At 42.1% G+C, this 72,089-nt stretch overlaps 1 pseudogene; it reads left to right on the top strand.

Annotated features, from left to right (window-relative positions):
* Positions 1–47,575: 47,575 nt before the first annotated feature.
* Positions 47,576–47,708, top strand: LOC112447645 (uncharacterized; annotated as a pseudogene).
* The last annotated feature ends 24,381 nt before the right edge of the window (positions 47,709–72,089 follow it).

Below are 72,089 nucleotides of genomic sequence, written 5' to 3'. Positions count from 1 at the left end.
ATGCAGCTTGGGAATTTGCCCTGGCCCCCTGCCCTGGCACCCCCACCACTACCCCCCTGGCCTCTGGATCATGCCATTTGCCAACACCAAGAGTCCCCTTTATATAGACGCCTCTCAGTTACACCATTTTTGTGGGAACATCCAGTAATCTCTGATTTTGTTTATGGAAGCTCTTTAATGTGAAGAAGGCTTTAAGCCCTTAATGAGAGCATAGGAAACAGCTGTTCTTTCTCTCTTCGGGACACCCAGGCCTCTGAAGGAGCGTATGCCCCTTAATCAGCTATGAACATTTTATGAGGTGACTGTGTCAACTGTGTGTCACGGCGCCCCAGCCAAATGTGTTCACATGGCCCTCAGGTAATAACAGTGACAGAGAAATATGACCAGCCCTGCACATGATAGCTACTCTAGGAACAGCAAATGATAGGGAGGTGATCAAGTGAGTTTCCCTGAAGCCAAGCCACACTATCAGTTCTTCTCAAAGTGTAGTCTAAGGGTGAAAGCTTTCTGCTGCTTTAATACTTTCTAAAGCTTCACACTGCTCTTAGGATAAAATCCAAACTCACGATCATGGCCTACAAGGTGTTATATGATCTGACTCCTGCCCGACTCTCTGACCTCATCTTATAGTTCATTAGTTCAATATTGGTCTCCTTTTTGTTCCTTGAACATGGTAATCCCACAGAACCTTTACTTAGAACCTTCTTTCCCAGTTCTGTGCATAGCTGGTTCATTCTCATGCTTCAAGAATCAATTCCAATGTCCATAGAGGCCTCCTCTGACCCCTAAGCATAAAGTAACCCGTTACCCTCCCTGCAGGCCATTCTTCAACCCATTGTCTACTTCATAGTATTCTTCCCAATTTGGAATGGTCTTATTTATTCACCTTTATCGTCTCTGATAAAGATTACACTGAGATGTTAGCTCCTTACAGGTAAGAACATACATATCTTATTAACTGCTGAACCCCAAGGTCCAAGACAGTGACTGGCACATAGTAGGATCTCAAGAAATATATGTTGAGTAAATGAATAAACAATCTTGTGTCCTCCAGACTCTCTAAATCACATCCTCTAAAAGCAGTGCCTGGAATCAGCATTCTCCACATGTACCTCAGATGATTTGTATATACCCTGGAGTTAGAAAAAAAATTGCATTACTCTTACCCACCTAAGTCAACAGCTCACCTTTCCCACTTACCCTCAACCTGAAGGCTCTATCTTGCCTGGGACTCTGAGGCACGTTAGAATTTAAGACTCTTCAACATTTGTGGCTCAATTTGTTCTTCCTATGACTATTCATTGAACAATGATACATTAGGGGTGTGGGCTAACAAGCTTGATTCAAACAAGAGCCAGGCAGGTCTTCTTCACTGCTTATCCCCACACTTAGCAGAGTCTGACATACACAGTGAAGTGAAAGTTGCTCAGTCGCGTCTGACTCTTTACGACCCCATGGACGATACAGTCCATGGAATTTTCCAGGCCAGAACACTGGAGTGGGTACCTATACACTTCTCCAAGAAATCTTCCCAACCCAGGGATTAAACCCAGGTCTCCCACATTGCAGGCGGACACAGGGCCTACAGTAAATATTCAATAATAAATATCAGCCAGTAAACAAAGTAATGAGCACTAATATGAGTTCCAGGCAATGTGCTAGACACCAAATATATAAAGTTGGTACATGAGGAAATTGAGAGATTTCCATGTTTACAGATTTGCATATAATTACAAGGTGCTCAAAGTCTAGAGAAAAGGCAAAAATGAACATTTATAATTATATGTTATATCTACAAGGTGCTGTAGGCTTCATAGAGAAAATAAATTTTGAGCTACACAATGTTTTATTTCTTCAGCATTCCCTGGATAATCTCTCATGTAGATTAATTGTAGGTAAAATATTTTAGTTTTCTTGAGATATGGTAGAGAATAGCAATTTGTTTCATGGCTCCATCATTTTCCTAACTGTACAAAATTAAGCGAACCTCTTAAAGCATCAGTTTCTTCATGTACCAACTTCATAGGGCTGAGATGAGAATTAAGATAAATCAATACACATGAAAAGCTTAACCCAGTACTTGAGACATAGTAAACACTCAAAATATATCAGCTAGTATTATCATGTAGTTTTAACTCCCTCTAACCTCACATCCAGGCTTCTACTTCATGCACATGGAAGAAAAATATGTTTTGAGAAATTCATTTACCAACAGCTAAAGCAAAAGAAAAGACAAGTCCCAGCCTTTGCTCGTTAGTACAAACCCCAGGTTATTAGAGTCTGAAATTAACTGACTTTCTTCTCCTGTGACATTGTATTTTAGAATGAAAGTCTTTTCTCCCTAGATGGGAGAGGAATTTGTTACATCACACAGAATGGTATCCCCACGGCTTGCTGAAGCTTCTGCAAAGAAAAATTTTATTATAATAAAACCACATGCACAAACCAAAATCCTCTGTTATGTGAAACTTTAATGTCAGTTAAAAAACAAAAAAGAACTCTTATATAGGTAAATTATTGTCCATGCCTTCGATAGGCTTTGAACCTCATGAAATGTAGGACAATGAATTTGTTAATATCTCTCCAGTAGCCAGTAAATTTCTGGAAAATAGCATCTGGGCTTTGTGGCTACAGAAACCATATATCCTGGTTTACCAGGGATAGTTTCAGTTTATACCCATCATTACTATTTAATTAACTCCAATACTTTGGCCACCTGATGTGAAGAACTGACTCATTTGAAAAGACCCTGATGCTGGGAAAGATTGAGGGCAGGAGGAGAAGGGGATGACAGAGGATGAGATGGCTGGATGGCATCACCGACTCAATGGACATGGGTTTGGGTGAACTCCAGGAGTTGGTGATGGACAGGGAGGCCTGGTATGCTGCGGTTCATGGGGTCACAAAGAGTCGGACACGACTGAGCGACTGAACTGAACTGAGTAATAGTACTTTTCTGCACTCTCAAAATTGTCTCAGTTTGGGTGACAATTATATGGTCACCCCAGTCACTGTTCTTCATGACACCCTAGTGGAGAATGCACTGTCTAATGTGGAGGACTAATGATGAAAAACTGCACATGCAAAGCCCTTGCTGTGTGCTGGGCACTGTGCTGATCACTCATGGTGCACTCTTTCATTCACTACCCCCAGCTGGGTTCAGACAAGACCTTCAAAAGACTTGGTCACAGGAAAGATGACAGTGCACTTCCTCAACTATATTCAACATAAAAATAACTACACGTGGCAAAACAAAATTTAAAAGCCTGCATGCATTTTGAAATTAAAATAGCTTCTTTCTTGATGTGTCATTGCAAAATTCAGAATTCATTCATCAAAGCTGAACTTTTCACATTTCTTTTCCTTCTTCTCTGGTACCTTGAGAACATATTCAGTCTGCCTGTGCTCACAAATCTAGACCTGTCCACAATAACCCAGCAAGGTAGGGGTCCTTGCACCTACTTTGTAGATAAAACATCTAAAGTTTGGAGAAATCACCCCACTGTCCCACCCTATTTCCTTGACTTTAACATCTCTGGAATAAAGATAATCTCATAATGGATGTATATTTTTAATGTAGTACATTTTCTGTGACCCATCTTTATTACCTTAATGATGCTTCTTATTACTGATAGGTTCTTAGGCTCCAGGATATATAATGAATAGGGGAGCTGACATTCAAATCTGTTCCACCTGATTCCTAACCCTAACCACTGTGCAACACTGCACTTAATGATTATTTATTTAATATCATTATAAGTGAAGAGAAAAAGTATTAATAACACTTAACTAGTTATGCATGGTAGTCCCAAAAGTAAAAGAATCCCCACTTCCACAGTTTCCAGGATTTCAACTCCTCCTTTCTAATATTCTGTGTGTAACAAGGAGGGGGGTGTGGTGGGAATGGGGAGATAAAAATAGAGAGTGAGAAGGTAATAATTAAAGGGTGAGGAGAGGTGTCTAGAAAAAACAAAGCATGAGAGCAATGGTTCCCAAATTAGGCTTTCTGATCTCACATTTTTCAGGGAACAGACACTGCAAACTGTCAGTAGATTAGGTCCTGCTTGACTTTGACCCTAATTAATTATCCTGTGCCCCAGTTTCACCATCTGTGAAATGGACATGAAAAGTGTTATTGTTGTGAGCATCAAGGAATTATTACAGGTAAAGCACTTAGAACAGGGCCTAGCACAGTATAAGTCCTCAAAAAGTATTATCTATTCTTCTTAGTCATCTCCTCAGTCTCATCTGGGGCTACTTCACCACAGACACACACACACACACACACACACACACACACACACATTCCCTAGCCATGTTATTTTCCAGTTATTCCAACAAGCCAAGTTCTTTGACTTCTTTACAGTCTTCACACACACTGTTCCTTCTTCCTGGAATGTTCTTCCTCTCCTCTTTGAAGGGCCAATTCATGCTAATGCTATGAGCCTTAATAAATTATCACCTCCTCAAAGAAGTCTTTCCTAACCTCTTCAAACAACAGTCTCTTTCTGTCTCTTTTATATTTCTCTGCTTACTTCCTTCAGAGCCCTCATTGGAATCTAAAAGGTCATATTTATTCATGTTTCATTATATACTTACTTCCTGCCACTTACCCTCACAGGGATGTTAACTATCTTACCAATGTTGTGTCCCTTCACCTAGCACAGCTCCTGGCATGATGGATGCTCAATAAAGATTTGTTGAATTGCATTTCCCAAACTCAATAAATGAAAACTTCAGATTCTAAATCCAGGTCAGGATACAGCCAGAGGCTCCATGTGCAAAGGGAAATGGTTTGTTGTGCAAATGGATCTCTCTCCCAGAGGAACTCTGGTTGCTGTCAAGAGCTCTGAGCCTATGATTTGGCATTCCATCCCTAGCACCCCTTCCCATTTATCTCCTGTCATCCATACCTATCTAGTAAGAGTTAGATTGTCCTGTTCATGCATTTGATGAGTTGTGTCCATTTCTGACATCCTAAGGAGAAGCAGGAATCTTCCAATGTACATTTGATCAGAAAGCAATAAAAGTTGACTCCAAAAACTCTCATTACTTGTACTGTTTGGGGAGCAACAGTTTTATTGAAAACTTTACCACATGGCTTCCTAAATAAAACATTTTCAAACCAATGCCTGTGGAATTTGAGGACCTCAGAATTAGGTTAGGGATTTTCCTGTCCTTGACAGAGACAAAGGGCTTATCAACTTTCTTGTATGTAAGGGTTACCTACAGATCTGTTTAAAATGCATGTGTCAGGCATCTCATTCCCTAAAGAGACTAAATCAATAGAACTTTTGTTATTATAGCATTCAGATACATAGATATACAGATAGAGCTAGAGATATACCTTTTATAACTGCTGACATGCTCGATGCTGTGATAAGCAGCTGTATATATATATATATATATATATATTATTTATGTAATCCAGCTAACAAACCTCTGATGTAAGCACTTCTCTCTCTCCCTTTATGAAAAATCTGGAGCTGAGAGAAATAGGTACTTTCCCTAAGTCACGCAACTCATGAATGGAGCTAGGAAGTCTAGCTACTAAAATTGGTCTGTGCACCAGTGGCTTCAGCCTCACTTGGAAGTTTGTAAGAAATGCAGACTCTTGGGCTCCACTTCAGTCTTCCTGAATCTGAATCTGCACTTTTAAATTAGATCCTCAACTAACCTAAGTGCACGTTCAAGTTTGAGAACCCTACTAGAGTTCATCTGATGCAAAGTTGGCACTCTTTTTCCTCTCTCCCCTTCTTCAGTAGTTCTCAAACATGAGTTGCCATAGGAGTCACTTGGAATCCTTATTAAACAGGCAATTATCCAGGCTCCACCTCCACAAGTTCTGCCTCAGTGGGTATGTTGAAGCTCAGGCATCTGTATTTCTAACAGCAACCCAGATGGTTCTAAAGTGGATGATCTAAGGATCACACTTAGAGACACACATGTAGAAATGGTACAAACTCCCTTTTCTTCTATTCGGCCATAGAAAAGAATAAAATTTTACCATGTGCAGCAACATGGATGGATTTGGAGGGCTTTATGTGAAGTGCAGTAAGTCAGACAGACAATGACAAATATCGTATGATATCACTTACATGTGGAATCTAAAAAATACAAGAAACTAGTGAAAATAACAAAAAAGAAGCAGATTCACAGATACAGAGAACAAGCTAGTGGTTATCAGGGGGGAGAGGGAGGCAGCAGAGGGCCAGCATACAGGTTGGGGAGTAACAGGTATAAACCATTAGGTATAAGATAAGCGACAAGGCTATGTTGTACAACACAGGGAATACAGTCAATTTTTAATTGACTTCAATTTTTAAATACTTCAATTTTTAAAAAGGAAAAGAAAAGACTAGGAAAAAAAGAAAAGGCATCAGCCTCTCTTTCCTGATCTGTTGAGTGAAAAAAGATCATTTTTAAAATGAGCTTCCAGCTATAAAGACTATGCTATTAAGATGGGTTCCCATATTTGTGATGAAAAGAGAGGGAAGACCCCTCAGAACTTGAAACTTGAAGGTAGAAAGACTTGAGAGATCATAGAGTCAAAGCCCTTCCTTTTGCAGGTAAAAAATTGAGGTTCTCAGGTGACAAATAACCTGCCCATGGTCACATGGCTGTTTGGAGCAGAGCTAAACCAGATCCCAGGATTCCTGGCTTTTTGTTGAAACACAGACCACCAAACACATCGCTTGGCAGCAGGAACAACATAAGGATGATTATAAGGTTCTTAGTACAGAGCACTGAAGAATTGATGCTTTTGAACTGTGGTGTTGGAGAAGACTCTTGGGAGTCCCTTGGACTGCAAGGAGATCAGCCTTGGGATTTCTTTGGAAAGAATGATGCTAAAGCTGAAACTCCAATACTTTGGCCACCTCACGCAAAGAGTTGACTCATTGGAAAAGACTCTGATGCTGGGAGGGATTGGGGGCAGGAGGAGAAGGGGACGACAGAGGATGAGATGACTGGATGGCATCACTGACTCGATGGACGTGAGTCTGAGTGAACTCCGGGAATTGATGATGGACAGGGAGGCCTGGCGTGCTGCGATTCATGGGGTCGCAAAGAGTCGGACACGACTGAGCGACTGAACTGAACTGATGGAGCAGTAGTTCTAAATGCTTTTACAAATGAATTCAACAACTCATAAAGTAGGCACTATTATTCCCAGTATATTGATGAAAAAATTGAGGCACAGAGAAGGTAAGTCACCCGCCTAGCTAGTAAGTGGTAGAGGCAGGATTCAAAACCAGGCAGTTTGTAGAGTCCAAACTCTTAAGACAGTGAAGAAACAGAGATGAATGAATGAATGGCTGAGCTAATTAATTAAGTATCAAGTGCCTTCAAATTGTTCCAGAATATATCCCTTCTGTTTCATCTTTCTTTGTCCCTAAACAAATGAGCTCAGAAACAGATTAGAGTGGAACTGCATCAACACCTGTGAGCATCTGATGACGAGCCTGGGGGTGGGAGTTACAGACCTGAACCCAAACCCAGCTTTCCTGCTCATTGGCTGTGTAACTTTGGGAAAGTCACAGAAGCTACTGAAATCTTAGTTTCCATGTATATACAACAGAAGTAATGACAGTTATAACCCCCAAAGGTTGAGGTAATGAAAATAAAACAATGCTATTAAAATGCATTCTTGTTTTAAGCACTGACACACATTTTTACAGCCCATGTTTGGTTTTTAAGTGAACTTAAAGTTGTTTTAATTGCTTTAAAGCCTCCTGAGGATAAGGGACTGTTCCTTGAACTTCCTTATCATTACCGCAATCCCCAACTGGATGTATTCATGAGCCCCTGCTCTGCGATAGGAATCAGCCCAGTCCCGTTACTATGTTTACATACCAAGGGAGGGGAGAAACTCTCTTCAAGGCATAGTTTCCCTGACCCATCCCTCACCCGGTTTCTCCTTTTACAGAGAGAATGCAGGAATGCGGGGAGAAACTTCTACCAACTGCAAAAGATGGACTTGTTTTACAGAAAAGTTACCTTGAAAAAGAACTGGGCTGGGCATCACCAGAAGACTTTTACCATTCTGGTTTGTAGCCTTAGGCAAATCATTTGGTCTCTCAAGGTCTCTAGATGGATCCCTCTGAAAAACAAGCAGGATAAAGGCTGAGCTCTCTCAGGGCTCTTGCCAGTATTAACATTCTAATTCCTTGAATCTTTATTCAGTGACTCTCAAATTGCCCATCCACCCCTCTTAAGCTTCACTGTGGGATACTGATGGGGAATGACACCATCTCAGGAAATGGGCGGTGTGTAAGAACTGTTAAATATAACATCTCTAAAACCACTAGAGGTACTACACTGAGCACCTACTATGTGTCACATGCTGTGCTGATACTTACATATATATGTAACTTACATGGGAACTTGAAGGTGGATATTATTGTTCTTGCTTCCCTGGTGACTAAGTCGGTAAAAACTCTGACATCAATGTGTGAGACTTGAGTTCGATCCTTGGATAGGGAAGATCCCCTGGAGGAGGAAATGGCAACCCACTCCAGTATTCTTGCCTGGAAAATTCCATAGACAGAGAAGCCTGGAAGGCTACAGTCCATGGGGTCACAAAAGAGTCAGACGCTCCTGCATTATTGCTCTGATTTTACAGATGAGAAAAATGAGGCTCAGACAGCTTAAGATACATGTCCAAGTTCACATAGGAGGCATAGATGGGATATGAACCAGTTTTTTTGTGATTCAGGACATATTATGAAGCTTAAAAAGTGATAAATAATGTGTAATCATACACATTAATGTATATTAATAAAATTAATCTGAGAAAGGAGAAATGCAAGTACAACTTGGACACATGAAACATTATGTGTCTCTGTATCAATATCTATGTAATATAAAGATAAATCATAAAATTTTTAAGTTATTACTTATAGCAAGAAGGAAGGAAATAGGTGGCAGGGACTTTCAAAAACATATCTTGTTGTACAAAGTACAAAATTCAAGGTAAATGAAGCAAAGATATTTAAATATGTAACCATCTGTTGGTATGATCACAGAAAGAACTATTCAAAGCAGTTAATTGAATGTACATCTTCACTAGGACATATTCTAAGGACAAAGGAAACTGGGGGAAAAAAGTTGTTTTTAGTAATTGTATTGATGGTGGTAGTGTTGGTATTGTAATTTCAAGTCTATTGTGAGATGAGTCAAAGAATAATTTTGTATTAATATAAAAAATCAAGATATTCAACATGGGTGAAAGGAAAGACAAGTGGAAGGTAGATGGTAGAGAGCAAAAGCCCTATAATGCTGAATTTGAATAAAAGCTATCTGTATGATATGTATCAGTATGATACATATTTCCTCATTCTAGCCACAGAAAAGGCCTAAAAACAACGCAGAAGTACTGAGCACTTCTTGTGCCTAGATTGCTATCTCTAAACACCATTTCTCACAAAAAAGAAATCTAGGCTCCTTGGAGAAATGACAGATTTCATGTCTGCGGCAGGAAATGTACAAAATGAGCCTGGAAAATTTGTCATACCAGAAAGCAAAGAAGCTATCAAAGATTATGACGATTATACCAAAAGGATTTAAGAGCCAACTTGAAGAGGCTCCCATCAGCCAAGATGGAATAATTTGAGTAGCTAACCAAGAAATCACATCTAATATATTTAAATTTATGATCTTTAAAACACTCATTAATCACTCATAGTGGTTGCTGTGGTACCAACATATTATTTAGAAAACTGGTAAATAAAGGAAAATAATTGAGTATTCATTATATTTTTCTCTAAGAACTATGCCCCAGCATAACCAAACAGTTAACAAGGGAAATTTTCTCTGCAGAGAGGTATTCTAGCTAATTTAAAAAAAGATGAAATATGGAATTAGTCCATGCCATTTTGCAATACAAACGAAAGGATCTGAGCAATGATCAATGATTACTCATACTGCAGAGAGACAATCTGACAGAGAGACACTGACAGAAGAACAGAGCACCACCAACGAGGCCGCAGTCCCCCAAAAAACTGATTATGAATGCAATCAAACTTCAACATCCAACCACCAATTTACAGTAGGCACAAGGGACAAGGAATCTGTTAAATGCCGCCACAGAGATGTCATCAGTAAGATCAAGGTGGGAGAAACTCTACATGACACCTGCTCGTTTTCTCCTACAAAATGTTTGCAAGAAAAAATTTTAAAAAGAGAACAATAGAGGGAAAAGCTTATAAATTACAAGGGACCTAAAAGGCATAATAATCAATCACAATGTGTGAACTTTATTTGGATTCTGATTCAGTGAACAAATTAAACCATAGAAACTTTTAAAATAAAACATGGAAAACTGCACAAACATCAATTATTTGATGATGTCAGTCACCTTAATGTATCATAATATATAATTACAAATATGATATTTTTAACTGTTAATATTTCTAAACTTATTTTTTAGATTAAAGAGCCCTTATATTTAAAAATATATATATAAGATATTTATAGATGAAGTTAAATGCTGCCTAGGATTGCTTCCAAATGATACAGGGGAGACAGGCTGTGAACTGATGGAGCTGATGGCTGGCTTCGTGATACTGTTCTTTTTTTTTTAACAAATTTGAAATTTTCCACAATAACACAGTTAGAAGCAATACTCTCACCATGCCTCTGATGGAAAATCCTGGATGTGTGGCCCTTGTTTCCGTGGCTCCTGTATCTCAGGGAGTTGACAGTGATTCATGCACCACCTTGGAACAGCACGCACTTGAGTAAAGAACCCTGCTCTCCTCGACCTCATCCTGTTCACAGCCATCGATCTCCACACCCATGGGTTCACTGCACCCAGGGTAAGAGCAGCATAAAAGGAGAGACTTGCAAGTGAAAGCAAATGCCCAATTACACTCTCAGTTGCAGAAATCAATATTCCTCCTTTGGAGCCTGAGGTGAGAGATGGCGCCCCAGCCTGAACTGCAGCTCTGGGGGTGAAAACAAGTTGTGTTTGCCTCTTCTGTGACTCTCTCTGAGTCCACCACAAGCTGCTTTCCAGGGATCAGAGCTTTTTGGTTGGTCCAGACAACCTGTATGTTCCCATGGAGCCTACCATAGGCTCCCAGGGCAGTAGGAGCTAAGGGAAGAGGAACTGGCTACCAGTTCAGAACCATTTTCTTCCCACAGCTTTGATAGAGCTCCTCAGTTTTCTCTAACTCTACATCCTAACCATCCTCCCTTTATCCCTCTTCTCTGCTCCACTTACCACCTACCCCTCCAAACTATTTGATTCTCCATATTACAGTCAAAATAACCTTCTCAAAGCCCAAAGCCCTTATTAGGTCAACTTGTCCCAGCTGAAAATCCATTACTCTGAGGCTGAAGACCCAAGTCCTCAACACAGCTTCAAGGGTCTACAATGGTCTATCCTCCTCAGGCCTTCTCTCATACCACACCTTCCATCTTCTCCATTCTATAGCCACATTGGTTTTCCTGACACACAGACTTTGCACTTGTCCCTCACTCATTCATTCAGCAAATATTAGTGGAGGAATTATCATATGCTAGGCATATAAACAACTTTTATTCCTTCACTGACTCTTCAGATCTCAGCTTGAGTATTAGTTTATCACATAAGTCTTCTTTGATTTTCTTAGTTATGACTTTGTTCTGTTTTTATGCTCTTACAGCGTCAGATACATCCGTCCATAGCCCTTTGATTTATGCAAGTGTGTGTGTGGTTATTTGATTTCTTTCTCCTGCCACTAGACTACAAACTCAGGAGAACAAAGATTATGTCTGATTTTGCTCACCATTAATAACCCCAAGAACCTAGCACTGTGCCTTGAACACAGTAGGTTTTAGAGTAAAGATGGCCATAAATTCTCTGCAATTTATTATCAAAAAAATGGACTCGCTTTAGCTTCCCCTTAAATCTGGACTAGCCCCATGACTTGTTTTGACTACAAGAATACTGCTAAAATGAGATTGTGTAACCCCTGAAGCTGTGCCTTTAAAAGGACCTACAACTTCTACCTTGGCCACTTAGAGACCTTTTAGGAATCTAGCAGTCATGCTGTGAGGGCACCCAAGAAGCCATGTAGAAGGGCTCACATAAAAGGATAGACAGTCCCTTATGACTTACTAGCATCTGAGTGCCCTAGCCAATATCATATGAAGCAGAATAACCTCCTGTAAGATCTTGAAAAATACTCAATTATTGTTGTTTTAGGCCACTAAGGTTTGGCATGGTTTGTCAACAAAGATATATAACAACAACAACAAAAATAGGGGGTTGGCAAATACTTGTAAAAATAACTGAATAGTCTCTTGTTCTCAAGTTTTAATTCTTTAAGTCCAATGGGAAGTGTTATACATTCCATCTGTTGCTAGATGAGGTTAGAGTCCAGCCATAGCTTAATTAAAAAACAAGGAAGTCTCCACTGAAGAATTGGGAAAACTTCTCAGTCAATAACCCAGACCTGAAGAGATCCCAACCACTGGGAAAACCGTGGCAAAGATCAAAGAGGCAAGGCAGCCCAACTTGTTATCCCAAGTTCCATTGGGAACCCTGGGCTCCACAGCACCAAATCTTGTCTCCCAAGGGTCTCTTCAGGCCCCTCCCAGCCACCCTGGATACCCCTGAGACATGAAATAACCTCCATGATGAAGCAATCATCCCCATGTAGGGATTATTTGCTCAGACTCTGGAATTAGCTGATCAGGGTGCATATCTCAGTTCTGATACCAGTCTTTGAGAGAATACTTCACTTGTTGTTAGTCAGCACTCTACCAAGGATGTTTTGCCATTACAGGATATTAGTTCCCTCTCACCATCACAGCTCACAGTATTTTTACTTCATTCCCTCAACACAGAGATATCAGTTTGGATCCATAGCTATCGCATTCAAGGTGATTCTACATATAATACAACCGTCAACTACTTCATAATGCTTCTATAACCCTCAGGTTAGAGCATTTCCACATTGAAATGTGTATTATTTTATTATAAATTATCTTTCTTTTTGTTTATATTATAGGTTTATAATATATACATTATATTATTTTAAAAATTATGTATCTAATTGAACATTATGTTACTCAGTCATAAAACAGACCACATATGAGTCAGTTCTAATGAGGTGATGAACCTAGAGCCTATTACACAGAGTGAAGTAAGTGAGAAAGAGAAAATCAAATATTGCATATTAACACATATATATGGAGTCTAGAAAGATAATACTAATGAACCTATTTGCAAGGCTGCAGTGGAGATGCAGACACAGAGAACAGACTTATCGACACAGGGGTAGGGAAAGGAAAGAGAGAATGGGACAGATGGAGAGAGTAACATGGAAACATATACACTACCATATGTAAAATATATAACCAATGGGAATTTGCTGTATATGACTCAGGGAACTCAAACCAAGGCTCTGTAACAACCTAGAGGAATGGGATGGTGTGGGATGTGAGAGGCAGGTTCAGGAGGGAAGGGACATATATATACCTCTGGCTGATTCATTTTGACATATGGAAGAAAAAACCACGTTGTAAAGCAATTATCCTTCAATTAAAATAAATACTTGTTTTAAATATGCTTTTAAATGAGTATTATGTTTGAACTTCATTTCATAATAATAAAGGAAGGTTAAAAATATTTGTTATGAAAGGGTGCACTGGATCTGATGAGGCTCAGAGCAAGCACTCTGTATCAGACATCCAGCTGCATGGCTTTGAGTTACATGCCCTCCCTGAGCTTCAGATTTTATGTCCGTACAATAGTTACAATATCAATACCTACCTCTCATAGATTTACTGTTCAATTCAGTTCAGTCACTCAGTCGTTTCCGACTTTTTGTGACCCCATGAATCACAGCATGCCAGGCCTCCCTGTCCATCACCAACTCCTGGACTTCACCCAAACTCATGTCTATCGAGTCGGTGATGTCATCCAGCCATCTTATCTTATGTCGTCCCCTTCTCCTCCTGCCCCCAATCTCTCCCAGCATCAGAGTCTTTTCCAATGAGTCAACTCTTCGCATGAGGTGGCCAAAGTATTGGAGTTTCAGCCTCAGCATCAGTCCTTCCAATGAACACCCAGGACTGACCTCCTTTAGGATGGACTGGTTGGATCTCCTTGTAGTCCAAGGGACTCTCAAGAGTCTTCTCCAACACCACAGTTCAAAAGCATCAATTCTCCCGCGTTCAGCTTTCTTCACAGTACAACTCTCGCATCCATACACGACCACTGGAAAAACCATAGCCTTGACTAGACAGACCTTTGTTGACAAAGCAATGTCTCTGCTTTTTAATATGCTATCTAGGTTGGTCATAACTTTCCTTCCAAGGAGTAAGCGTCTTTTAACTTCATGGCTGCAATCACCATCTGCAGTGATTTTGGAGCCCCAAAAAATAAAGTCTGACACTGTTTCTACTGTTTCCCCATCTATTTCCCATAAAGTGATGGGACCAGATGCCATGATCTTAGTTTTCTGAATATTGAGCTTTAAGCCAACTTTTTCACTCTCCTCTTTCACTTTCATCAAGAGGCTTTTTAGTTCCTCTTCACTTTCTGCTATAAGGGTGGTGTCATCTGCATATCTGAGGTTATTGATATTTCTTCCAGCAATCTTGATTCCAGCTTGTGTTTCTTCCAGCCCAGGATTTCTCATGATGTACTCTGCATAGAAGTTAAATAAGCAGGGTGACAATATACAGCCTTGACGAACTCCTTTTCCTATTTGGAACCAGTCTGTTGTTCCATGTCCAGTTCTAACTGTTGCTTACTGACCTGCATACAGATTTCTGAGAGGCAGGTCAGGTGGTCTGGTATTCCCATCTCTTTCAGAATTTTCCACAGTTTTTTGTGATCCACACAGTCAAAGGCTTTGGCATAGTCAATAAAGCAGAAGTAGATGTTTTTCTGGAACTCTCTTGCTTTTTCGATGATCCAGCAGATGTTGGCAACTTGATCTCTGGTTCCTCTGCCTTTTCTCAAACCAGCTTGAACATCTGGAAGTTCACAGTTCACGTATTGTTGAAGCCTGACTTGGAGAATTTTGAGCATTACTTTACTAGCGTGTGAGATGAGTGCAATTGTGCAGTAGTTTGAGCATTCTTTGGCATTGCCTTTCTTTGGGATTGGAATGAAAACTGACCTTTTCCAGTCCTGTGGCCACTGCTGAGTTTTCCAAATTTGCTGGCATACTGAGTGCAGCACTTTCACAGCATCATCTTTCAGGATTTGAAATAGCTCGCCTGGAATTCCATCAGTGATTAGTGCAAGGAGGTCCAACCAGTCCATCCTGAAGGAGATCAGTCCTGGGTGTTCATTGGAAGGACTGATGCTAAAGCTGAAACTCCAGTACTTTGGCCACCTCATGCAAAGAGTTGACTCATTGGAAAGGACCCTGATGCTGGGAGGGATTGGGGGCAGGAGGAGAAGGGGACGACAGAGGATGAGATGGCTCGATGGCAACACCGACTTGATGGGCATGAGTTGGAGTGAACTCTGGGAGTTGGTGATGGACAAGGAGGCCTGGCATGGTGTGATTCATGGGGCTGCAAAAGTAGGACACGACTGAGCAACTGAACTGAACTGAACTGAATCACATAAAATTTCTCATCACAGCTTTATCTAATTGAACCTGGGCCTCAGCTTAGTACACAAGGTCTTCACGACCTGGCTCCACCCACATCACACCACCATAAACCCTGTGATCCAACTGCACATAAAAACTTGTAATCTTTCTGCCTAGAAGTTTCTTTCTATGACCCCATCCTTTCCACTCTTCCCTCAAGACCCAATTCAACTATCATCTCTTCAAGGAAGCCTTCACCCACCAACAAGTCTGATGTCACTATTTCTCCTTTATGCTCTAAACACCATGCTTCCTGCACCTCTCATAGCTATAACTAATTGTTGGTTTACCATCTCCCATATTAGACTATGAATCTCTTGAGAGCTAGAGGATTTGTGTGTGTGTGTGTGTGTGTTTTAATTTTGGCACATGAGTTGGTTGTCAATAAATGTTTGTGGATTGACTGAATGAATAAATGAACCAGTGAATGAATGAATGAATTGTACCATTTTCCTAGAAATCCTCTCAAGGACTGATGAGTAGTAGAATCAGGCCTGAAGTGTAGGTTTTCAAACATCCAATCTAGGGTTCCTTCTGGTAGTAACCCAGCTTGCCACAGTGGTTTGGCCTGATAAACACTACAGAACAAATGTTTTCCCTCCTGGGAAATTTTATTTCCAATTCCAGGATTCCCAGGTGTCTTGGACAATTTTCAAAACAATGAAGAGGAGCAATATGAAAATGAAAGGGCTCAGGAGGTGCAAAGTCTCTCAGGAATCAAACTTCCACTGGGTTTCTAGTATATCATTCAGTTCTTCTTAGATTTTCTTCCAAGGGTTTGCCCTGGTGAGAATTGCAGCTTTCCTAGCACAGCCCCATTATTCCAGGCAATTTTGTCTCCCCAGGAGGTCCCTGATGGACCATAAAGGCACTTAACATCCTAACTTGACAACCACCATAAATTACCAGGTCCAACCATGACTCAGGAAAACACCAGCAGTTTTGCTTTTCTCAAATCTGTGACTGTTAGGTGACTGGTCAGTAGCAACCAGCTCCTTAGTGAAGAGGGTCACAGTCCAGGGTCCCAACTTGGGGACCACTGGCAAAGCGGACTTGGATATTGGCTTCCCCAGGTCCAGATACTTCTTTTAAGTGTTTACTTTCTAGCATGCCTGGCTTCATACTCCTGCCTTGCTTCCTTCCTGGGGAAGTAGAAAGAGTGCTGAACTGGGGACAACGGTTCTGCCACTAACCAGCTGTGTGGCCTTGGGGAAGTCATACAACCACTCAGGGCTCCAGGTGTCCTATTTGTAAAAAAGACTGGGTTCAAGTTTATCTCTAAGGTTGCTTCTAATTTTAAGCACTCTACAACCTTGCTACATTGTGCTGTCCACAGACCAGAAGCATCAGCATCCCTTAGGAGCTTGTTAGAAACACAGAGCCTCAGGCCCCACCCAGAACCTCTTGAACTAGCATCTGCATTTTACCAAGACCAAAGGTATAGGAAGGAATTCCTATATGCTCCATATTTAGGAAGCACTGCTCCAAGATACCACACTTTTAACTGCAGGTTTGAGTCTCCCCTCTTTCTAGAAAAGTACTTATGAATTTGCACAAGAGCTGTATTTACATAGATTAATGTCACTCAGAGGAGGTGGAAAGATGGCATTTTGAATAGGGTTTATTAGATCATATTGCCTAAATAAACTAAACTGGATTCTTTTTCTCCATTCTTCCTTTCTTCCTTCACTTCTTCTCTTCTTCCTTCCTTCTTTCCTTCCTACCAGAAAATGGAGAGAAGAAAGATCTTATTATCTTGCAATAAGAGAATTATCTAACTTCCATCTTCCCAGGAGCCCCTGTTGCCTCTGGGATAATCCCTGCCAGTGTGGCCTGACACTTGCCCTAGAAGGCAGCCTCCTGCAGCCTCTAGCTGAGGAGGCAGAAGAGAGATCCTGGTAGTGAGAGAATGAGAAGCAGGAAAGACAACAGAGAGGATTCTGCAGGGAGCCAGGCCCCCCTGAGTAAACTAAAAACAAACATTCTGGATGGCTTTTCTCTGCTCTTGCCAAAATTTCCCTTCTGGGAATAAGGCCACAAGGACCCTCTGTGGGCGCCATGCTTAGGCAGCCTCAGGGCAGACTCAGAGATTAAAGCTACCCGCTGCTGTATACTGTGGGTCAGATCAGATCAGATCAGTCGTTCAGTTGTGTCCGACTCTTTGAGACCTGTATGCAGTCCCTAATAGAAGATGAATGTCCATTTGTCTGAGGAGAAGCTGAAAATGAGCACATGAGTGTTCACAGTCCACTCCCTATTTGTGAAAGTGGAGTCTGGCTTTGCCTATTTAGTATGTTCTTCTCCTCACCCTTTCAGGGAGACCAGATGTGTTCTTTGGCACATGCACATGGCAGAAAAAATGCAAAGAGGGAAAGAGGTACAAGGTTTAGGGATGATTAAGATTTAGATTTAGATAGGTTTTTAGGTGCGTTTTTTAAATTTCTTTATTTTTAATCGAAGGATAATTACAATATTGTGTTCGTTTCTGCCATACATCAACATGGATCAGCCATAGGCATACATATATCCCCTCCCTCTTGAGCCTCCCTCCCACATCCTATTTAGGTAAGCTTTAGAGAGAAATCCTGAGAACAGCTAAGGAAAGTAAGTGTTGTTGATGGGAGAGAAAAAATTGATGAAGTGTCCTTTAAACCAGTGGTTCTCAAACTGTGGTCCTAGGACTAATAACATCACTTAGGAACTTTCTAGAAATGCAAATTCTCAGACCTACTGAATCAGATACTCTGGGGAGAAGGTCCAGCAATCTTTATAAAATGTTCTCCAGGTGATTCTGATGCCTGTTTAAGTTCAAGAACTGTCACAAATTGTGTATTACTGCCATAGTGAATGAGAATGGGAAGTAAAAAATTTTATTTCATTTGAAATTTTTACATTCATTCTTTGGCCACACTCTTTGGCTTTAAGACTGAAAGATGTGGGACCCTGACATGATGGGTTACACTTTTCCTCCTGATACTTACTGCAGGAAAGAGTGGTCTGATGCCACGTATCTTCATTCCATTTTTATGCAGAATCGCTTACAATTACTAGACTTCTATTTTGTCCCTGCATGGGCCAGTACTCCTACTTGGGAAACAAGTCACAGGATGTATTCAAAGTCAAAGGAATGCTCTTCCATGCTTGGGGTATTGTGCTTAAGAGCTGACATCTACAAAACCCTCTTTTCATTCAATAATGGATGGCACATTTAACTTCTACAAATGCAATCTGACCTAAAACTTTAACCGGAACTAGCCAGAAGTTAGGGGGCTGGAGAGAATATATCCCTGTGATCCAAGTTTTCCTATCTCCCACCAGTCTGTAAGAACAGAGGAATTTCAACACTAACTCAGATATTTCACTGCTTCTGTTCTACTTTGTTCACAGGAGACCTCAGCTTCCCAGAGACTACCATCAGCATCTCGTGTGATGTCATAAATCAGTCTGGCATTACCACGTGGCATCTGTCCCACACAGAAACACCCTCTGCTGGGCCGACCCTATCCAGCAAGTTTACACTCATAAGGAACACAGACTTGTAAAAAGAATATTACACTCTAGGGAGATTTCTGCAAACCTTTTCAAAAAAATAAAACCAAGACATGCAAACCATGTCTTAAAAAACATGAATATAATAGAAGTATATGGGGAAAAAAGTAAAATTGCTTTCTCTCACTCCTGACTATCCAACTCTCAAAATTTGTGTGAATCTTTTTAGAAATGTTTCATGCATTAATTAGCATACATATTCTTTTTTACTCACACAAATAGGACCATTTTGTGCATACTGTTATATACTTTGCTTTTCTAATAGACTGGAAATGATTTAGCACATCCTTTTTAATGGCTGCATAATATTCTGTCATATGAACATGCCATAACTGGAATAACCAATCCTATTTATCTCTCTTTCCAATTTCCTCTTTTACAAACAATGTTGCAAGGAATATTTTTGTAGCTATAATCTGGTATACTTTTGTGAATGTATATGTGGATTGAACCCTTACCCATCGATCAAAGGGTATACGCATTTACAATTACCATTGATATTGCCCAAATGCCCAACTAAAACATAACATTCAGTAACATGCTCACTGACTATAAATGAGCCTATTCCTTTATTCACTCAACAACATGTGGTATTACCAAACTTTTTAGATTTTTGCCCATCTGATACATGAAAAATGGCATCTCATTGCTTAGATTTGCATGTCTTTAATTAGGAGAAAGTTGAAAATCTCTTTGTACACTTATGGCTATTTGCATTTGTTTTTATGTGAACTGTCTTTCATATCCTTTGCCCATTTCTTGGTTGGTTTGTTCATATTTATTCTTATTGATTTGTATGAGCTGTTTATAAAATACGGAAATTACTTTTTAGTCTGTTGTATGTGTTGCAAACAGTGTGTACCATTTTATTGTTATCTCTGACTTTGTAGAATTTGCTTCCATAAAGGCATCTGAATTTTTATGTAGTTGAATTTATTAATTTTTTGCTCTCTGAAGACAGTTGTGATGTGGAAAGAGTAGGCAATGAATAAGCATTTGCTTGGCTAGTTTGTCCTTTGTGGTGCCAGAGTCTTGAAGTTGATTTGAGGCTGAAAGAAGGGTGGATGGAAGACTATGGATTGTGTGTCCACCTGTTGTAAGTGCCAGGAATGATGCTGAGTCAGTCTTTCCAACAGACCCAGAATGATACCCCTTTCGTGTCTCACCTTTGGTGAAAAAGATGGCCCATCTGTTTGATTCTCCTTTACACTCACAGAAAATTCTTTTTCTGGTGCCTCATGATCCTCTGCAATCTGACCGTGCTGAGGTCACTAAAGGCCATTGGGCAAATTTTAAACTCTGAGCCTCCAAGAGATTAAGCTGGAGTTCCTACCTCTTTCCTCTCAGGGAGTGACTGTGCTCCCAACTATATAAGGGCAAATAGCTCAGCCATCTCACCCCAGAACAAATCAAGGCCTCTTCATACTAATGGAGGAGTGGGTAATGAGTCCCAGATTCAACCAAAATGTCGTGTTACAAAACTAATGAACCAACTGATCACCCCTCAAGCCTTCCAGAGGAATATGTCAACGTAATTGAATCTTTTATTGGTGGCATTTGAAGAAACATAAAAAGGGAAGTGAAAACATAACAAGTTATGTTGGAAAAGACACTTGTAGGCAGGGTAGAGGGAGGCATGGGTACATTTGTCCAGGTGTGACTGGCAAAGCCCATTAACAATTCCCAAAGGAATAAAAACAAAATCCATGTACTAGTCTAATCTGTGTGTGTGTACATGTATGTATGTGTGTGTGCTTAATCTAGGTGCAGTTGCTCACAGAGTACTGCATGCAGAGGCCTTGCACTCAGCACTTCAGACCAGAGTTCCTGTTGTCAATGGCTGCTCCTGAAACCCACAGAAGCACGGCTCATGACACTTCAATTCAAGATGGCAATGGGGACTCCCCCATACCCACCCCCTGATAAAGGATACAAGACAAAAGGCTCAAATACCACAAACTAGGGTGACCTACCTAGGCTTCATTCTCAAAGAAGGTCAGAGATGCCTACTCAAGGAAAGGAAAGCAGTCATTTGCAGCCTTTCCCCTCCTAAAACTAGAAGACAGCTTAGAGGGCTTTTCCTGGGGGTGCATGGGTTTTGCCTCATCTAAGTTCCTAACTATGGTCTAATAGCTAGGCCTCTGTATAAAATGTTGAAAGGAAAAGATGATGATCCTTTTGAATGGAATTCAGAATCTCTCAAGAACTCAAAAAGCAACTACTTTTAGAAGGAGGCCCTTGCCCTAAATCTGCCATCTCAGATTTAAGTTAAACCCTTTGACCTTTACATTCATGAGAGAAGAGGAATCATCTTTGGTCCCTCAAAAACTGGGGCCCTTTGCTTAGCTCATTGCTTATTTCTCTAAACAATTAGATCAACCCACCAAGGATGGCTTCCTTGCCTGTGGGCAGTAGCAGGTACTACAACCCTGCTATGGGAAGGTATTGAGACTCCTAGAAGCAGTGCAGTGTCCGAGAAAAATAGCAGTGATTCACTGTAGGGGTCATCATAAAGGGAATGCAGAACTAATAAAAGGGCAACACCAAAGTGGACAAAACTGCGAAAAGGGCCACAATAGAACCAGGAACTTGGCAATTATCCTTCATACCTAAGAGGCCAGATCCATCCAATTACTCTCCAGTCTATACAAAAATAGAATTAAACCAAGTCCAGAAATGGGCTTCAGTAGAGATCTAGGAGGCCATGTGTGGCTAGTTAATAAACAAAGGCAGCATTTCTTTCCCAAAACCACCAGTTATCAAGCCATTAAGGAGGTTCATCAAGGAACTCACTGTAAGTGGGAAGTCCTATATAATTGGTTAATTGAGGTCATGGTGACTCCTGGCATGAAAGTGTAATTAGATAGTTGATACATACTCCACCTTCACCATGAACAACCCCAGCACTAGACCCCCTCCACAGAAACCCCCGGATAAGGTCCATTCAGACCAGATGGACCTATCCTGGGGAAGACAGGCAGATCGATTTCACTGTCACACTGAGAGCATCGGGCAGCTTCAGATATCTGAAGCTGGTGGGTATGTTGCTAGTGGACATGTTTTCAGGGTGGGTAGAAGCATCACCTTGCGAGAACTGAAATGGCAGTCAAAGTGGCTAAAGTATTACTAAAAGAGATAATGCCCAGGTTTGGGCTCCCAGGATTTGGACAAAGAGGTAACAGCACAGCATTCATGTCTCAAATGACAGAAGGGATACGAGTGCCCTGAACCTTACATTCGGCCCCAAGACCTCAATAATCAGGGAAAGTAGAGAGATTCAATTGGACCTTAAAATGAACCTTAGCCCAGATACACCAGGAGACTCAAGAAAATTGGATTAAGTTACTCCCAATTGCCCTGTTTCACATGAGGTTACTTCCAAGAGATATGTTAAAGGTAAGTGGTGCATCTGAACTTATGTATGGTAGACCCATTCCCAAGCCTCATGAGAGAAAGAACATCTTAGCCCTGTTGAAATGGAACAACGCACCATCTGCACCATGAACAAAAGAAATGGAACAAAAGAAATACTGCTTTCTAGGTAGGAGAAACCAGGAATATGGTTTCCACATTTCATATTCCATGAGAAACCCTTATGGAATATGGTAACCGGGTGCTGCCCACACCCACTGGCTGTCCACTCCTACTGGTCAGGAGATGGGGTGAAGCTAAAGACCTGGAAAACCAGCATTCCATAAGACCAACTCACTCTTAATTGGAACAGAGCTCACTTGGTGATCCTGACCACTCATTCTGCTCTGAAGCTGCAGCGGGGGTTACTCTGTGGCAACATCACACTCAAGTGAAAAGGCCTCCAAGCCCCAAACTCCAGAAAGACAAACTGGGGCAATGGACCCCCTGGACTACTCACGTGAACTTCTCTCTGACCTGAAGCTTCTCTTCCAAACAACAACAAAAGTGTGACCGCGGATTTTCAGAAAGGACAGAACTTCACTGACAGTTGGATATGTATATATATATCATGCCCAAATTGAAATAGGAAAGGACCACTAACTGCAGGAATCACCATACTCATAGGGGTGCTAATGACCTTGGCCAGGGAACCATATATAACACTATCACCATAAAAAAGGTAACTGCCATGGTGGCAAATGAGAGCAGCTTCACCTTCAAACTATTCAGCATAATTTGACCAAAAAAATCTGGAGTGTGGTAAAACAGGCCCTTCCTAGCGTCACTTGATTTTTACCTTTCCTGGGCCCCCATAATGACCACTATTCTCTTGCTAATATTTGGGCCATGCATCCTAAACTGTCTGTTATACTTTGTTTCCAAAGGTCAGAACCTATAAAACTTCAAGTATTTGTCACTCAGGGCTCAGGCCTGGTGACAATCAAACACATTTAAAGGCAGCTGGGGAGAAGCTCTGCTCCTCTACCCGGGGCTATTGCTGCTAAGTCGCTTCAGTCATGTCCGACTCTGTGCGACCCCAGAGAGGGCAGCCCACCAGGCTCTCCCGTCCCTGGGATTCTCCAGGCAAGAACACTGGAGTGGATTGCCATTTCCTTCTCCAATGCATGAAAGTGAAAAGTCAAAGTGAAGTCGCTCAGTCGTGTCCGACTCCTAGCGACCCCATGGGCTGCAGCCTACCAGGTTCCAGGCAAGAGTACTGGAGTGGGGTGCCATTGCCTTCTCCAACCCGGGGCTATTAGGACACCACAAAGCAGCAGAAAGTGGACCTTCACCCCTCAGCGCCCCTCAAGAACGAGGAGAAAGACAGAAGAGGGATCTGTCACCAGCAAAGCCCACTATCAATTCCTGCAGAATAAAAACAGAATCTGGGTAAAAAATAAAGTCTAACCCCCCCCCCTTTTTTTTTTTTTCCTTTTTCCCTTGGTCTTAGCCTGGTTTCACTTGCTCATGGGGGCCCGTATGCAGAGGCCTTGACCCAGCACTTCAGACCTGAGTTCCTAGTGCTAAACGGTTGCATTCAATACCTTAAACCAAGATGGCGACAGCACCAGGCTGTGTGCAGAGATGTTGCACCCCGGGACTACAAACTGGAGCGTGAGCGGCACAGCTGAGCCCTTCCCAAGAGAACTCCGCCCCCTCCCCACCCCACTGACGGAACCCTTTAAAGCAGCCCCACCCACAGCCTGCGGAGGAGACTGTGTGCTCTAGAGTGCAAGCTCACAGTCCTCCACCTTTAAATCAAAGAATAAACCTCCCTTTGCTTCTGAACCAAACTTGTTCTTGTTCTATTGGTGCAAGCACGACACTGGGCAGGAGGACCCTTGTTGGAGACCCACTTGGGAGGGTCGATGACTCAGTGGTCTTCCCCAGCGTCAACTCTCTCAATCATCCTCCACTTCCCAAACCATCTCACCTGACTCAAAACATGCCGTTTTAATTTTACTTTTTTAACCACACCTATGGCAGCTGCTCAAAGAAGGCAATGGCACCCCACTCCAGTATTCTTGCCTGGAGAATCCCAGGGATGGGGGAGCCTGGTGGGCTGCCATCTATGGGGTCGCACAGAGTCGGACACAACTGAAGCAACTCAGCAGCAGCATGGCAGCTGCTGATCCCACCAGTTGCCACAGCAGGTGTCTGGAATCACACATCAGAATGGAGATGGTTGAGAACCCTCTCTACCATACTGTTTCTGGTTGAATGGAGGGGGAGCAGCACAAAGCCACCTAAAGTGAAAAGCTTACATAACTCATATTCCACTGTAACCTATGTGTGCCTGATGCCAAGGAATGGGTATGAATTTTTCTTCACAGTCCCATTAGAAGAAACATCGCGTTACTTCAAGTCAAATAAAATCCAACACTTAAGCCCTTGGGTGCCATGTTGATGGGAAATTCAATCTGAGTGATTCTGAGAGTCCTTCCACTCCCTAGATTCATACCCAACCTCCAGATAAAATCCTAAATTCTTGCTGAAGTGACTGTTTAAACCTGTGTCCTTTTTGAAGACAAGCAGTGCTTCCATGCTGCTCAAATCTCTGGGCTTTCTTTTGAAAGCCATGATCCAAGTGTTCTTGGAGATTCCATAACCTCTTCAGGGCACTGAGCAGAGGTAAAGCCTTGTCAACTATGGGACTTGGCAAAGCCCCTAACAGTTACCCAGTTGTAGTGGTAGATAGCACCCTTGAATAGATAAATAAAATAAGACCATTAGGCTAGGACCTTATCCAATCTGACTGGTGCTCTTCTAAGAAGTGGGAATCAGGACATACACGCACAGAGGACCATGTGAAGACATAGGGAGAAGACAGCCATCTACGAACCAAGAAGAGTCCTCAGAAGAAACCCATCCTGGTGACACCTTGATCTTGGACTTCAAGCTTCCAAAACTATGAGAAATAAATTTCTGTTGTTTAAGACTCCCACCCTGTGGTTCTTTGTTATGACAACCCTAGAGAATTACCACACTTGGTGACTCACTTCTAATGAGTGAGTGAGAATGCAGTTAAAGTGACACAGCAGCACTTCCCAGGCTAGGTTAGGAAAGGTGACACAGCTCTGCCTGGCTCTTCCTCCCACGATGCTCGTCCGTGGAAACTCCACGTGGTGAAGAAGCAGCCCAGGCCACAGGAAGAGGTGTAGGTGTGCTGGCTGGAAGCCCCAGCCAAGGCCCCAGCTGGCAGCCAGGCATGTGAGTGAACAAACCATAAGAGGTCTGCAGCCGCCCCCACAGAGTGGAGAAAACAAGACACTGTTCACACCCAACCGTGGCCAAACTGCCAATTCATGAGCAAAATAAATGTTATTGTTGTTCTAAGTCACCAAGTTTTGAGATGTTTCTTTAAGCAGCAGTAGATTAAAAACAAACAAAACAGTCTTGAGATATCACCATCTTCTGCCTCTCTAGTCTGAAGGAATACTTCCTGTCTCCTCCTCCCCATTTCCAAAGATCCCATATAATCCTCAGTTTGCTTTAGCAAAACAATGTTGCTTCTCTTTCCAAGGAGTAAGGATGGGAGGAGGAAAGCCTTATGCCAACCAGCTTTTCTTATTAATTCACATTAATACAGCAATATGAATACTCTGCATATGTCACTCAATTTCATGTGGAGGGTTAGATCTGCATAAGTAAGCAAGCTATTTCATCTTTATATTAATACAATGGTGATCAATACATACAGGGTTCCCTCTGACTGCTTCTGCTCTTGACTGATGCCAGCCTTGAGTTTACATTCAGTACTCTGCCACATCCCCCAAAACAAACCCAGTTCTCCATACATTTGGAAATGAATGCAAGTTAACTTGAATTGGAGGATGGAGAGAGGTTTATATCACACACTACACAAGACCTGTTAGTCTTCCACAGACATCACTAGTTCCTATCTCCAGTCTTCCTGCAATCTATTCCCTCTCCCCAGGTGCCATGTCACCAAGACCCTTGTCTCCATCTCCACCCCCACCCTATCATTGAAATTCTACCTCCCCTCTGTTAGGGTATTACACCCAGCAAAATAAAAATCCCTGGGCAGCCAAATAGGAACAGTGATGTCCCTGAAGCATGCCCCTAAGGCTTTGATCTCATTCTAGCACACCCCAATCTCATTTTCATGCTGTTACTCATGTTACTTGTTTCTTTCCCTTGGCACTCAAGGAAATTGGCAAGAGTTACACTGTTTTCTCTTTGCTCCTCTGAAGAATGCAACCATGGCAGCCCTCCACCAAAGTCCCGAATGCCAAAGTCAACAATCAGGTGGAGAACCCAGAGCCAGTCATCCTGAATATGACATCCTCGTCCTGCTATGGCAGAAGCCTTACCTGCAAAAGGTGCACAGCCCACAGTTCCCAAACAGTAAGGAGCTGGGAATTCCCTGGCAGTCCAGTGGTTTGGGCTCCACACAGGCCACACTGCACAGCCAAAAAAAAAGAAAAGAAACAGCAAGGAGCCAAGGCAGACACAAGAGGAAATGCTCCCAGTGTGTCCATCCCCATATTATTTGCCAGATACTGAGTATTGGAGTCTAGCCCTTACCCCAGAGATGGGCAAACTGTAGCAATCATGCCCGGGTATGGGCACCATAGATGCTGGTTGGTGAAAACCAACCACCTCCCAGACAGATGTAAGATGTAATAATTATAACAGGAACTCACAACTATTAATACCATTATTTTAGCACTTACTATGCAATAGGCATCAGGCCAAGCACTTTATGCACTATCTTAACGAATATTCAAAACAACCTTATGAGGGAGGAACTCCCATTTCAACCCACTCCAGTATTCTTGCCTAGAAAATCCCATGGATAGAGAAGCATGGTGGGCTATGGTCCAGGGGATTGCAAAGAGTCAGTCATGACTGAATGACTGAGCATGTAAGCACTCCTAGTTCACAGATGACAAAACTGAGGCTCAGAGAATGTTAAGTGGTTTATTTAAGACTACAGGGCTAATGAAGTCAGGTAACTAACGAGAAAATAAGGACAGGCCCTTGTCTCTTATCAAAGGCATCCAGCCCAAGAGGGCAGGGACCATCATGCCCCCCACAAGAACAGCTACCTCTCCTGAGTACATGTGTGCAGACCATTCAAGATGAGGTCTCTCCTCTATTGTTCACATCAACCCTAGGAGGAAGATGTGCTCACCATCGTCATCTTACTGATAAAAGATTTTAAACAGGAAATGATGTGACCTAATTTATATTGTCAAAGATCCCTCCAGCTCTTTGCCCAGATTCCTAAAGTCACTTCCTGCTGTGTGTGATACATGGAGGCAAAAGTGAAAGCATGGAAAGAAAGCAGTTACAGGGTTTATAATCATACAGGTGATGAGGTATTAGTAGCAGGGAGATGACGAGACTGATGAGAGATGCATGGTAGAGCTGGAAAACACAGGATTTCTGATCACTTGGATGGGGGTTAGAAACAACAAAGACATTGAGGAAGTTTTCTGGGTTTTTGAACTAAGCACATGTGGAGTCAACTGCAGTGGGTTCAACCAGTGGGATGGAATCAAGAATGCAGGTATGGACAGATAAGGGCAAGAGGTCTGTGAGTCATCCAGATGGGCTTACAGGTGGTTTTTAAAGGTAGACAGGTTTTAGGAGTCACTCCTCCATTTCAGTGAAGAACAGTCTGAAACATTCCTCCTCGACTTTATCACATACACGTAGATGAGTCATTTTTTATTTCTTTCCCTTGTTTTAATGCCACTCTCTGAAGAATGCTTACTAATTTACCCAAATCCCTACAGATCACTTCTCATCATCTTTAGACGTCAGTTTACATTGCTTTGCCAGTGGAAGTTCCTGCAGAATTCAACATACATCAGAGCTGGCCTTCCCGGAGTTGACAGCCTGGTCCATCCAATCACTGGTGCCTGAGAACCAGGCTCACCTTCTCAAATGACTCTATAAGATGCAGTGGTGCCCCTGCCACTGTGTAAATGCAGCATGTCCTGGTGAGAGGGCCCATTTCCCATTTCACCACAAGCTCACCAGCACTGGGTATTAACATCTTTGCCAAGTGAAAAGTGAATTATATCTTAATTGGCATTACAAAATAAATCTTTTATAATGCAAAGCACAGTATAAACTCAAGTCCAGCACATAAAGTTAGCTAATTTGCACACAGTCTGCATGATGAGAATGTTTAGGATTACAGGGATAAAAGGGCATTCACTGGGCACTTGCTAAGTACTTGCTAAATCTCTTATAATTCAAGGATATAGTAATTCTGATATTAAGCTTGTGCCATCTCTGTAACTTAGCCTTTTGCTGTCTTTGAGGCAGTAAATCTATAACACCTTGTATCTTTGCTATTAACAAATGACGTATACTAAGAAGCTTTATCATGTAGAAGGATTGAACTTTCAGTCCCACCCTTACTAGCATGGGCATGTTCCCCTTGTGTATGCGTGCATGTGTGCTAAGTCGCTTCAGTCGGGTCTGACTCTGTGTGATCCTCTGTACTGCAGCCTGCCAGACTCCTCTGTCCATGGGATTCTCCAGGCAACAATACTGAAGTGGGTTGCCATCTCCTTCTCCAAGGGATCTTCCCGACCCAGAGATCGAACCCGCCTCTCTTCCATCTACCTGCACTGGCAGGCAGATTCTTTACCACTAGCGCCACCTGGGAAGCCCCTTTGTTTATGAGGTGTGGTTTTAGTCAGCTGTATTAATCCAAAAGCTTGCTGATGCTCTTAGTCCTGGAGGTCCTTCAAGATGTGAACAGAAATCAGACATGTGGGAAAGTTTAAAAATACTGTCTAAGGGGAAAACCAGATTCCAGAGCTTGGGAAATTAAGTTTGTTCAGAGCACAGTAAATCTAGAAGGAAATCTGAATGCAGGCTGAAGATTGTTGAGGTGGGAAGGGGGGACATTTCCTACATTGAATTAATCACTCCCACGGAAGAATATGTTGCATACACAGTAAACAATGAGAGATTTGTTCAGCTTGTGTACCACTTCAGTAGTTGGAGCAGTTGAGGAATAAGGTTGAAGTTAGATTTAGAAGAGAATGACAATTTGATTTTCCAATTTCAGGTTTTTTACTTCTAATAGAATAGTTATATCTGAACGCAGTTACAATAGGCATCAAAGCAAGAGTTTTGGTAAGAGCGAGGGAAACGTTATTTTGTTTTGAAAGGATAATGAAGATGTCAATAGTTTTAAGAGATTAAAAAAAAATTTGGTGCCGAGTATAGAGTGTTACTGTATTGGCTCAGAAGGTAAAGAATCTGCCTATAATGTAGGAGACTCAGGGATCCCTGGGTCAGGAGGATCCCCTGGAGAAGGGAATGCCTACACACTCCAGTATCCTTTCCTGAAGAATCCCGTGGATGGAGGAGTCTGGCAGGTTACAGTCCATGGGGTCACAAAGAGTCAGACATGACTGAGTGACTAACACCTTCTCTTTTCACTTTCATAGAGTATTATACATCCTGCATATCTATATACTCTGATAAGCAGTTTATATACCTTAATTAGCCCTCACAATTAACCCTCTGTGGTAGCTGTTGTTACTGTCTTATTTTCAGACAAGGAAGCAGATGATTAGAGATATGAAGAAACTTGCTCCTGGACTTATAGTTACCACAGAGGGTTAATTGTGAGGACTAATTGAACCAGCGTTTCCCCACTGCTGAGGCTGGTGACAGCATTTAGAGCCTCAGTCCCCCTTCTGTCACTGAGGCATGATATGTCCTTTCTACTCATCTTTAAAAGGTTGAAAATTCACTTGGTTGGGAGAGGGAAGAGGGAGAGATGAAGGGGAAAGCAAAAAAGGAAAGAAGGTGAAACTCTTGATTAATAATGAGCTGTGCAAATGTTCCACACTCTGATGATTCTCACTAAAGATATTTCTTCAAGTGAATTTTGGGCAAGTCAGTCACTGGCTGTGGGTGTCAACCTAAGTCTGATCACTTTCCACTCCTTGGAAGTCTTCGTAAAAAGAATGACACTGGTCATCCCTTAAGAGCTAGAGAATGCATCATATTTGGTGTCAGCATTCAGCTCCTACTCTCCTGACTTTCCTTTCCTTTGTCCTGTCCCTGTCGCCTGCCAGCCACCAGGTGGGCAGGTTGCTGCAGCAACATCTACAAGCAGGAAGCCCTGTGGCTGCTCGGGGTGAAGGCTCAGCACCCAGCAGCAGAACTTCACTGAAGTTGGGGCAAGATCTTTGGTTTTCTTTAGATCTTGAGTCTGGGGGAAGAGTCTGGGGGAAGAGTCTGTGTTTGTTAACCAATCCCATGCATCAGAGAGTAGAATTCTCAGTAATGAAAATTACTGTTCTCTGTTACCTGTTCTATAAAAACTGGCCAGGAATTTTGCACTGTTTTCTCAAAGATACATTTAGGATTGATCTTAATTTCTGATAAAGCAGGCAACAGTTTCTGTTTTATTTCAAGGGTAATAGGAAGGCATTCCTTATTCCTCCAAACAGTTCTTTTTTCCCCAAGCCCATCAAAGAAGTATGACTTGCTCCCATTATTAATTCAATCCTTTAGAATAAGCTCTGACCTCTTTGAAAATACAAACACATTGATGGAGATATTCCACTAAATCTCTATATCCTACTATGAACATCCATCATCAGATTGATCATTTTAATTATTCACTCAATCAGGAGAAAATCACCTTGAGTCTCTGCGACTCCATGTTCTCAGCCTGGAAGTAGGAATAACAACTGTTACACAGACTGGATGGCACACCCTACATTCAGGGCACCATGCCTGGTACAAAGTTACTGAATCAGTGGCAGGTGGCGATGGTAATAGGAATGCCAGGAGCAGCAGTAGGAGTTGTTATTGTCTATACGGGAAGAGATGAGGAAAGATCAGACCACACTATACCTTAAAGGGAAAGGTGTGTTCAGAGGAAAAGTAGAAGACAAAGTCATCAACTAGGCCATTTTGATGAGAGCTGATCCTGGTGGCCATGTGGTAAATAGAATGACAATGATACCAACCACCAACTCAATATATGCCAGGTTCCAGGCACCTTGCTTCTCACACTGAATTCATATTTTTTGGATCCTCATAGAACTCAATGAAGTAGGTTGTACTAATATTCTCCATATATGATTAAGGAAATTGAAGCTTAGAGAATGAAGCAACCAACCAGGAAGCAGCAGAGCCAAGAGCCAAACCAGCCCAGTCTGTAGGCAAAACCAAAGTCCAAGTAGTGAACTCTGCATTGCCCCCTGGGAAGAACTCTGGTTTTGAGCAGCCCATTCTTCACCCTGTTAATACAGAGGAGGGTGAGGGGCTGCGGGAGGGAGGGCTCTCTCGGCTCTTCTCTCTTCAGGGTCTGGAGATCATGGCCCTGCAGTGAGCAGGCAAGCCCTGGGCCAGGCAGGGCCAGATCTGAAGCCCTGCTATCTCCTTCATTTCATCAGGCTGCTGGGCAGCCGAGCACAGGAAATTAAAAGCAACTCATAGATCATAAAGCAAGGCACCAAGTGATCTCAGACAAAATCTGTCTCCCTTCCCTCCCTCTTCTCCCTCCTGTGAGAAGCTGGCTCTTAGCAGTTGGCTGCTGAACTTCTGCAGCGACCCAAACTGTTCTAGTTGTCAGTACCCCAGAGGCAAAGGAGGCTCTGCCCTCAGAGGGCTCTGAGGCCAAATGCCAGGACCTCACAGTGACAGCATTAGTGTGTGTATGTGTGTGTGTGTGTGTGTGTGTGTGTGTGTGAGAGAGAGAGAGAGAGAGAGAGAGAGAGAAAGCACATGCATTGTAGAAGGAGACAGAGGAAAGAGTGGCAGCCTTTATGGGGCAAACTGAGCTCAAAGGTAAAAGGAAGCCCAACTTGTAACTTTATTCCTTCTTGCAGGGTTGCACTTTGTACCCTGTGCTTATGTTCCTTGTTTTTACAAACAATACATACAGCAGCAACATCTCCTAGCTAAGATACCCTGTGACTGTGGACATTTGCCACTTCTGCTTGACCAGCATCCTTTCTGAGTTTTGGCTAAAATACCCCCTTTCCTTTAAAAAAAATTTTTTTTCATGTGGACCATTTTTTAGAGCCTTCATTGAATTTGTTACAATATTGCTTCCTTTTTTTATGTTTTCATTTTTTGGCCATGAGGCATGTGGGATCTTAGCTCCTCAACCAAGATCAACCCTGCATCCTCTGCATTGGAAGACAAAGTCTAAAACACTGGACCACCAGATAAGTCCTCCCACTTTTCCTTCTTTGAAAAGTTTCCACTTACTTGCTCATGGTCCTGAGAAGATGGTCAATGATGACAATCAATGACTCCACATTACTTCAGCAGAGCAGGGGGAAGGGTGGTGGGAACCTCTTCAGCTTGGCAAAAGGCTGGGCTGATTCACCCACATGGGGATGCCCTGAAGAGGTACCCTCTGGTTCCTACTCAATGTGACCTGACTATTCAACTTTCTCTTCAGTTCTGTGAGCTATCCAGGATGCACTTAAAAATGTCCTTTAATTGCTTTTTAGCCAAAATCCATTTCTGTTTCTTAAAACCAAGGAACCCTAGGGAATGCCTTTGCTTTTTGAATGTCAAATAAAAATTAGTTTGAGGTTCCAACCTACATGTGATTCATGATCCTTATCCCTGCCCACCTTTCTGAGGATACCCTATTGCCTCTTGTCTTGATCATGTGTTTCCATTGAATTCTTTTAGTTTATGGATAATCTCAGCATTCTGTATGGGCTGTTTGTACCAATACAAACAAGAAACTCAGCACTTTCCTTGTAATTTCTTTCTTTTTTTCCCCTACCAAGACCCACTTATACAGGGATGTGTGGGTGTGGGTGTGTGTGTTTACTGAAGACAAAGAAGGTTTACAGCACTGATTCAGTTCAGTTCAGTCGCTCAGTCATGTCCAACTCTTTGTGACCCCATGAATTGCAGCACACCAGGCCTCCCTGTCCATCACCAACTCCCGGAGTTCACTCAGACTCATGTCCATGGAGTCAGTGATGCCATCCAGCCATCTCATCCTCTGTCGTCCCCTTCTCCTCCTGCCCCCAATCCCTCCCAGAGTCAGAGTATTTCCCAATGAGTCAACTCCTCGCATGAGGTGGCCAAAGTACTGGAGTTTCAGCTTTAGCATCATTCCTCTCAAAGAACACCCAGGACTGATCTCCTTTAAAATGGACTGATTGGATCTCCTTGTAGTCCATGGGACTCTCAAGAGTCTTCTCCAACACCACAGTTCAAAAGCATCAATTCTCTGGCACTCAGCTTTCTTCACAGTACAACTCTCGCATCCATACATGACCACTGGAAAAACCATAGCCTTGACTAGACGGACCTTTGTTGGCAAAGTAATGTCTCTGCTTTTTAATATGCTATCTAGGTTGGTCATAACTTTCCTTCCAAGGAGTAAGCGTCCTTTGATTTCATGGCTGAAGTCACCATCTGCAGTGATTTTGGAGCCCAGAAAAATAAAGTCTGACACTGTTTCCACTGTTTCCCCATCTATTTCCCATGAAGTAATGGGACCAAATGCCATGATCTTCGTTTTCTGAATGCTGAGCTTTAAGCCAACTTTTTCACTCCTCCTCTTTCACGTTCATCAAGAGGTTCTTTAGTTTTTCTTTACTTTCTGCCATAAGGGTGGTGTCATCTGCATATCTGAGGTTATTGATATTTCTCCCAGCAATCTTGATTCCAGCTTGTGCTTCTTCCAGACCAGCGTTTCTCATGATGTACTCTGCATAGAAGTTAAATAAGCAGGGTGACAATATACAGCCTTGACGAACTCCTTTTCCTATTTGGAACCAGTCTGTTGTTCCATGTCCAGTTCTAACTGTTGCTTCCTGATCTGCATGCAGGTTTCTTAAGAGGCAGGTCAGACGGTCTGGTATTCCCATCTCTTTCAAAATTTTCCACAGTTTATTGTGATCCACATAGTCAAAAGCTTTGGCATAGTCGATAAAGCAGAAATAGATGTTTTTCTGGAACTCTCTTGCTTTTTCCATGATCCAGCAAATGTTGGCAATTTGATCTCTGGTTCCTCTGCCTTTTCTAAAACCAGCTTGAACATCGGTAAGTTCATGGTTCACGTATTGCTGAAGCCTGGCTTGGAGAATTTTGAGCATTACTTTACTAGCGTGTGAGATGAGTGCAACTGTGCGGTAGTTTGAGCATTCTTTGGCATTGCCTTTTTTTGGGATTGGAATGAAAACAGACCTTTTCCAGTCCTGTGGCCACTGCTGAGTTTTCCAAATTTGCTGGCATATTGAGTGCAGCACTTTCACAGCATCATCTTTCAGGATTTGAAATAGCTCCACTGGAATTCCATCACCTCCACTAGCTTTTTTTGTAGTGATGCTTTCTAAGGCCCACTTGACTTCACATTCCAGGATATCTGGCTCTAGGTGAGGGATCACACCATCGTGATCATCCAGGTCATGAAGATCTTTTTTGTACAGTTCTTCTGTGTCTTCTTGCCACCTCTTCTTAATACCTTCTGCTTCTGTTAGGTCCCTACCATTTCTGTCCTTTATTGAGCCCATCTTTGCATGAAATGTTCCCTTGGTATCTCTAATTTTCTTGAAGAGATCTCTAGTCTTTTCCATTCTGTTGTTTTCCTCTATTTCTTTGCATTGATCACTGAAGAAGGTTTTCTTATCTCTCCTTGCTATTCTTTGAAACTCTGCATTCAGATGCTTATATCTTTCCTTTTCTCCTTTATTTTTCGCTTCTCTTCTTTTCACAGCTATTTGTAAGGCCTCCCCAGACAGCCATTTTGCTTTTTTGCCTTTTTTTTCCATGGGGATGGTCTTGATCCCTGTCTCCTGTACAATATCAGGAACCTCAGAAGCACGCTGGCTGCGAAGGACCTCACAGAAGCGTGGCCAAAAGGAGCTACCCCACCTCCGAGGTCAGGGGTGGTGGCCAAAAGGAGCTACCCCACCTCCGAGGTCAGGGGCAGCGGCCGAGAGGAGCTACCCCACATCCGAGGTCAGGGGTGGTGGCTGTGAGTGCCAGGCTGTGACGGCGCAGGAGCGGCCAAGAAGAGATAGATAGATACCCACGTCCGAGGTCAGGGGTGGCGGTCGAGAGGAGCTACCCCTTGTCTGAGGTCAGGGGCAGCAGCCATGAGTGCCAGGCTGCGACGGCACAGGAGCAGCCGAGAGGAGCTACCCCACGTCCAAGGAGCGGTGGCTGCACGGGTGCAGGAGGGCCGAGAGGAGCTACTCCACGTTCAAGGTCAGGAGGGATGGCGGTGAGGAGATACCCCTCGTCCAAGGTAAAGAGCAGCGGCTGCACTTTGCTGGAGCATCTGTGAAGAGATACCCCATGTCCAAGGTAAGAGCAACCCAAATAAGACTGAAGGTGTTGCAAGAGGGCATCAGAGGGTGCAAGAGGGCATCAGAGGGCAGACACACTGAAACCATAATCACAGAAAACTAGTCAATTTAATCACACTAGGACCACAGCCTTGTCTAACTCAATGAAACTAAGCCATGTCCTGAGGGGCAACCCAAGACGGGCGGGTCATGGTGGAGAGATCTGACAGAATGTGGTCCACTGGAGAAGGGAATGGCAAACCACTTCAGTATTCTTGCCTTTAGAACCCCATGAACAGTATCAAAAGGCAAAAATGATAGGATACAGAAAGAGGAACTCCCCAGGTCGGTAGGTGCCCAATATGCTACTGGAGATCAGCAGAGAAATAACTCCAGAAAGAATGAAGGGATGGAGCCAAAGCAAAAACAATACCCAGTTGTGGATGGGACTGGTGATAGAAGCAAGGTCCAATGCTGTAAAGAGCAACATTGCATAGGAACCTGGAATGTTAGGTCCATGAATCAAGGCAAATTGGAAGTGGTCAAACAGGAGATGGCAAGAGTGAATGTCGACATTCTAGGAATCAGCGAACTAAAATGGACTGGAATGGGTGAATTTAACTCAGATGACCATTATATCTACTACTGTGGGCAGGAATCCCTTAGAAGAAATGGAGTAGCCATCATGGTCAACAAAAGAGTCCGAAATGCAGTACTTGGATACAATCTCAAAAATGATAGAATGATCTCTGTTCGTTTCCAAGGCAAACCATTCAATATCACAGTAATCCAAGTCTATGCCTCAACCAAGTAATGCTGAAGAAGCTGAAGTTGAACGGTTCTATGAAGACCTACAAGACCTTTTAGAACTAACACCCAAAAAAGATGTCCTTTTCGTGATAGGGGACTGGAATGCAAAAGTAGGAAGTCAAGAAACACCTGGAGTAACAGGCAAATTTGGCCTTGGAATATGGAATGAAGCAGGGCAAAGTCTAATAGAGTTTTTCCAAGAGAACGCACTGGTCATAACAAACACCCTCTTCCAACAACACAAGAGAAGACTCTACACATGGACATCACCAGATGGTCAATACCGAAATCAGATTCATTATATTCTTTGCAGCCAAAGATGGAGAAGCTCTAGACAGTCAGCAAAAACAAGACCAGGAGCTGACTGTGACTCAGATCATGAGCTCCTTATTGCCAAATTCAGACTTAAATTGAAGAAAGTAGGGAAAACCACTAGACCATTCAGGTATGACCTAAATCAAATCCCTTATGATTATACAGTGGAAGTGAGAAATAGATTTAAGGGACTAGATCTGATAGAGTGCCTGATGAACTATAGCACTAATACACACACCAAAAAAAAAAAAAATGCAATCAAAAATTATATATCCCTATTCTTAAAATTCTACTAATACACATTTCAAGCTCTAATATTCCCCAGCTAGAGTCCTCTCCCTTCTATTTCCTATCTCCCTTCAAATTCCCTCATGCAAACTACCTATTTATTTTTATGAAAAAAAAAAAAATCAGTTCTCTCTTCACCACTTTTTCTCCCACCAACTTTGTCCTCAGGGTCTCAAGATAGTTTTTCTCCAAAAGGGAATTCTGGGGCCAGGTGTTAACATAGGTCTACCCTGCTACAATGATTTCTGCAGACAGAATATTAGAATCAGACCAAATGACCTGTTCTGTCTCCTTCCAGTCATAAGAGCAATGAGTCTGGGCTCAAGAAGGGTCACAATCCTTCTTTCTACTTTATTTTATGTTAAATTAGATGGGGCAATCATCTCTGTAAGAACTCAGGGCTCTTTCAAAGGCCACAATCATTTCTCCCCAGAGGCAGAGGGCCCTGTAAGAGAGGGAAGCTGTGGGAATGGGAGCCACAGATGGGCTGAGGATGTGGCCAGGGGCCAGCAGTGATTCTGGATAGGGTGGGTGTCTGGCTGGTGCCTGCTTTCTCCCTCTGATGAATCTTTCCCACGTTACTTTGTAAGCAATAAAGCTGGGACACATGGTGGGGGCTTGATTATGTACAATCATTAACACAATCATTCTCTAGAACTCTTCCTTCTCACTTATCATTCATTCAATAAACACATATTAAATTCCTTCTCTGTACCCAGCAATAGGCACAAAAGCAAAATAAGACCAAGTCCTTGTCCACAAGAGTCTAAGACTCTATTGGGAGATCCGTAGGGAAGAAATAGGCAGTTATTCAAAAGTAGGGTAAGTTCTGGGTAATAGCTGTTGAGCATCTTTGATGTGCCAGGCTTTCTCAATTACTTGAGATTCAAGGGAAATAAGACATATCTCTGAAAAAAAAACCTGTGAGTTTGCTTATGTGTTGGGTGCCTGGAGGACAGGGAAAGTGGGCAGGAAAAAAATTCACAAGCATCTAACAGAATGTCAAGCACACAGAATCACTCAGTAAATACTCATTAAGTGAATGTTGACTAAAAAGTTACAGAATGTGATATATGCTATAACATAAACAAAAGGGTATTGTGGCTAATTACTTGGAAATCAAAACACATCTTCAAAAATATAATGGCACCTGAATCTTGCTTGAGCAGGAACTGTGTTAAGAGGAGCATGAAGTTTGGTGAGGGTGATGGAGGGATGAATTTGATAAAAAAAAAAAAAAAAAGTCTGGGGCTATGTTGCTGATGACTTTGTATGACATCTTAACAATTGAGAAACAATCAGTCCCGTCTTTCAAGCCGAGCTGGGAGTAATTGCTGCTTATATGTACCTGTTTTTACAGTATAAAGTGGAAGGCACCACTCATCCTCTAGATAACAGAGTAGACAAGAACATAGGGTTTAGAAGCAAGCACACCTGGTTGGCTTCAAATTTCAGCTTTGCCACCTTTTTAATAGCAATATGCTGGGCAAGTAACTTAACCTCTCTGAACGTCAATAATTTCATCTCCAAAACAAGAATCACAACACCCCTGCCCCAGAGCAATGCTCTAAAAGATCAATAAGGTAATGTACCATAAAAGAGTACCTGGCTTAGAGTCAGTACTTTTAAAATGGTTGTTTTGTTATTATCACTACTATAACAATTATTACTATTGTCATTCTGTTTGGAAATAATGCTGCTTCTCATTCATGCTCTACTGCCTACAACGAAAGTTAACTGTGAGGCCCACCTTTTCCAGATTGATCATCTCAGTTGAGCAAGTGAATTTAGATCAATCATTTGATGGGAGGTGTGATTACTCACCAAGAAAAGGCCTCCAAGCCCATGTGACCTCAGTTCCCTCAATTTACCATAAGGAGACTGAGGCTTGGCCCTAGTCCCACAACTGCCTAGAGAGAACTGGGTGAATCCCAGACCTCTATCCTCTGGGTGCAGTTGACTGCCTCCAAGTTAACTCTGTTGCTGTGTATACAAGGCCAAGATTAAAATCAGCTTCAAATGCCAGCCCTCCAAAGCCAAGTTCTCCTCACCAAGCCCTCTCTGTGGGGGGCTGTTTTTCCTACACTTTCTCTGCAGCCCCTACAGGCATCTGCTGTGTGTCTGACAACAGACTCTGCTCCTGAGCCCTCCTGACCCCACAAGGAGGAGGTGAGAGGCCTCTCTCTAGCAGTGTCAGCTTACAGTGGGGAAAGGCCTGGAGACACGGCCAGAGACAAGCTGACACCAACAGTGTTACTGCTTCCCCAGGCTTTAAGTCCAGCAGAGGTGGCTGGCAGGTCAGCCTCCCCACCGCATGGACTTGTTTCTCACCACAGGCCTCAGCGGTTGCTCTGGAGTCAGCCATGCTCTGGCAGGTGCTCAGGCTCCTGTGGCTTCACGGAACTCTCCACTTTGTCTAGGGTCACCACTCTCCTCTGGAAGAGAAGCCCGAGGGGAGACCCTCAGCAGGACAGAAAAAGCTCTGCTTTTTCTGGAACTCCCCCAGCTGTCCAAACCCTTCACTGACAGCTCAAATGGCCTGGACAAGCCAAGTGAAGTGCCAGGCTGCTATTCTGTCCCTTTTGTGAGGTTCATGAACTTGCTATCCCACAGGATAAATACAATTTCTTATGCAAAAGAGGTTATTTTCTACATTGCAGTTCCCTAACCTGGTGGCTCAGACAGTAAAGATTCTGGCTACAACACAGGAGACACTGGTTCAATCCCTGGGTTGGTCGGGAAGATCCCCTGGAGAAGGGAATAGCTACCCCCTCCAAGATTCTTGCCTGGAGAATTTCACAGATGGAGGAGCCTGGCGGGCTACTGTCCATTGGGTCTCAAAGAGTCAGACACGACTGAGCCACTTTCACTCACTCATGCACAACTGGCCTGATGTAACCGATAGCGAGGCTGTAACCTGGCCACGGCCCATGTCAGAGTCAGTGGACTAGCCAGTAGGACTCTCCTGCACTGAACAGTTACTGACCGACCAAGTTAGTCATATCCTCCTTCATGCCCTACTTTATTCCTACATACATACTGGGACCTTCTACGTTCCAGAAACTATATTAGTTTCCAGTGATACAAATGGAGAAGAGGCTTTGTAGCCCTAGATAATTTTGCCCTTAACAGGAATTCAATTTATGACTCTATTCCTTATCAGCAACTTTGACTGTCTGTCATATACACAAGTCTCATTTATAAGGTAGCCATTACTTTAAACAGACAAATAAATTTATCAGGAGCCTTGATTTCAAGGAGCAGAAACTGAACCCAATCTGGCTTAAGGAAAAATCAGAATTATCTGGCTCATATCTTAGAAGGTCAGGACTAGAGTATTCTCAGTCAATCAAATGAGATCATTTCTCTCTCCCTCCATCCCCCTTCACCCCATATCTCAGCTCCCTGCTTCTCTCCATGTGTTGGGTTCATTCTCTCCTAAGATGTAAGACCTTTATCCACACAGCAGGAGACATGGCACAGACAACTGCAGACTTCAATCCAGATTCAGTTCAGTTCAGTTCAGTCGCTCAGTAGTGTCCGACTCTTTGCGACCCCATGAATCGCAGCACGCCAGGCCTCCCTGTCCATTATCATCTCCCGGAGTTCACTCAAACTTTTATGTCCATCGAGTTGGTGATGCCATCTAGCCATCTCATCCTTTGTCGTCCCCTTTTCCTCCTGCCCCCAATCCCTCCCAGCATCAGTATTTTCCAATCCAGATTAGCAATACCCAAAGAGAAACATTTTTCTCTCCCAGAACCCACATGTAAAATTCAGGAGGACAGCAATACTAAACCAAACTTGGATCACGGGGCCACTTCTGAGTCAGCTGCTATAAGAAGGGAATGAGCTACTATGATTGTTTGAGCTTTGGTCACATGATTCTCCTTAGCCCCTCCTAAAACCAGATGCTGAGAGAGGAACAGTTCTTGAAAGAAGGGAGTAAGCTCTTTCCATGGGAGATGGAGCAGATGCTGAACAGGTTGGAGAGGAGGGGGCAGGGGAGACATGGTAACATGTCTGTATACCAGAAAGAATAAAAAGAAAAGGTTGTGTTGTATAGAAGAAAAAAAAGGGAAGGCTTAACCAAAGAGTAGTTAGCTTTAAGTTTGTTTGTAATGGCCACTTTAGAATATGGAAAGCATGAATATATTTTAAAATATATAGTGGATTGGCAACTTTTATAGGATATATAACTCTGGTGATTCATCACACAGCTAATTCCCAAAGTGACCAAGGACAAACCAAATAAATATGTTTTGGGGGAAGGAAGAGATTCACATTCATTGAATATCTACTGGGGTGCTGGGCATTGTACCTCCACATTACTCATAAAGCTATAGGGTCATCCTGTGAGGCAGGTACTATTTTTTCCCTCCAATTACAGGAGAGGGAACTGATGCTCAAAGAAATTAAAAAAAAAAATCATCTCACTGAAGGCCCCACAGCAAGCAAGCAGTAGAACTGGGACGTGAACTCAAGTTTATCTAAGTCCAATGCGTGTGCTCTTTCCACAAGTCAGTTCTGCCAGCCAAAGTCAAAATATAGCCAGATGAAAGGGTGGAGGGGCAAACAATGAGTCCCTCCTCCATTTATAGACAGAGAACAAAACCAGACAGCCCCAAGAGGCAGAAGTGCCAAGAAGAGAAACAACTTTTCCAGGTCCTTCGTGAGGACATTCTTTGCTCCCAAAATGGAGATGGCACTCAAAAGTAAGATTACACATTATGAAGTGTTGCAATGGGTAGGAGAATGTGGCCAAGAACAAACAATCGTTTCAGTGACTCAGGGGTGATCAGTGGCCTGTAAAAAGCCACCTCAGTGGAGGAGTGTGTCTGGACCCCCTATTTAAAGGGAATTGTAGCATAACCGGTTGAGACATGGAGGCTTCAAAGGCTGACCTCCTTATTTGAGAAATTTGGCAATAAATGTGAAGATATCTGCATGTTTAAAAATTACAAGGAAGCAATGACTGAAGAGTAAGGATTTAAAAAATCAGATTTTGATTTTTTACAGTGGTAAAAAATCTGCCTGCCAATGCAGAAGACATAGATTTGATCCCTGGGTCAGGAAGATGATCCCCTGGAGAAGGAAATGGCAACCCACTCCAGTGTCCTTGCCTGGAAAATTCCATGGATAGGGGAGACTAGTGGGCTACAGTCCATGAGGTTGCAGAATCGGACACAACCTAGCATGCACACATGAATCTTATTTACAGACAGAAAAGTAGAAAGGACAGGCCATTAACAACAGAAATAAAAATCTGAATTAACTTGACCAGCTGAAACTGTAGACCAAGAACACAATGAGTCTGGCAACACAGTTCTTTGTTGGTTTGTCTTCGGATACTATTTCCCAGTCATTTCCTGTGGGTACCAGGTGCAGCCTCCTACCACATAAGGTGTCATATAAATGTCCAGCCTCTCGTTAACACTTGATTCCATTGGATGCAATAGTTGATTGATCTGGTGTGACTCAAGCCAAGTAGCCTGTCCCTCTCTGGGACTGACACGTGGATATTATGGAGAGCAGTCCTCTCTTTCCCCCAGGTTAAGCTGAGATCATATAGCAAGAGACAGGCTCAGGCAGCTTCCAGCCTCATTAACCCAGATAAGGCAGGCCCAAAGACAAAAGAGAACTGCTCTCTCTCAGTCAGTGTTCACATGTTAAATCCAAGAGAAGGCATAGGCCATGTGAAGGGAGCCCTTTTAAAAAAAAATTTTTTTTAATTTATTTTTTATTGAAGGATAATTGCTTTACAGAATTTTGTTGTTTTCTGTCAAACTTCAATATGAACCAGCCATAGGGAGCCCTTTTTAAAAAAAATTTTATTTTATTTTTAAACTTTACATAATTGTATTAGTTTTGCCAAATATCAAAATGAATCTGCCACAGTTATACGTGTAAGAAAATGAGACCAGCCCAGAGAAGGAGACAGACAGACAATATACTTCAAAACTCTGAATTCAACCATATTTCCACTCGATCCTAGACTCTCCCCACTTTTAAAAGAGAATTTGAATTGGGCTTCTGTAACAACCAGCGTGGGCTTCCTTGGTGGCTCAGACAGTAAAGAATCTGCCTGCAAAGTGGGAGACCCGTAAAGCTCACTAACATTAACTCTCAGCAATTAACAGGGTGGAGTGCTCTGTGAATAGAAATGAAAATTATGACCTGCCAGAGCCACTGATAATGAATATAATTAAAAAAAAAAAAAAGACAGGGTCCCTGTCCTCAAGGAGTTCACAGTTGTGGCAAGTTCTTTTGCTTTCCTGCTATAAATAGGAACCTGCTCAGAAATGTGTGTACTATTAAAGTATGGGCGGGGAGCAAGGAGGGGAAGAGAGGAAATCGTATGTAGTTGCAATCCTTTTCTAAAACAAAAATAGTAAAAGCCAAGCTAATGACTGAACTTGACAAATATACAGAGAAACCAGAGGAGTGGTGCACAGAACTTTGTATTTGAGACACAGCAGTACCCTCGGAGCCCCTCATGGGGCTTCCAGAAGCCTCTTCTTTCTCACGTATCTCCTCCTCTTTGGGGGCTCCCTTGTCCTCTAGGCTGTGAGGGTCCCTCTACCCTCCTTCCTGAGTTCCCAGAAAACCAGTTCAATTCATCCCCATGGGCAGCTAGAGGAGATTGAATCAGATTCCCTTGAGGAAGGGACTTCAGATCCCTTCATCAGAAACTCAACAAATTTTTCTTTACCTGATAAAGTCATCTTTCCTCTTACAGTACCTCTTCTAGGAATAAGTATTACTCCATGTTACCAAAAACAAATATTGCTCTATTTTACCCAAAGAAGAGAGTTAGAAAAAAAGAAGAGACTTGGAGAGGGATGAATATGTAGGATTGTCCTTAGAAGTCAGCCCCCTATCAGATCAGATCAGTCGCTCAGTCGTGTCCGACTCTTTGAGACCCCATGAATCGCAGCATGCCAGGCCTCCCTGTCCATCACCAACTCCTGGAGTTTACTCAGACTCATGTCCATCGAGTCAGTGATGCCATCCAGCCATCTCAACCTCTGTCGTCCCCTTCTCCTCTTGCCCCCAATCCCTCCCAACATCAGAGTCTTTTCCAATGAGTCAACTCTTTGCATGAGGTGGCCAAAGTACTGGAGTTTCAGCTTTAGCATCATTCCTTCCAAAGAAATCCCAGGGCTGATCTCCTTTAGAATGGACTGGTTGGATCTCCTTGCAGTCCAAGGGACTCTCAAGAGTCTTCTCCAACACCACAGTTCAAAAGCATCAATTCTTCAGCGCTCAGCCTTCTTCACAGTCCAACTCTCACATACATACATGACCACAGGAAAAGCCATAGCCTTGACTAGACGAAACTTTGTTGGCAAAGTAATGTCTCTGCTTTTCAATATGCTATCTAGGTTGGTCATAACTTTTCTTCCAAGGAGTAAACGTCTTTTAATTTCATGGCTGAAGTCACCATCTGCAGTGATTTTGGAGCCCAGAAAAATAAAGTCTGACACTGTTTCCACTGTTTCCCCATCTATTTCCCATGAAATGATGGGACCAGATGCCATGATCTTCATTTTCTGAATGTTGAGCTTTAAGCCAACTTTTTCACTCTCCACTTTCACTTTCATCAAGAGGCTTTTGAGTTCCTCTTCACTTTCTGCCATAAGGGTGGTGTCATCTGCATATCTGAGGTTATTGATATTTCTCCCGGCAATCTTGATTCCAGCTTCTGTTCTTCCAGTCCAGCGTTTTTCATGATGTACTCTGCCTATAAGTTAAATAAACAGGGTGACAATATACAGCCTTGATGTACTCCTTTTCCTATTTGGAACCAGTCTGTTGTTCCATGTCCAGTTCTAACTGTTGCTTCCTGACCGGCTGCGGGGAGCTGCCCGTGAGAATGGGGTCCTTTGTCCGAAGGACACGGCTCTGGGAGCTGCCTCAGTCCTTGAGGGTTTGCTTGCAAACATAGCTCTCTGTCCCGCCACCCCAGAGATTAGGCACTTATTTACTGCAGACACCTGGAGTTCTGTGCAAACTTCTCACGCACAGAGAAATGTTATCTGGTGTAAGAAATAATAACAGGGAGCCATTCCCATGCTCTCAAGATTTCTTGTGACTGTTTTTAAGATGTATAGGCCAACCAAGAAAAAATGTCAACTGTCTTGTCTTTCTCACGCTTTTCTGTATAAATATAAGATGCTGAATAAAGTTGGTGTCAGACTGCGTCCCTTCGTGGTGACGTGTCTGAACCTCTCGACCCCATCTTTGTAGTCTCTTGCTTTAGTTTCTTTCTTAGCCCCGCCGTGCACGTTCTCGGGACCTGATCGACTTTGCCGGCTGGCACCGGCAACCGGCATACAAATTTCTCAAGAGGTAGATCAGGTGGTCTGGTATTCCCATCTCTTTCAGAATTTTCCACAGTTTATTGGGATCCACACAGTCAAAGGCTTTGGCATAGTCAATAAAGCAGAAACAGATGTTTTTCTGGAACTCTCTTGCTTTTTCCATGATCCAGCAGATGTTGGCAATTTGATCTCTGGTTCCTCTGCCTTTTGTAAAACCAGCTTGAACATCAGGAAGTTCACGGTTCACGTATTGCTGAAGCCTGGCTTGGAGAATTTTGAGCATTACTTTACTAGCGTGTGAGATGAGTGCAATTGTGCAGTAGTCTGAGTATTCTTTGGCATTGCCTTTCTTTGGGATTGGAATGAAAACTGCCCTTTTCCAGTCCTGTGGCCACTGCTGAGTTTTCCAAATTTGCTGGCATATTGAGTGCAGCACTTTCACACATCATCTTTCAGGATTTGGAATAGCTCAACTGGAATTCTATCACCTCCACTATCTTTGTTCATAGTGATGCTTTCTAAGGCCCACTTGACTTCACATTCCAGGATGTATGGCTCTAGGTCAGTGATCACACCATCGTGATCATCTGGGTCGTGAAGATCTTTTTTGTACAGTTCTTCTGTGTATTCTTGCCACCTCTTCTTAATATCTTCTGCTTCTGTTAGGTCCATACCATTTCTGTCCTTTATCGAGTTCATCTTTGCATGAAATGTTCCTTTGGTATCTCTGATTTTCTTGAAGAGATCTCTAGTCTTTCCCATTCTGTTGTTTTCCTCTATTTCTTTGCATTGATCGCTGAAGAAGGCTGTCTTGTCTCTTCTTGCTATTCTTTGGAACTCTGCATTCAGATGCTTATATCTTTCCTTTTCTCCTTTGCTTTTTGCTTCTTCTTTTCACAGCTATTTGTAAGGCCTCCCCAGACAGCCATTTTGCTTTTCTGCATTTCTTTTCCATGGGGATGGTCTTGATCCCTGTCTCCTGTACAATGTCAGGAACCTCATTCCATAGCTCATCAGGCACTCTATCTATCAGATCTAGGCCCTTAAATCTATTTCTCACTTCCACTGTATAATCATAAGGGATATGATTTAGGTCATACCTGAATGGTCTAATGGTTTTCCCTACTTTCTTCAATTTAAGTCTGAATTTGGCAATAAGGAGTTCATGGTCTGAGCTGCAGTCAGCTCCTGGTCTTGTTTTTGCTGACTGTATAGAGCTTCTCCATCTTTGGCTGGAAAGAATATAATCAATCTGATTTCAGTGTTGACCATCTGATGATGTCCATGTATAGAGTCTTCTCTTGTGTTGTTGGAAGAGGGTGTTTGTTATGACCAGTGCATTTTCTTGGTAAAACTCTATTAGTCTTTGCCCTGCTTCATTCCATATTCCAAGGCCAAATTTGCCTGTTACTCCAGGTGTTTCTTGACTTCCTACTTTTGCATTCCAGGCCCCCTAAGCAGACCACAAAGTGAAGAATTCTAGGCAGTCCCCTCTCCCTGCCTCCACAAAACAATGCCAGCTCTTATGCTTGGCACATCATTTACAAACGATAAGGCCACAGTTTATACCTGATAGATAATATTTATAAAATCCTACTAAAAATATTTTGAACACGTAAAAGACTTACAATAAAGGGAGGTTTTCAACTGATAGATTTCACTGGGTTATAGAATGATTTTCAAACTCAAAGACTCCTGCTCTGTCTCATATAATAAGGATAAAACTTTTCTGGTAGGCCATGTGGCAGTGTGTTTCAAAAGCCTTGAAAATGTTCATATTTTTACATTTTTTTATTTTATACTGAATTATAGATGATTAACAATGTTGTGATAGTTTCAGGTGGACGGCAAAGGGACTCAGCCATAGATATACATGCATCCCTTCTCCCCCAAACTTCCCTCTCATCCAGGTTGCCAAATAACATTGAGCAGAATTCCCTGTGCTATACAGTAAGTCCTTGTTGGTTATCCATTTTAAATATAGTAGTGTAGCTTTGTGCAGTGGCAGTATCGTAGCTAATGAGGTTTATCCAAGGTATGATTATTGCTAATTAAATATAGTAGTGCATACGTGTTGATCCCAAACGTTTTCTGATTCAGCGATTTTAATTCCCAAGCATGGACTCGGGAGTCAGATTGCCTCCACCACTAATCAATCACATGATTTAGCCTCTTGGAACCTCAGTTTCTTCATCTCTAAAATGAGGGTGATAATAGTAGCTACCTGAAAAGCTAGTTGTAAGGATTAAATGAAATATATGTAATGCCTTAGAGCAGTATCCAGCATATGGTTACATACTATACGTGTTAGCTAAGTAAGTGATCAGAGATAGGAATAGAAATACATCTCAGTATTAGTTCAAACAGCAGAATTTTAGAAAGATGTTTATTAACAGGTAATGGGCTAAATATTTATGGTGCAGCCATAAGATATTAAACCACATAGCTACTTTAAAAAAGACTATGTCTTAGAAGAATATTTAGAGATTTGGGAAGATGTTCATCACATATTGTTAGGCCAAAGAAAACAAAATCAAGTTTCAAATAGTATATACAGTATGATCCAAATACAAAAATAGAAAATAAAGGAAATACTTCAAAGTGCTATTCGCAAGTATCTCAAAGTTGATGGTTCAGGCTTGCCTGCACATTGGAATCACCTCTGAAATTAAAAAAAAAAAATTAATGATGATACAGGACCCCACCCATAATAATACTGATTTAATCAGTCTGGGATGTTGTCTGGGTCTCAGGATTTTTATTTTCTTGTATGTGCTTGGCTTCTTTCTCCAATTTTTTCCCTGAAATCTTCTAAAATAAACATGAATCCCCTTTAAAACTAGAAATTAAAACCATCAAATGCTATCTAAAAGACATTTCAATTACTCCCGTGAGTAGCTGACTAAGCAGCTGTGCCAGGCCCGGTTTACCAGAATGTTTTCTTCCAGGGAGAGCTGGAGGAAGAAAGATGGGGGAGCTAGAGTTGGCAGAAGCCTGAGAGGAGGCAGATTCAGAGCGTGAGTCACTGCCCTGGAGAACAGACCTGGGAGAGGGCTTTAGATGGAGAGAGGAGGGGATGGGGCTGCAGGAAAAGAGGCTAGACACCTAAGGGGCGGGGGCAGGGCACCAAGAGTCCATGGCCAGCTGCACTAGCTGAGCGATTGCTTGCAGGCAGCTCTGTTATTTATGGCCCTTTGGTCTGAGGCCTTGCTCAGTGGCCGCTGTGATACTGGAAATTCAGTTATGTGTATCAGCATGACGCTTTCTCTTTTACAGCATGCGCTCTTGATAAGGGCTGAGAGGAGTAGGCACAATGAGGAGAGAGGGAGCAAAGGAAGGTCTAAAACTGCTAAAAATTGTAACAGACAAAAAAAGTCCAGGGCTATTGGTATTTTTCTCCCTCCATGTCTAATATTAAATGCTTCGGGTCTAATGATTGGGCTTCTTCAGCCAGTATAGCATATTTTTTTTCACTCATTCAGCAAGTCCTTATTGAACTCTTAGTATGTGCCAAGCCCTGTGCCACGTACTTTTCATCATTTAATTCTTATCTAGAGCTTTAAACAAATGACCCCAGGTACTATGGTTGGCTTGCCTTGTACAGATGAAGGATCTAAATCTCAAGTAAGTTAATGGCCCAGAATCACCCAGCCAATGTTACTCATCACCAACATCATCAGAATGGATGGCTACCATGTATGAGCACCTACTATGTGCCAGGCACTACGAAGTGAAGTGTTAGTCTCTTAGTTATGTCCAACTCTTTGAGACCCCATGGACTGCAGCCCACCAGGGTCCTCTGTCCATGGAGTTCACCAGGCAAGAATACTGGAGTGGGTTGCCATTTCTTTCTCTAGGGGATCTTTGCAACCAGGGATGAGACTTGGGTCTCCTGCATTGGAGACAGATTCTTTACATCTAAGCCACCAGGGAAGCCAGGCACTATTTACTAAGAGTTTTACATACATTTTGGTTAATCACCCCACTCCACTATGAGACAGTGGTTATTATTATCTCTGATTTACAAAGAATCAGAGGCACAGAGAGGGAAATTTCCCCAGCTTTTAGGCAACAGCAAAGGATTTCTATCCAAAAGTGTCCAACTCCTGGCTCTTATTCTTAAGCCTAAATTATGCTCTTCCCACAATTTAGTGACCAAGCTTCAGAAGTCAGACCAGGCTTGATGCCCTAAATAGGCAATATATTAAAGATACTCACATCAATTAAAGATGTTAACCTGTCTTGGCCTGTTTCTCAGTATCTGAGATTGCTACATCCTACAAGTAAATAATGTGATAAGCTGGAAACCTACTCTAATCTAATTTGCTTTAAAAAAAAAAAAATCTGTCTTTTAACTACTATTTCAGGCATGTGCCCGTTATTATCCAAAAAGCCATGGCAGAAGAGAATTATGGGAAGATGAAAGAGAAGGCAAGAAAAGGGCACCTGCTGGTTGCCACGGTGAAATGTTCCCAGGAAGCAGAAGACAGTCATTAGCATTCAGTTTAATGTTGTGTTTAGCCCCATCCATAACTGGAAGTGTGTTTACTGTTTCATACTTTCTTTGTAAGAGGGAGCCACAAATCTCATTCTCCATATTGAGAGCAAGTTAATGGTTCGAATTATGCATCCACTCGCACTATTCCTCAACCAAAGGATGGGGCAATCAGAGTTACCTGGTTACCCCAGGGTGTGCAAGTGGATACTTCAAACCCTGGTTCCCAATGGTTATCAATGATCCGGAACTGCTAGGGATATGGCCCAGAGTACCATCCCACTGAAACTGAAACAGGGTCACTTCAAAGCCCCAGGGACATTTCAGCCCAATACTTGCCATTGAAACAGCACTTTACAGGCTGTTTATCTACCCAACCCCCTGCAGTGTTATCAAGCTCCATTGCCCACACACTGCAAATGGGGATACTGAGATAAAGGTACATCACCTGCAATGTGAATCAGTCCCTTCCAAGGAGGGAGTAGAAAGGTTCCTAACCACGAGGAATTTGCTAAACCCTTCCTGACCTTCTGCTGCTCCAGTGGTCTTCAAGCCTGGAACCCTATCAGAGCCACCTAGGAAGCTCCACTTCCATCCAAGATCAAGAGCATCAAAGTTTTGGGGGTCTGACCAGGCACCTCTATTTCATGAATGCTCCTCAGGTGATTCAAGTGTGCAGCAGGGAGTAAAAAGCATGGCTCCCATTCCTCCCTGGTCTCTCACTGCCCCTGACTTACGCATCTGGCATTTTACTCCCTTTGCCGAATAGACATCTTCATCAAGCCAGAGTTTCCAGGAGACAGTGTTGTTCGGGGCTAAGCAAGCAGCCCCTGAGACCAGCTGGCCTGGGTTTTAATCCCAGCTCTGCACTAACTGGCTGTGGACAAGTAACTTAAACATACTGTGCTGCAGTCATCCTACCTGCATAACCAGGATGGGGATAGTGGCTGCCTTTGAGGACTGCTGAGAGCAGAAATTTCCAGCACACTTAGTGTTCAGTAAATGACAGTCATCACCATAGGTAAACATGATTTAAACCATTTCTAATGGAAGAGGGGAGGGGGGCTGTCCTGGACCAGTGGGTTTCCACTGTAGGCAAGCAGAGCAATGCCCAATTTTATATTCTCAAAACACAACTTTAGCACATAGTAGGAGAATGGATTTTCCCCTTGATTAGTTAGGGAGAGGCCAGATAGCAGCAACGCGGACCTCAGACTGTATTTCAAGATGAACAGCTCTGAACAACCCTCCTTGTTCCCTTTTTCAGTCCTGAAAGCACTGAGGTTGGGTATTCAAAATACCCAGGTGTAAACCAGGGGGGAAAAAAAAACAAACAGAAATGAAAAATCAACAATTATCTGGCTTAGGGCAACACAGATAGATTCAGATAATTGCAATGACTTTCCAGTTTCCACATAGGCTTATAGGTTCTTCACATACATTAACAAATATGCATTGAGTGCTTGCTGTATACCAGAGCCAAATGGTTTCCTTGCACACTTTTCTCATTCTCACAGCAGGTGCCTAAAATAGATGCTCTTTTATGTAAGCCACCAAGGCTCAAAGAGTTTATATGATTTATCCAGGGCCATACAGTAAGTGGCAAAATTGGGACCTAAAATCTATAAATCCCAATTTTAATCTATATACTGTACCCCCTCCCAGGTTTCTGTTAGGAAGAATAAATACATGATTATCTCATGACAAGTGGGTTGCAAAGGCTTACCTGCAACCAGGCACCATCACCAAATCTAGCTCAACAGCCTGACTGTCACCTGCCTCACCACACTACCTGCTCCTTTGTTCACTGAAGGGCCTTTGGGAAATAATAACAGCACATCTGCACAGAGTGGAGTCCCACAGAAACATCACATGATCTGAAGACCCGTCCCCACTCAATCCTGGTGTTAGTTCATGAAGCAGTATCTCAACCTTTGCTTGCCAAACTCTTCAAAGCTAGTTCCCACCTCCAATTGCATCCTCTCCTCCAAACAATCCATAAGTAGCTGTGTTCCCAGTATTCCCAATAGAAAAGATAAACTCAAGAAGGAATGAAAACTAGTGCTAAAAAAGAATCTAGATGTTCTCCCTCTCTCCATTTTTTTGCCTCTGTTGTATATCTTTATGGAGGTGATATCATCTATTGTAAGAATGGCAAATAGACAACGTATGTACGACCAGATATCCCATCTGACCCCCTGCAGACAGTACTAATTGATCTCAGCACTCTTCCTACTAAGTCAGGAAACTGCTTCAAGATTCTTCTAGCTAAGGCTCCTAGAAGCAACTGCCAATCAAATAATGCTGGCACTGCAGATAAAGCATGTTTTATTCTTGGTATAGTGGTTAAGAGCCTATACTTTATTAAATCCATATTAGAATCCCAGCTCTGACTGTGTGACCAGGAACATGTTACTTAACCAATCCGAGCCTTATCAGTAAAATAAAGACTGTCACATTTCCTCGAGAGAACCATCATTAAGAGAACATGAGAAATGCCTGTACATCGCCAGGCTCCTTGTCTGGTACACAGAGGGTCCTTGATAAATGGTATATATCCATCCCATTCCTTAACAAACATTTTTGAGCATTACCATGTACAACCCCACTAGCAACTGGAACTATAGGAATGAACAAGTTATAAAAGGTTATTGATCTCATATCACATGCTAGTGGAGAGAGCAGGGGGTTTTGTAAATAATTATTTATCAAATAATTTCAGCTTGTGATAAATGGAATAAAAGATAGGGCTGAGTGATGAGATAAAGAACATCAGGATGGGGTGGGTGGGAACATGCGGGAGTCTCAGACACTACAGAAAGTTTCATCCCTCTCAAGTGCCAGCCCTTGAATCCCTGGCAGAGGAAAAAACAAGTGGAAATGGAACCAAGTGGTGTTTTGAAGCACTGTGATGGTAAAGGAAGCAGATTATTCAGAGTGCCTCTCCCCCCTGACCCTCTGCTGTTTGATTGGCTCTAGTCCCAGGATGAAGAAATAGAACACTCAGTGCTATATTCATGTACTCTGACGAGGCCCCTTTTAAGTCCTGGCTAATCTGTTGCAATCAGCCTGCAATCTGTAGCACAGATCCAGGTACCCCAGCAAATCAGCCCCACACCCCTGTGAACCCGTCCTGGCACACGACCCCCTTCGTCTCTCATGCTCCCTCCCTCTTCCCTGCTCCCACCTTTACAAGTTCCTCTCTCCACTTTCTCCTCTCTCCTCCTCCACTTCCCCATGCCTGTGAGTACAGAGCCCACTGAAGCCAGGGGTGGGACTCTTCAGCCCCCTAGACAAATACTCACTGCAGGACTGGATTTCATTCCCATGTATTGGCCCAACAGCCAAAGATACAGATAAGCATCAATGCCCATGAAAGGGACATAGAGAGGTATAGGCCTGGGGGCCACTGAAGAGTGACCCTAAAGATACATGTGCATTCAAAGGAAGGCATAACCAGATAATAATCACCTGTGTGTGTATGATGTTTCACAAATCATTTTCATAGAATCTTTCTTCCAGCAACCTTGAAAGGCTTTAAGCCGAGGCTTTAAGAAGCTTAATAGTACCGAATTTTGCTCAGGGCGGCTCAGTTGGCCAGTGGAAAAGCCAGGACTAAAACCTGTTTTGTTTTGTTTTTTAAATAATCTCTTCCCCAAGACACACACACACACTCAAAATCCAGAGTTTTCTCCCTCTGCATCAGTCAGGGTTCTCAAGGAATTAGTTCCCATAATTGTGGAGGCTGGTAGATCCAAAATGTCTAGGGCAAGGCAGTAGGCTGGAAATTTAGATAAGGGCTGATATTACAGTCTTGACTTTCAAATCCATAAGGCAAGCTATCTGGTTGGAAACAGGAAGGATTTCTATGTTACAGTCTTGAGGCAGAATTCTTTCTTCTCTGAAGATGTGGTACATATACAAAATGGAATATTACTCAGTCATAAAAAGAAGCGAAACTGGGTCATTTGTAGTGATATGGATGAACCTAGAATCTGTCATATGGAGTGAAATAAGTCAGAAAAACAAATATCATATATCAATGCATATGTATGGAATCTAGAAAAACGGTACTGATGAACCTATTTGCAAGGGAGGAATAGAGATGCAGAGAATGGACTTGTGGACACAGTGGAGGGAAAGAGAAAGTGGGATGAATTGAGAGAGTAGCATTGACATATATACACTACCATAGGGTCATATATACACTATTTTATACCCTAGCTTTGTATAAAGTAGATAGCTACTGGGAAGCTGTTGTATATAGCACACAGAGCTCAGCTTGGTGCTATGTGATGACCTAGAAGGACGGGATGTGGGGGGTGGGGGGAGGGAGGCTCAAGAGGGAGGGGATATATGTATACACATAGCTGATTCATGTTGTTGCACAGCAAAAATTAACACAACATTGTAAAGCAATTGTACTCCAATTTAAAAATTCTTTTTTTAAAAAAGAATTCCTTCTCTGAAAATCTTCAACAAAATAGATGAGGCTCACCCACATTATGGAGGGTAGTCTGCTTTTCTTGGGGTTCCCTGGTGGTGCAATGGTAAGATGGTAAAGAATCTGCCTACAATGCGGGAGACCTGGGTTCAATCCCTGGATTGGGAAGATGCCCTGGAGAAGTGAAGAGCTCCCCACTCCAGTATTCTGGCCTAGAGAATTCCATGGTCAGTGGAGCCTGGCAGGCTACAGTCCACAGGGTCACAAAGAGTCAGACATGACTGCTTTCCTTGAAGTCAACTGATTGTAAATAATCACATCTACAAAATACCTTCACAGCAACAATATTTAGACTAGTGTTTGACCAAAAAACTGGGCACCATAGCCTGGCCAAATTTACCACATAAAATCCACCACCACATCCTCCTTGGATCATTTTCATGCATCATTTCACTTAATCCTCACAATAACCTACAAGGGGACTGCTTTCCATTTTACAGATGAGGAAACCAGAGACATCTCTTTATTTCAAAGAGATAAAGTCATTTACCAGGTCTCTCACATAGCTCAGGTAGCTAAGCCAGGAGACCACCTCCCATTACAGAGACTTCTCAGGGTCACAATTTATCCCTAAGGAAGGCAGCAGTTTATACCTAAGGTAAGATAACTAAAAATCATCAGACCTGTGTTTGGCATAGACATATCAGAATTTACACACAATGTAGTAAAGTGATCCTAAAAGGCATTCAAGCAATGCTTCAATTATTTATAGATGCCTCTTTGGGCCTTCTTCAAGTCACTGAAGCAATACACAGAGACTGTCTGGAAGAATATATACAAAACCTGGAAGGAAAACTGGGTGGCCAGGGGACAAGGAAGCGAAACTGACTTTTTAACACTCATCCTATTGTGCCCTTTGAAATTTGAACTATGTGAATGGGCTGGTTACTCAATTAACAAAATTAAAATAAATAAGTAAAAAATAAAACAAAAAAATTTTAATGAGCCTACAAGGACCCTGTCAGCCTCATGATTGCATAACTGCAACTTTGCTCAAGACACAGAAAAAAGGATGAGGCAGGCAGCCATGCTTGCCAAGCTGTTTATGAACACTTAGTTCTCAATGACTCTGGCTTCTTCCAAAAGTCAGAAATGTTCTCAAAGACTGAGGATCTGCCATAGGTAGAGGTATTCAAAGAATTTATTTCAGGCCCTAAAAACAATTCCAAGAGGAGTCTGAAAATCCTTTTGAGCAAAAACAGTATCATCAGAGAAAGTATATATCACTCCCAAGGTGACACTTTGAAGGAGAAGAATTCACTGGGCAGTATAAATTCAAGTTCTATCCTTTTTCTTTTCTTTTTTTCCTTCCTTATTTTTTAAATCTGTTACACTACAGTCTTCAAAGTACTTGATCAAGTACCACATGAAAGAATTAGACCAGGAATTGCAAAATCAAATCTCTTCCAAGTTCAGGCAGGAAGTATAAACAAACATTTGAAGCTCTCAGGGAGTATGATAACAGGGATTTGTGGAGACCACAGGGAAAAGACCTTGCCTGCCCACCTGGAGCACCCAATTGTACTCAAAGTAGTGTGCTGAGCAATGATCTCATCTCCGATCAGATTTGCCCATTTCTGTTGTTGACTCTTTGCGACCCCATGGACTGCAGCACTCCAGTCCTCCCTGTCCCTCATCATCTCCCAGAGTTCACCAAAGTTCATGTTCATTGAATTGGTGAAGCCATCCAGTCATCTCATGTTCTGCTGCCCTCTTCTCCTTTTGCCTTCAATCTTTTCCAGCATCAGGGTCTTTTCCAATGAGTCAGCTGTTCGCATCAGTGGCCAAAGTATTGGAGCTTCAGCTTCAGCATCAGTCCTTCCAAAGAGTATTTAGGGTTGATCTCCCTTAGGATTGACTGGTTTGGTCTGCTTGCTGTCCAAGGGACTCTCATTTGCCAATAGTCTACCACTTTACCTCTGCTGAACTAAGAATTTCTCTTTAAGAACAAGAGAGAACTGAAAACAGCAGAGAGTTATAAGGAGGAAGGTTTCAGATCACCAAAAGGACTAATATTATTTTAAAAAGAGAGAGAGAGAGAGCAGGCCCAATATGACTCAGGAAATTCAAACAAGGGCTCTGGGATAAGCTGAAGGATGGGATGGGGAGGGAGATGGGAAGTAGGTTCGGGAGGGAGGGTCATGGGTGTACCTGTGGCTGATTCTTATTCATGTATGACAGAAAACCACAAAATTCTGTAAAGCAATTATCCTTCAATTAAAATTTTTTAAAAAATAAATAAAATTAAAAGGCTTGAACCCACCTTACTGAACATTGGGTGAAATCCACATGAGTAGTTTGGGGCCAAGAAATGCTAAAAGGCAAAATGGTTGTCTAAGAAGAGAAGTGAAAGGCAAAGGAGAAAAGGAAAGATATGCCCATTTGAATGCAGAGTTACAAAGAATAGCAAGGAGAGATAAGAAAGCCTTCCTCGGTGATTAGTGCAAAGAAATAGAGGAAAACAATAGAATGGGAAAGACTAGAGATCTCTTCAAGAAAATAAGAGATACCAAGCAAACATTGCATGCAAAGATGGGCTCGATAAAGGACAGAAATGGTATGGACCTAACAGAAGCAGAAGATATTAAGAAGAGGTGGCAAGAAGACACAGAAGAACTATACAAAAAACATCTTCACACCCCAGATAATCACGATGGTGTGATCACTCACCTAGGAATGTGAAGTCAAGTGGGCCTTAGAAAGCATCACTATGAACAAAGCTAGTGGAGGTGATGGAATTCCAGTTGAGCTATTTCAAATCCTAAAAGATGATGCTGTAAAAGCGCTACACTCAATATGCCAGCAAATTTGGAAAACTCAGCAGTGGCCACAGGACTGGAAAAGTTCTCAGTTTTCATTCCAATCCCAAAGAAAGGCAATGCCAAAGAATGCTCAAACTACTGCACAATTGTGCTCATCTCACATGCTAGCAAAGTAATGCTCAAAATCCTCCAGGCCAGGCTTCAACAGTACATGAACAGTGAACTTCCAGATGTTCAAGCTAGATTTAGAAAAAGCAGAGGAGCCAGAGATCAAATTGTCAACATCTGTTGGATCGTAGAAAAAGGAAGAGAGTGCCAGAAAAACATCTGCTTCTGCTTTATTGACTATGCCAAAGCCTTTGACTGTGTGGATCACAACAAACTGTGGGAAATTCTGAAAGAGATGGGAATACCAGACCACCTGACCTGCCTCCTGAGAGATCTGTATGCAGATCAAGAAGCAACAGTCAGAAACGAACATGAAACAAAAGACTGGTTTCAAATTGGGAAAGGAGTATGTCAAGGCTGTATATTGTCACCTTGTTTATTTAACTTATATGCAGAGTACATCACGAGAAATGCTGGACTGGATGAAGCACAAGCTGGAATCAAGATTGCTGGGAGAAATATCAATAACCTCAGATATGCAGATGCCACCACCCTTATGGCAGAAAGTGAAGAAAAACTAAAGAGCTTCTTGATGAAAGTGAAAGATGAGAGTGAAAAAGTTGGCTTAAAGCTCAACATTCATAAAACAAAGATCATGGCATCTGGTCCCATCACTTCATGACAAACAGATGGGGAAACAGTGGAAACAGTGACATACTTTATTTTGGGGGGCTCCAAAATCACTTCAGATGGTGACTGCTGTCATGAAATTAAAAGACGCTTGCTCCTTAGAAGAAAAGTTGTGACCAACCTAGACAGCATATTCAAAAGCAGAGACATTACTTTGCCCACAAAGGTCCATCTAGTCAAGGCTATGGTTTTTCCAGTAGTCATGTATGGATGTGAGAGTTGGACTGTAAAGAAAGCTGAGTGCCGAAGAATTGATGCTTTTGAACTGTGGTGTTGGAGAAGACTCTTGAGAGTCCCTTGGACAGAGAGGAGGTCCAACCAGTCCGTTCTAAAGGAAATCAGTCCTGAATATTCATTGGAAGGACTGATGCCGAAACTTTGAAACACCAATACTTTGGCCACCTGATGCAAAGAACTAACTCACTTGAAAAGACCCTGATGGTGGGAAAGATTGAAGACAGGAGGAGAAGGGGATGACTGAGGATGAGATGTTTGGATGGCACCACCAACTCAATGGACATGAGTTTGAGTAAACTCTGGGAGTTGGTGATGGACAGGGAGGCCTGGCGTGCTGCAGTCCGTGGGGTCGCAAATAGTCAGACATGACTGAGCGACTGAACTGAGTTGGGGGCCCAGCTGAATGTGGGTTATGGGTACTTCTGCAAAGTTATATATAAATTCAACTTTTGTAAATAAAAATAAATAAAATAATAAATTCAACTTTTCAGTTATATATTATATATTAAAATATTATATATTTTATATATAAAATTTATATAGTATAAAAAGATATATATATATTAAAACTTATATATTAAAAAAGAAAGAGTGACAGCAGGCCCCAAAATGGAGTCACTTGTGCTAAGCCCAAGTCACCAAACCGAGACACAATACTGAAGTTAATTACAGTTTCAACCTCTTCCAGGAGTGGAATCTTAAACCAGTCAACTTGGAGCAGCAATGAGTTAATCTGCCTGATAGACCTATGCTGTCCCTTAAAGGAAGGTGATCTTGCTACAAGCAATCCACTCTTTGCTAGTAACTTTCTTGTCTTGTCCCCTTCTGCCTATAAAGGTCTTTTCATTTTGTACAGTTTTCACAGCTCCTTTCTATTTGTTCTATGGGCTGCTGCTCACTTTATGAATCATCAAATAAATCTAAGAAGAGTTTTAACATTTATGCAATTGAATTTTGTTTTTTTTTTAACCTAAGCTAATACTGGGAGACAGTCAACATGAAATGATTAGCAACAGGAAGAATGAGTTTCCTCTAGTTTGGACGTATTCAAGGACATTGGTTTCATTCTGGCTATTTGTTTTTGTGGTTCAGTTACTCAGTCATGTCCAACTCTTTCCATCCCCATGGACTATAGCATTCCAGACTTCCCTGTCCTTTACTATTGCCAGGAGTTTGCTCAAACTCAAATCCATTGAGTCCATGATGCCATCCAACCATCTCATCCTCTGTCACCCCTTCTCCTCCTGCCCTCAATCTTTCCAAGAATCAGAGTCTTTTCCAATGAGTAAAGGTAGTCAAACTATTGGAGCTTCAGCTTCAGTATCAGTCCTTCCAGATTTCCTATAGGATTGACTAGTTAGATCTCCTTGTTGTCCGAGGGACTCTTAAAGGTCTTCTCCAACACCCACACTGCAAAACCATCAATTCTTTGGCACTCAGCCTTGCTTATGGTCCAACTCTCACATTCGCACACGACTACTGGAAAAACCATAGCTTTGACTATACTGACCTTTGTCAGCAAAGTGATGTCTCCACTTTTGAATATGCTGTCTAGGTTTGTCCTAACTTTTCTTCCGAGGAGCAAGCATCTCTAATTTCATGGCTGTAGTCACCAGCTGTAGTGATTTTGGAGCCCAAGAAAATGAAGTCTGTCACTGTTTTCATTGTTTCCCCACCTATTTGCCATGAAGTGATGGGACTCAGTCATGTCGCAAAGAGTCGGACATGACTGAGCGACTGAAATGAACTGAACTGAACTGAAGGGACTGGATGCCATGATCTTAGTTTTTCAAATGTTTAGTTTTAAGCCAGCTTTTTCACTGTCCTTTTTCACCTTCATCAAGAGGCTCTTTAGTTCCTCTTCGCTTTCTGCCATTAGGGTGGTATCATCTGCATACCTGAGGTTATTGATATTTCTCCCAGAAATCTTGATTCCAGCTTGACATTTAGCTGTAGGAGATCCAGCATTTGATGATCATGTGGAAGTGATGACCTTGAAATTTTCCTCCTACCTGTAGATTTGATGGGCATGCAATTGATGAAGGACAGACGCAGGGGGAATATTCAAATCGAACCAATGTTACATGCACAGCCCTTCCTCTTTCTTCCTTTGTACCCCTCTATTTTGAACAATCAAAAGTGTTTCACAGCATAGATTTCTTTTCCACATCTTTTGTTGTTATTAAGTCACTAAGTTGTGTCCAACACTTTTATGACCCCATAGACTGGGGCCTACCAGACTCCTCTATCCATGGGATTCCCCAGGCAAGAATATTGGATAGGTTGCCATTTCCTTCTCCAGGTGATCTTCCTGACTTAGGGATCAAAGCCCTGTATCCTGCATTGGCAGGAGGATTCTTTACCATTGAGCCACCAGGGAAGCCCTTCACATTTGTTAAAGATGTTATTGTTAAAATAAAAGATTTCTTTTCTTTCTTCTGTTCTTACTTTCCAAATAGAAATTTCTTTCTATTCCTTCCTTCCTTTTTTCTTCTTTCCTCTTCTTTTTTCCTCCCTCCCTTTCTTCCTTCCTTCCTTGATATTTCTCTCTCTGTCCCTCTCCTCTGCCTCTCTTCTCTTTTCTTTCTTTCTTTCTCTCTCATAATCTCTCCCATACACATCTGTTCCTCTGCTAATAGCCTCCTAAATTTCTTTAGGAAACCATTCTTAATCACATGATTCTAATCAGTCTCTACTTCCTACTTAAGGACTGGATCATGCAATCCAGGCCTGTCCAATCATTGTAATTTTACCCTCAGGAACCACAGTGATTGACTCAGGGATGGGCACATGATATAAGATGGTACAATCAGAGTGACACAGAGACCAGTATGATAGTTTGGGGGGGAAAAAAAAAACAAACCCTCCTTCCACTAGACTTAGACAAGGAAGATGTAGATGTAGAGATGCTGACAGCCATTTTGCCACCATACTGAGCCTAAAAATGAAGAATTCCTGGAGGACAGAGAATGTAAGAGATGAAGAGAGATTTGGTCTAGAGCTGCCAGATCAAACTTTCTCTGGATTTTTCTATGTAAGATAATATCCTATTTTGGTAAAGTCATCTTGAGTTTTGTTTTCTGTCATTTATCACCAAAATAGTTCTGATGAATATATGTGCCAGTAATAATGTGTTCCTTTGGATTTAAGCATTGAGATTCTAAATCTGCCAGAATCCCCATGAAAATGAAAACACTTTGGGGAAGGAGAATGATAGAAAGGGGAGAATTTAGGAATTTTAATGATGGTAGGGGCTTCAAGAATTTCCTTTTAGATAACTCCAATGATTTTCAAGTTTTATTTCAACAACAAAATGCTCTTTCAGAGAATATCAGGCACAGAATCCTAGATAGATAGCTCATTCCACTCTGGTTGTACAAGTTCAGTGGGAGTTCCACTGGGTCTTTCCACATGCTGTTTCTACTACCTAAAGACTTTTCCTACCCACCGTTTGCCCCCACTCACCCTAAGCCAGTTTGGTAAGTAAATGATCACCTCTGAATAATTCAGACTAAATGTCACATCCATTGAGATGACTTCTCTGAAGTGTGAGGATGGGCGCACTGCTCAAGTGCTCCCACATCATCCTTTTTGTCCCACTATGGTAAATAGAAGGAGTGGCACGATGAGCTGCAATTGCTCACATCTTTATCTGCTTGCCCACCTGGAAATTGGTTCTGAGAGTACAGATCAGTCTTACACACTTCTGTGTATGACACACATCATGCGCAGAAGGATTTGGTAAGTGGATGAGTGAATAAATGGATGAATGAGATCATGTGCTCCCAGGAAGCAATGAAAGGGAAAGTGTTAGTTGTTCAGTCACGTCCAACTCTTTGCGACTCCATGGACTATAGCCCAACAGGCTCTTCTGTCCATGGGATTTTCTAGGCAAGAATACTGGAGTGGGTAGCTAGTCCCTTCTCCAGGGGATCTTTCTGATTTGGAATTGAACTTAAGTCTTGTGCATGGCAGGCAGATTCTTTATGGTCTGAGCCATCAGGGAAGCCAGGAAGCAGTAGCTACCTGCTTCTTCAGATCAAAGCTCATGGTTTAAGCTTAGCTCAGAGGCTGAGCTACAGAAGTCAAAATTGGGAGCAGTGTTTCCTACTTGCCCACAAACTGTCCTTCCCTACTCTGTTTCTAACAATTCTACTTGGATACTTTATTTCTTTGAGTTAAGGGATAGAAGTCTCTTTTTTAAGCATAAGCATCCTTTGGGAGAGTGACATCAAATCCCCATTAAGACATAAGCTCCAGAAAAGCAGGGATTTTTTTTTGCCTCTATTTTGTACACCAAATAGTGTCTGCCCATAATGGGGGCTTTGTAAATCTTTGTTTAGGGGCTTCCTTGATGGGTCGGTGGTTGAGACTTAGCCTTCGCATGCAGGGCGAATGGGTTCAATCACTGGTCAGAGAACTAAGATCCTGCCTGATACATGGTATAGCCAAAAATAAAAAATAAATAAACACTTCAAAGATTGGCACAATAAAGGACAGAAACAGTCTGAACCTAATAGAAGCAGAAGATACTAAGAACAGGTGGCAAGAATACACAGAAGAACTGTACAAAAAAAGATCTTAATGACCTAGATAACCAAAACGGTGTGATCACTCATCTAGAGCCAGACATTCTGGAATGTGAAGTCAAGTGGGCCTTAGGAAGCATCACTACGAACAAAGCTAGTGGAGGTGATGGAATTCCAGTTGAGCTATTTCAAATCCTAAAAGATGATGCTGTGAAAGTGCTGCACTCAATATGCCAGCAAATTTGGAAAACTCAGTAGTGGCCACAGGACCGGAAAAGAAAGGCAATCCAAAGAATGTTCAAACTACCATAAATTGTACTCATCTCACATGCTAGCAAAGTAATGCTCAAAATTCTCCAAGTGAGGCTTCAACAGTATGTGAACCAAGAACTTCCAGATGTTCAAGCTGGATTTAGAAAAGGCAGAGAAACCAGAGATCAAATTGCCACCATTTGCTGAATCATAGAAAAAGAGAGAGAGTTTCAAAAAACATCTACTTCTCCTTTATCAACTATGCCAAAGCCTTTGACTATGTGGATCACAACAAACTGTGGCAAATTCTGAAAGAGATGGGAATACCAGACCACCTGACCTGCCTCCTGAGAAATCTGTATGCAGGTCAAGAAGCAACAGTTAGAACCAGACCTGGAACAATGGACTGGTTCAAAATTGGGAAAGGAGTACATCAAGGCTGTATGTTGTCACACTGCTTATTTAACTTATACGCAGAGTACATCATGTGAAAATGCCAGCCTAGAATGAAGCAGAAGCTGGAATCAAGATTGCTGGGAGAAATATCAATTATCTCAGACATGCAGATGACACCACCCTTATGGCAGAAAATGAAGAGGAACTGAAGAGCCTCTTGATGAAAGTGAAAGAAGAGAGTGAAAAAGTTGACTAAAAACTCAACATTCAGAAAACTAAGGTCCTGGCATCTGGTCCCATCACTTAATGGCAAACAGATGGGGAAACAATGGAAACAGTGATAGACTTTATTTTCTTGGGCTCCAAAATCACTGCAAATAGTGACTGCAGCCATGAAATTAAAAGATGCTTGCTCCTTGGAAGGAAAGTTATGACCAACCTAGACAGCATATTAAAAAGCAGAGACATTTATTTGCCCACAAAGGTCCATCTAGTCAAGGCTATGGTTTTTCCAGTAGTCATGTATGGATAGGAGAGTTGGACTATAAGGAAAGCTGAACCCCAAAGAATTGATGCTTTTGAACTGTGGTGTTGGAGAAGACTCTTGAGAGTCCCTTGGACTGCAAGGAGGTCCAACCAGTCAATCATAAAGGAAATCAGTCCTGAATATTCATTGGAAGGGCTGATGCTGAAGCTGAAGCTCCAATACTCTGGCCACCTGATGTGAAGAACTGACTCCTTAGAAAAGAACCTGATGCTGGGAAAGATTGAAGGCAGGAGGAGAAGGGAACAAGAAAAGATGAGATGGTTGGATGTCATCACCAACTCAGTGGACATAAGTTTGAGAAAGCACTGGGAGTTGGTAATGGATAGGGAAGCCTGGCGTGCTATAGTCCATGGGGTTGCAAAGAGTCAGACACGACTGAGTGACTGAACAGACTGAAATATTTCAAAAAAAATCTGTCTTCTTTACAACAAAATGCTTATCAATGAATGAATCAGAGGGCATTCAAGTTTGAAGTAAACTTATATAAAGCTTGTTCAATGATTTCCAAAGACTGTGTTCTTAGGGACTAATATTTTAAGTGTTATGTTCAAATAAGTATATGAACCACTGTATACTATTTCTCACTGTTAAAGATTCATACTGCACATCAAATTGTAATAATCTGTACAGCAACAATGCCTATTTAAGTTTGCTCAGCCCAGAGTTTTAAATTTATTTGGCCAGAGAAAACTTGTTGTTTGAGGCTTTAGTGTAACACCTACTGACATCCCATGGAACTAATGTTCCAGGCAAAACGTTTTGGAAAATGGCACCCTCTTCCAATTGGCTCATTTTTCAGTGGAATCATAAGTTTACATCTATACAATTTTTATTTTTCAATTCAAGTGCTTGTTTTGCTATCATCTCCTTTAAGCCTCACAAAATTCTGAGAGATCACTGAGATAGTATCCCTGTTTTGAAGATAAGGAAATAGAGGTTTTAAGGGGGTTTAAGGGATTTGTTCAAGGTCACACAGCTAGTTAGTGACAGAGATAAGAAGAGAACCCAAGTCTCCTATTAATCCAGTTATCACCAATTAACACCTTAGCAGGTGTCTGGCCAATCTTTTTCCATACCAGGAAAACACATTAAAAGCAGTATCTTTCTCAAAGAAACCTAAAATGGATCATTTTTGTTTGAGGAAGATAGAAATATTCAAGGATGCCAGAATTCTTGTTAAGAATTTGAATTGATTTTCCTCCTTACTGACAACTTCAAAAGATTAAGGATGACCTCAAGAATCCTGCTTACCCTTATCATCTGTCAAATGCATTCTTCAAGCTGAGAGGTGGCACATTCATGGCACATATGCCATCCCAGTCCCTCCCTTAACCTAATTCAGTACCAGCCACCAATGGTGGGCATGGCCTGAGATTTTCTGAATCAAGCTCTTTAGGCAGCCACTATAGATAGATTAGAGCTGGCCCCACATTAAGTCTATTTAGCATCTTGGTTTTTTCCTTCTACACTGCCCCCTCAGGCCAATGAACTATAAATGTACTCCTCAAAGTGACAAGCAGGGTTTCCTTTTTATTTGCCTGGAGTATACATCTTTCAAAGTACTGATGTTTATTCTTATAATAATCCAGTGATTTGTATATGTGAGTACATATATATAAATGAATAGAGCTTTGGAACCAAAGAATTGTACTAGTAAACGCATTATTATTATGGTTATTGCTCTTTTGGTTCATCTATATAAACTAGTGCCAACATGCTTTATCTTCCTACTTCTAATTTAGATCCATTTGGTCTCAGTATTAGATGCTTTATCCCAAGTAGCCTCAAATAATTTTTAAAAATCAAAATGAAGTTGAGCTTCATTTTAAATAGGCCCTTGATTAGTGCAAAATGCATAAATGTTTACTTAAAGTGTAACTAGATACAAGTTGAAGAGCAAAAAACACTCAGTTTAATTCCAGCTATCACTGGATTTAGTGCCTCCTGTAGACCTGGCCACGAGAGGCCTGTGCAAGCCCCTGCACTTCAGAGATGACTGTCTGCTCCCTCCTCTGACCCCATGGAGTGAGGACTCCCAGGACCCAAGGGAACTTGCCTACCTGGCTCCAGCAACCACCTCTTTCCTATCTAAATGGCCCTACATTCAATTTTGGGACCATGCAGACCTCTTGCTTAGTGTCCACTTTCCTGAGAGGGTGTGGATGTTGCTCAGTGTGGGGCTGGGTGTACACTCACCTGCACTCAAGGAAGGATGTGCATGTGTGGTGCAGGATGCAGATGAAAGTGGAAGAGAATAAGGGTACCCAGATCAGACTCTCCTCGCCCCGTCATGTTCCACAGGGAAACTCTTCTGAGGTGTTCAAGAATTCTCAATTCAAACTGGCCTTCCAGAACATTATGAACGTCTACTTATCAAGGTAGAAGAATGGAATATATTTTATTTAGTAGTTTCCTGGCTTGGTTTACACATTTTAAATATTCACACATATGTAAGTGAACTTCCATTTATAAGTACTCTCACTCTGGGCCCAGAAAATCTTAGATATGGACTTGACTGGAATTTGTTATACTTTGTAGCTCTCAAAACAGCCTTCTCTGATTTTTTCAAAATGTGATCTGTCACTCAAGGTCAATCTGAGGTATAATCCTAACTCTAGAGGGAAGATGCAATGATGGTTCTGTCTCAACATTGCAGTCAAACAGGTATTTGTTTATTTACTGAACACCCAGAAGATTCTTCAGTTTTATGAAGGATTTAAAGTTTATCAGATGGTTTACCTTTTTTTTCAGTCATATTCTATGACATAGGTAGAAATCTTTGTAAACTACAAAGTGCTATTCAAAGGTAAGAGATTTTTATTTTTATCTTTCAAAAGCATATCTTACAGAAAGGACAGGCTATAATTTCTTTCATCACTGTATGGCTGGAGTTGTTGGATATTTCATCTGTGATTCTAAGCAGATGCATAAGAAATGAATGGCTTTTTAAAATACCCTGGTTTCTCCCATGTTCTCCTCATAAATGATTTTATTTGGGGTCCTTATCACTGAGGAAACACACTTGCTTAAGGTAAATGATTTTAATTTCACATTACGTGTAGAAAGCCACAAGCAATACTAGCAAATGCACGGCCTTTGTATGTTTCCATGTTTGTAGGTTGTCTCCAAACATCTGGGCAGGTGCTCAACTTTCCCTGAAGCCTAGAGGCATAGCTAAGCTGAGGAGAGCTCATCCCTGCAAAGCAAATCAAGCAAAACTGAAAGGGAGTCCATGTGAGTTTCCAGGTGCCACAGACTTTGCAGATTAGGAGAGCCCAGGATAGAAAGAACTTCACTACAGAGTTGCTTCTCAGTTATCCAGGCCATGAAACAGGAAAAATAGAAACCCAGAGAGGATACAAACTTTATCCCAGTCTAGAGTTCCTATCCACTTCTCCCACTAAACTCTTCTCAACTTAGACATTGAGAAATTGCATTTTTAGAACCAATTGATGTCTATTGATTTCTCAGGGCTCTTGTTGGCAGAGATTTACTATTTTATATATTTTTATTGAGCAGCTACTATGTGCTAGGTTCTGTTCTGAGCACTGGGAATAATGGTGAATAAGATGAATATGGTCTCTGCTCTCATGGAACATTTTTATGGCTTTAAATAATGGTCTCTTTGAGATTCCTTCTCCAAAACCTCCATCCTTATTAACTCCTCCCCTGCCAAAAAAAATTTTGGACAGGTACCAGAGTGCAATCAAGGAAATAAAACAGGAAGTGTAATAAGGGGTGACTGGAGGGGCGCTATATTAGTCTAAGCAGTCAAAGAAGGCATTTCTGAAGATATAAGCTTTAAACGAACACTTAGAAGGAGTAGGCAGGCAGGCCTCTGGGGTGGGAGCACTTTCAGAGTGCCTAAATCCTGCCTACCCTCCCTCCACTGTGCCTACCCAGCCCATAGGAAACACATTCATCCTGTCCCACAAATGACACAGGATTGTTGCTCCCACTGCTCCCCTCCCTCCTGGCTCCACCATCACAGACAGTTCCAGTCAGCCTCCTGCCTGCAGAATCTTCTAGGCAAGGGCATGCCCCCTTAGTACCTCCAGATATTCGTTCTATATTTCTCTTATTTGCCTAGAAGTGGTAGCAGTGGTCAGGAAAAATTCAAAGTGTTCTCCTAAGACACCCCCTCTGTTAATCCCACCTTCTACAATTTCTGGTCTTCCTCTTACGTAGGCTGGAGATAAGCGATAGACAGGAGGCACAATTTTTGCTGACTCTCAGGAATTCGCCATGGACGAGTCTAGTGTCTAGCATATTTTTTTCCCAGAAGGCATGGTACTTATCACTCACTACGCTCAACCATGGGGACTTAGTTAAGCCTCTGAGAATACAATGAAAATCAATTTAACATGCTGGTATGAACATGACAGCTGGACAATAAAGAAGGCAGAGTGCCAAAGAATTGATGCTTTCTGACTATGGTGCTGAAGAAGACTCTTGAGAGTCCCTTTGAAAGCAAGGAAATCAACCCTGAATACCCTTTAGAAGGACTGATGCTGAAGTTGAAGCTCCAATAGTTCGGCCACCTGAGTGAACAGCTAACTTACTGGAAAAAGACCCTGATGCTGGGAAAGATTGAAGGAAGAAGGAGAAGAGGGTGACAGGGGATGAGATGGTTAAATGGCATCACCAATTCATTAGACATTACCTTGGGCAAACTCTGGGAGATGGTGATGGACAGGGAAGCCTGGCATGCTGCAGCTCACGGGGTCGTGAAGAGTCAGACACAGCTTGGCAACTAAACAACAACATTGGTTGATAAGCTTAGAAGCATTCAATTCCGTTCCATCAATCATATCTAAGAAGTAACAGGATCTCCTTTCTTCTCCAAGAAAGGTGATTTCCCATATGGACAAGCTGGTTGACATCTTGGGGCAGGGAGAATGATTATGTTCATCCTCGGATGTCTGACTGGTAGCCTCAGAAGCAAAGAATGCCACCTTCCATTAGTGATGTCTGTTCTGCATTTGGGAGGGAGAGTTGAGGCTCAAGGACCATGTATTTGCTGTCCTTGGATTAGGGTCTTATATTTTTTAAAACCTCATGTAGAAACAACCTCAGTAAATGCTAACCTCCTGCTGGACCATAATAAAGTCCCTCCCAGACTAGTGTGAGAATATGAACCACTCCATCACTGTATATTTTTCTACATCATTCATGTTAATGAGATTTGCCTAAATAGACAAATATAAATGTGCATACATTTTCAGCCTTTCTCCAGGGGAAACATGTTTGGGGGCATTTTATCTGCAAAATTGGATCTGATCCAATTCTGGGCCTTGCCAGATATTTACTTAGGGAAAATTGAAAACAATTCTGTTCTATACAAACTTTTCAGTGAGCTCAATATCCCCTCACAGAGAGGTTAACCCTGCCCACTGTCACGTGACCACACACCCTCGCCTGGACTCAAGGCCATGTGGCCAGGAAACCATCTAACCAATCAGAGCTGGTAACCAACTGGGCTGCCTGCCAAGCACAGACACCTAGCAATGGTTGTTCATGTCAATGATCCAAAATCTCTAGTCCAAATTTATTTCTAAATCCTCATGAATAGAATACTTAATAAACCACATAAGCCCATTTAAAAAGGTGACTCTCCCATGGTTAATGAACAATAATAAAATAATACAGTTATAACCTATTGTATAAATGTCTACAAGTAGGAAAGAACTTGACAAGGGCAAAACATGAGAATCAAATTATGCAAATAGAGGGTGGGGGGATGGCTTTCTCCAGAAGAATTTAGTTTGTTTAATGCTTGACTTTTGGCTAGTTTTACAGGCCCCAGAGAAGCTTCTGAGCCCAAGGGTGAGAAAAAAAGATATGTGTTTATTCATTCAGTTATTTCCTACCTGGAAGCAAAGTGAAAGATACGGTTTGATTACCATCTGAAGTCAAGATAATGTTGAAAAATCCAAAGTCTAAGTAGCCTTAGGATCTTTGGCTATTAGAAGAGAAAATTTCCTTAAGATCCTGTGGCCCACTCCCTGGTGAAATCCAGAGAGATGTAAGTGATTTCTCCAACACCACACAGCTAGTTGATGACAAAGCAAGACCAGCATGCTGGGGCCCAGACCTTTCTCGTCAAATGCTTCTTCCTGGACCCTACCTGCATTCTCTTGATTGAAGCCCAGGTCTTAACATTCTTCATGACTTTCAATTTCTTGCTAAAAAAGATGTTCTTCTAAGTTGATAGAAGAGTCATGAACTATTTCATCACCTCTCTGGGTTTCATATTCATCCCAGTTTAGGGACTACCGGACTTATATCACTGCTATGGCTCTCTGAAAGAAACTGCTTCTGGAGATGTGCCCTCCCATGGGCCAAGAGGTCTGGAAAAATGATGCACAGGACAGCATTAGCAAGAGACACATGCTGAAGGAGGGTGAGTCCTCCTCTCAGAATCTCACCTGCAAAACTCAATTCTCTATTATTTCACATGCAATCAGGGCTTTGTAAACCCTTCCCCTCCAGAATGGAAAAAAAAAAACAAACAAACCTTCTCTACAGCCTATTAAAGAAGCATCCCCTGAATTAATCAAATTAATGAGGAAGAAAATCAATAAAGGTAATTATCTCAAATACACTCAAGAAAATAAACAACTTATTTACTGAACTATTTGCTGTGCCACTAGGTGCTCTGACTTCAAAATGCAGTTTTAATGAGGTACAGGCTGCATACATGAGCACAGACTAGAAAGGAGTTGACATGAATAATGCTCAGTGTGGGCACAGAAGATATGCACACTCAAACATATTCCAAGAGTGAGCTTAAGTTGATACAACTTTCTCAAAAAGTAATTTGGCAATATGTATCAAGAGACTTAAAAATGTCCACACTCTTTTATTCAGAAATTCTATTTCCAGGGAATTTATTTTAAGGAGATAATCAGAGAAGTGCTCAACTTTTTTTCTTGAAGAACATTCAACAGTTCTATAATACAAAGGAAAAATAAAAGGAAACAACTAACAATAAGGAGGGAGTGGGTATTCCTGGGGGTTTTCTGCTACCCGTAACCTAATGCCTTTCCTGTTTGGGGACAGGCCCTATTGGGTGAGTCTTGATGGGACACAGGGCCCCAGTTCTTACTATAAAAGTCTATTCCCTTGTAGGTAGGGTGGGACAGACTTTCTAGGCTTGACCAGAAAGATGCTCCTTCTCAGAAACACTGAGACCTAAGGCATTGTTTCTGTGGTTAACCCTAAATAGGGTTCCTCTGCTGAACCTATCTTGATTCCTGCCCTTGTTCATAGCCTATTTTCCCAGACCTTCCATAGATTCTATGACTACGTAATACTATTCCAGTAAATTCCTCTTCCACTTAATTTAGCCGGGGTTGGTTTTGGTGACTTGGAAACAAAAATTCTGATGGACACAAACAGAATGATCAAATACATTATGAAACATCTACTCAATACATTCTTTGCAGCCAAAGATGGAGAAGCTCTATACAGTCAGCAAAAACAAGACCAGGAGCTGACTGTGGCTCAGATCATGAACTCCTTATTGACAAATTCAGACTTAAATTGAAGAAAGTGGGGAAAACCAATAGACCATTCAGGTATGACCTAAATCAAATCCCTTATGATTATATAGTGGGAGTGAGAAGTAGATTTAAGGGACTAGATCTGATAGACAGAGTTCCTGATGAACTATGGACAGAAGTTCGTGACATTGTACAGAAGACAGGGATCAAGACCATCCCCAAGAAAAAGAAATGCAAAAAAGCCAAATGGCTGTCTGAGGAGGCCTTACAAATAGCTGTGAAAAGCAAAGGAGAAAAGGAAAGATATACCCATTTGAATGCAGGGTTCCAAAGAATAGAAAGGAGAGATAAGAAAGCCTTCCTCAGCGATTAGTGCAAAGAAATAGAGGAAAACGATAGAATGGGAAAGACTAGAGATCCCTTCAAGAAAATTAGAGATACCAAAGGAACATTTCATGCAAAGAGGGGTACAATAAAGG

This window comes from Bos taurus, chromosome 7 (assembly GCF_002263795.3).
Source record: "Bos taurus isolate L1 Dominette 01449 registration number 42190680 breed Hereford chromosome 7, ARS-UCD2.0, whole genome shotgun sequence".
NCBI classification, from domain to species: Eukaryota; Metazoa; Chordata; class Mammalia; order Artiodactyla; family Bovidae; genus Bos; species Bos taurus.
Note: the sequence above shows the minus strand (reverse complement) of the source record. Positions and strands in the feature narration are given on the sequence as shown.